The sequence below is a fragment of the Pyrus communis genome, chromosome 11, assembly GCF_963583255.1.
Source record: "Pyrus communis chromosome 11, drPyrComm1.1, whole genome shotgun sequence".
NCBI lineage: Eukaryota > Viridiplantae > Streptophyta > Magnoliopsida > Rosales > Rosaceae > Pyrus > Pyrus communis.
The window spans coordinates 11,805,579-11,877,667 of NC_084813.1; the positions used below are offsets into that span (position 1 = coordinate 11,805,579).

Below are 72,089 nucleotides of genomic sequence, written 5' to 3' on the forward strand. Positions count from 1 at the left end.
ATTAAGCGCGCATTCTTAATAAACGTACATAAATAAGTTATCAATCAAACGGTTAAACGAATTGAATCCACAACTTATGAAATTCCAACGAAAGTAATCAATTCATATTGCAAGTATAAACATAGTTTCGAATCACCCCCTAGCTAAAGGGGGGTTTAGTTCCTCATAACTTTGAAATCAAAGAAACACCTAAACATTCCAACAACTCAAACTTGAATTGTATGAACGTTTAGGCACTCTTCTCTTCCATTACAAAACAAAGAAAATTGAATTTAAACATTGAAATCAAAGAAACACCTAAACATTCCAACAACTCAAACTTGAATTGTATGAACGTTTAGGCACTCTTCTCTTCCTCGTTGTTGTAGCACAAGGTCTAAGGTGAGCTTTGGGGATTATGTGAAGTGTTTTGGAGGGATGGGAAGTGGTTGGATAGTGGCTGCAATGGAGGAGAAAAACTGCACAGAAATGGAAGGATATGCACGGCTATGGATATGTGTTTGTGTTGTGAATGGAATGAATCATTTTTGTGTATGAATGCATGGGTTTTTATAGGGGGAATGGGAGAATATGTGGATGATTGTTTAAGAGTGAATGTGGCTGTTATGATTGAGAGTGCATGTGGATGAAATAATGATGGAAAAACAGCTAGGTTGTTGGTGGAAAGGCAAGGGAATACACGGGAAGGTGTTGTTGTTGGTGTGTGAATGCATGTGTTGAATTGGTGGTGCAATGATGAAAGAGTAAGTGCATGTGTGTGTGAATGGTGGTAGCTAGGGTGAATTATGATGAATGCATGTGGAATAAAGATGGAGAAGGTGGTGTAATGATGAAGTGGAATGGCTGAAAATGCAAGGGGGAGTGCAAGTTTTGGGGTTGTGATGCATGTGAATGCATGTGGCTAAGGGTTGTTGATTGGGCTAGAGGTTTTGCATGGCTCAAAGGATTGTTTGATTGGGCTAGGGCCTTTGTTTTATGTCCAAAGTGCATACAAGGCTTTCAAATTCGTCCAACACTTTGGCTCCAAGCATATGCTATCCATTCCAAGCCCAATTTTGCTCCAAAATGCTCCAAAATGCATCTTTTTGCTTCCTTAGCCATATGAACCTAAAAACACACGAAAATGGCTTAAACTACTTAAACAACTATGAATTAACAACATAGATGCACGAAAACAAGCTAAGTAAGTCGCCTAAATATGCTCCTATCAATACTTCTTCTCCAAGAGTTTAACATTGAAATTAGAGACAAGAAAGGGAGTGAAAATGTGGTTGCTGACCATCTAAATTGTTTGGTGTGCAATGAGGACTCCTTACCCATCCAAGAGACATTCCCGGATGAGCAATTGTTGTCCATTATGGTAAGTGAACCTTGGTATGCCGATTTGGTGAACTTTTTGGTGTCAAAACGTGTTCCAAGCACCATAACCAAGCACCAACATGATAAACTTAAGAAAGAGGCACGGTTTTATGTATGGGATGACCCATATTTGTGGAAATTTTGTGCGGATCAGATTATTTGTCGTTGTGTGCATGATTGTGAATTTAATTCAATTCTAACCTTTTGTCACACTTATGCATGTGGTGGACATTTTGGCACACAACGCACTGCCCTTAAGGTTTTAGAATGTGGTTTTTATTGGCCTACAATCTTTAAAGATGCTAGAACTTTTTGTTTAACTTGTGATCGTTGTCAACGCATGGGAAATATAGGTGCAAGGGACCAAATGCCGCAAACACCCATCTTTAATGTTGAAATTTTTGATGTTTGGGGCATTGATTTCATGGATCCTTTCCCTTCTTCGTTTGGTTTCACTTATATTTTGCTTGCGGTTGATTATGTCTCAAAATGGGTGGAAGCCAAGGCCACCCCCGTACTAATGATTCTAGAGTTATTGCAGATTTTATCAAAACTAACATCTTTGCTAGATTTGGAATGCCAAGGGTGCTCATTAGTGATGGAGGCTCTCATTTTTGCAATCGTACCATCAAGGCGTTGCTCAAGAAATATCAAGTCACACATAAGGTTTCAACACCTTATCATCCTCAAACCAATGGCCAAGCCAAGGTGTCTAATAGAGAAATCAAGCAAATCTTGGAGAAGACCGTTGGGCCCACAAGAAAAGATTGGAGCTTGCGTTTGGAGGATGCATTGTGGGCTTATCGAACGGCTTACAAAACACCCATAGGGATGTCACCTTTTCGGCTAGTCTATGGCAAACCATGCCATCTTCCCGTGGAATTAGAATACAAGGCACATTGGGCGATCAAGACATTTAACATGGACATAGATGCGGCTGGAATTCATAGGAAGCTTCAATTGAATGAACTTGAGGAGATTAGGCTTGAAGCTTATGAGAATGCTTGCATTTACAAGGAGAAGACCAAGGCTTTCCATGACAAGATCATCCGAAGAAAAACATTCTCCATAGGGCAAAAAGTTTTACTTTTTAATTCTCGCCTTTGTTTATTTCCCGGTAAGTTACTTTCTAAGTGGATTAGCCCATTTGTTGTTACTTATGTTTTTCCATATGATGCAGTTCAAATCCAAAGCTTGAGGAATGGCCAAGAATTCAAGGTGAATAGGCATCGTTTGAAGCCATATTATGCAAGTGTTGAAGGGTAGATTGTGGAGGATGTCACCCTCCATGCCGTGGGTTCCAATTGAGGCTGAGAAGAACGTTCGTCCGGCTGCAAGACGTTAAAGCAAGCGCTTCTTGGGAGGCAACCCATACATTCAACTAGAGAGGACTTAGGCAATCCAACAACTTATTCCAAACAATCAGATTTGCATTCCTAACTCTCTCTTTCTTTATTGTTTTTATTTCGTCATGTTAGTTTATGTTGTTTGTTTGAATGTGAGTCTTTGTTTGAAACATTGAGGACAATGTTTGATTTAAGTGTGTGTTGGGGGGGGGGGGGGTGGGGTAAACAAGCTATTTTTGCATGATTTTCGTGGGATTTTATCACCTATCACTTCTAATGTTGTTTCTCACTGTTTTTAAGTGTTTTTAGAGTGTTTTGAAGTGTTTTTATGTGTTTGGATCAGAAAATCCGAAAATTTACAAAAAGATTGCAAAATAGTTTTGAAAAACCCAAAAAGAGTTGTTTTAAAGTTGTTTTTGTGTGTTTGTTTGTGTCTTAGGGTACCTTCCAGCACAATGATGAGGATTTGGTTTTTAATTGCATGACTATTAAAGAATGTTGTAAACATGGATGGAAGTTTGATTACGCTTTGGTTTATGCTTGGTTATAGTTATAGTTTACGAATTTAAATGTAATCACAAAGAGAATCAGTTTTTGTAACATGCTTGAAGGAAGGAACTCAAACTAACGCTACATCCTTGAGAGACTTGAGCCTATAATGTTCTTTGGAGAGTATAAATCTGTGATTTCTTGTTTTCTAAAGTCGTTGCATGATCTCATCATTCTTTGCTTGGTTGCTACTTAGAATGCATCTTATCATTATAGTTCTAAATACTAGAACTCATGCCCATTTCATTCAAAGCATGTGATTGATTGCATACATACAATAAGATGAAGTTGTTTAGTTAAACCAAAGCCAAAAAGCCTAATGATGTGGAAATTAACATAATGCACAAATTAACCCTCTTTTGACAATTGTAGTATACAAGTAGGGATCGTTCTTAAACTGGGGATTAGGAGGGATTGCTAAACACTTTAAACTGACTCAAATAGATAAAACTAACCTTTAAAACACTTAACTCAACTTAAAAGACTCAAAACAATTTCACAAGACTCACAATAAGCTAAAAACACTCAAAACTGCCTAAAAACACAAACTGGGCAGATTTGACTCTAAACACCAAATTGGACGAAAATTAGTTCTATCTTGATTCAAAACACTCAAAAACACAATCTAAAACATATTTTAACTATTTAGACACTCTAAAACAAATGGGGATTTGGTTTTGGACGAAAACAAAACAAACAAAACAAGAAATTGAACTAGGCAGATTTGGACGAAATTGATTGAATTAAGTGGATGATGGGCTAGCTAGGAGGGTTTTCTCCACACATGGCATACTTGCATACAAAACAATCTCCAGTTGCTTATTCAATGAATTATGAACCTCAACACCCCAAGTTAATTAGGTACGCTTAAATTAACTCTCAGATTTCCCTTAGGTCATTGAATTGAATGGAATTAGCGCATTGCAATCAAATTATTCCTCAAAAGTTCTCTTTATGAAAGCGCATAATAGAAAAACAATCAAAGATCATTAGGTTCTATGGAAATCATAAGTGTTGACGAGGCATTCGTAACTATGAAAGCGCATGATACTTATGCCAAGAACTTACTTAACATGATTGTGACCAACTGATAGGAGCATATTCATGCGACTTAAATGGCTTATTCTCGTGCATTTACGTTATGTTTCTCTAGTTATTTTAGTCCTTTATGCTTCTTTTGTGTGTTTTCAGGTTCTAAGGGCAAGGTATGCAAAAGGATGCCTTTTGGAGCCTTTTGGAGCAAATTAGAGATTGGAATGGATATCATATGCTTGGAGCCAAGAGGATGGACGAAATTAAAGACTTGAAGTAGGAAAGTTAAATCCTAAAAGACCTCATGTTTAAGCATCATTGAAGACTCCTACGCATTTTAGAACACAAAAACAACATTCCTTGCAACCTTAGGACATTGTCGTGTGTTTCCTTGTGTCTCCCTTCCTTGCCATGCAAGGAAGGGCTTTGTTCCCTATTTTAAACACTTAAAGCATTCATTTATCATATCATTCACTTATTATAAGCATTCACTTATCATATCATTCACTTATCAAACCATTCACTTATCACTTCCATTCACTTATCACTTATCACTTCCATTCACTTATCACTCACCACATATCATTCATTTATCACTTAACATATCATTCATTTATCACTTAACATATCATACACTTATCATAATCATTCACTTATACACTTATCATAATCATTCACTTATTCTTTCATCATTCAACCACCAATTCAACACATGCATTTCAAACCTTTCAACACCCTTTAATCATCTCCCTTTAAGTTATGATTTTATTTCCTAACCCTACATGCATTATTTATTAGCATCTTCACATGCATTCACACACACTTCACACAAACAAACAACTCAAAACCGTGAGCTCCCATTCCCTTATGCCATTTTCAGATTTCCACCCACTAACCTAGTCATCAACACATGCATTCCCTTCACATTCACCCACATGCACTCCCACTCTTTAATCATATGCACTCCCATCATAATTCCACCACCAATTCAGCCACAAAACATTATCATTGCACCACATTCAACCACTCCACATCCCTCACCAAGAAACCATTCAACACACACATGCATCCTGAAATTCTTTGCCATGCAATCACATGCATTTCCCTTGACATTTTCAGCCATCACACTTCATCATTACACCACCATTCACTCTTTAACCCACACACACTTCACACAAACAACATTCACATGCATTCACATGCATTTCCAACACAAAACATACTCAAAACCGTGGCCACCTTTGCATTTTCAGATTTCCAGCTTTCCCTTTTATTTTCCAGCTTTCATTCTTCATCATTGCAGCCATTCCACATGCAATTCTCCATCATTCCTCCACACAAACACCTTAAACAAATAGCCATATACATCTCCACTCCTCCTATAAATACCCTTGCATTCCCATCATTCAAAACATCTCATTCACAACACAACACACCACAAACACTTCCATTCCTTCTCTTTGCCGTGAGTCCCCTTAGAATCCAAAACCATCTTTCCATTTCCACCACTTCCCAACCCTCCAAACCACTCCTCTACCATTTCCATAATCCCCCAAACCTCACCTTAGACCTTGTGCTACAACAACGAGGAAGATAAGAGGGCCTAAACGTTCATACAATTCAAGTTTGAGTTGTTGGAATGTTTAGGTGTTTCTTTGATTTCAAAGTTTAAATTCAATTCTCTTTGTTTTGTACGTATGAGGAATGGAAGAGAAGAGTGCCTAAACGTTCATACAATTCAAGTTTGAGTTGTTGGAATGTTTAGGTGTTTCTTTAATTTCAAAGTTATGAGGAAATAAACCCCCCTTTAGCTAGGGGTGATTCGAAATAAATGTTTATACTTGCATTTTGATTTGATTACCTTTCGTTGGAATTTCATAAGTTTTGAATTCAATTTGTTTAACCGTTTGATTGATAACTTATTTATGAATGTTTATTAAGAATGCGCGCTTAATTTTCATGCATAAATATGACGCTAGAATATAAGTGAATTTCACCTAATCGTTATGAACTTATATTCACAAGTAGTGGAGGTTGCTTATAAACAATCGCGTTAAACGAATTCTTGGCATAAGTTTCATGCGTATTCCATAGTAACGAATGCCTCGTCAACACTTATAGTTTTCATAATGCTTAATGATCTTTGATTGTATCTTTATTGTGCTTTTCACGTAAAGGACTTTTGGAGAATGTGGTGAATTGCGTTGCGCTAACCCATCCAATTCATTAACTTAAGGAGAACTTGACGGTTAATTTAAGCGGACCTAATTAACCCGGGGCGTTGAGTTTCATAATTTATCGAAAGACCAACTGAGAATCAATCTTGTATGCAAGTGTAACATGTATGGAGATGAACCCTTTAGCTAGCATTCATCCATAAATTTCATATTTACATTCTGTCTAGTTTATTAACTTGTTTCGTTATTTCAATTTTCGTAAAAACCTCAATCCCCCTTTTGCTTTAATGTTCATTTTAGTTAGAATTCAATTTAGTTTGTGTTTTTAAAGCATTTTGAGTTTTTGGTTTGTCTTAGTGTTTTAAACTTTAATTTTGCATTCTTTGAGTCTAGTTTAGTGTTTTAAACTTTATTTTACGTTTTTGAGTCAGTTTCCAAGAGATTTGCAAGCCCTCCTAATCCCCGGTCTAGAACGATCCCTCACTTATCCATTCTACTACAATTGTCAAACGAGGGTTTAATTTGAGTGTCAAGTAAATCACGCATCAAATTTTGGCGCCGTTGCCGGGGATTAGCAACTTTGCTAATCCCTTAGTTCTTTTCTTTTTTTTTTTGGTTTAGTTGTTTTCGTTTTAGTTTCTAACTTAGTGTTGTTTTCTTTGTTTGTTGTTACTTTTGATTTTTGATTTAGTTCTCTTTCTTTTTAGGTACTAGAGAAGTAAGATATGGATTTTGCTAGCATTCAAGCTCAATTGGCAAATCTTACTTCTAAATTGTCGCCGTATGCCGAAAGGACCACAATGCAGAGTGTCCCTACATTTGGTGCTTCATATAGGCAAGGATTTCAAGCCAATCAATGTCCACAAAGAGATTGGAGGGATCATTCAAACTCTATATGGTGGGAAGATCAACAAGTTCAACGTGAAGCATATTGGCAACCATATGAGGAGTTCTATTCAAGACCTATGCAGCCACCACAACTTCATATGCAATATGCTCAATTAAATTCAAGTTCGCCAGTAGATTATATTCAAATTCTTAATGAAATAAATTCTTTGGCGCAGGGGTCACAAAATCAAGCCAAGGAGGCTCAACAAGAAGCATATTGGCAACCATATGAGGAGTTCAATACAACACCTATGCAGCCACCACAACCTCCCCCACAACAATTCCAATCAAGTTCAAGTATGTCCATGGATAATGATAAAAATTTTCAATTACTAACCTCTTTGACGCAGGACGAACAAAATCAAGACAAGAAGTTGGGTAAATTGGACGAGCAATTTGGGCAGATTATGGAGTTCATGAAACAAATTCAAGAGCAAAGTGAACTTTCCAACTCAACTATTGAAAACTCGAAGGAAGATTTTGAAATCCATAATGCTATCACTTTGGGAAGTGCTATGGAGGTTGGAGCTGACCTAAAAATGTCCAAACATAGCCTAGAAGTGGATGAAGAGCTGCTAATTGAGGAGGAGGAAGAAGACATGCACACGGCAAGGGTAGAACAACCCTTGCCGCAGCCCCCTAAGCCCTCTAAACCACCCACCACCAGTAAGGACGTCCCAATTTCATGTTATTTTGATGTTATTCCACCCAATGTCCCTTTTCCTAGCAGGTTTTTGATTCCCAACCAAGAAGAGAGTAAAAAGGACATCGTGGAAGCCTTCCCAAAGGTGCAAAATGCTATTCAAATTCTTGGTGCAACACAGCAAGTATTAGATGGTGTTGAATTCTTCAAAGGACTTTGTACACCAAGAAGAATGATTCAAGAGAAGGTAGTGGCTGGAGAAGATGTAGAAGGCATCAAAGAGGACAAATTTGAAACCACAATTCCCAAGGAAGTTGGATTTTATGACACGGGACAAGTCATAACTTTCGAAGGGGTGTTTATTCTGGAGTTCATTTTGGAGCACACAGGTAAGCCGCCTCCCCGAATTTCAATTTTCTTTTATACTAACATGTGGTTAATGATTCAGGCACCCAAAATGGAATTTAAACTATTACCGGATCATTTCAAGTATCACCGCCCATTCAAAGATAAATTCCATGCCGTTTGATTTTATTTATGTTAATAAAAAAAATAAAAATAAATAAATAAAAAAAAAAAAATTTGAAAGAAAGATACTAAACATGGAGAAAGGTGGAGCTTCACAAAGGTTGTTTACGTGAAGCCCCACTACGAGGCGCAGAAGCGGAAGGCGCAGAAGCGGGAGGCATAGAAGCGGGAGGCATCGGAGCGGAAGCCATCGGAGCGGGAGGCATCGGAGCTAGAGCATTCCAGGCCTCAATACTTGGCCAAGCGCTGGATGACCCAGGAAAAAGGTGCCTCTGGAGATAAGACGCAAGCCTTTGACGGTCACTGTGAATTCGACCCTCAGATTCTTGCAGCTCATCAAGCTTCCTCTTCATCCCCGACGAATAGTTATTTGCAAGCACATGCAAACTTCTATTCTCGTACTTAAGCTGCTGGATCTCTTGCTTAAGTCTTTCCACCTCTGCCATCAACGATTCCACCTGACGGGAGCGGGCAAGCAGGCGTAGGCCCATGTTGGACACAGAGCTCGCACACTGAACACTAAGTGCGAGGGACTCTTGAACGGCCAACTCATCGGACCGTCCTGACAGCAGCCTACTATCTTTTGGAGTGAGGAGGTTTTTAGCTACTATTGTAGCTGTTGTGGCGTCCTGCATCACAGAGTCTTCACCTGAAAGAGGACCGTTAGAAGATAAAAAAGAAGGGTGCCATACATTACCTTGACGGGGCGCAACCGGATCGCTGCTGAGACTCAAATCTAAGCTAAGGTTCGATGAGTTTGCCATTTTTTTCAAAAGTGTTCAAAGAGAAGGGGTGGATGGAGTTAAAAATTTCACAAAGGGCCGGAGTCGAGTTTCAGGAATGGGAAATCGTCAGAGTGTGTATATTGGCGGTGATCGATAGCTCTATAAAATGCCAAGGCGACGCGTCCACCGATTCAAAGAGCCGGAATTTCCGGCGTAATTTAGGCGACGCGTTCTTGGCTTTTCAGAAGACGCGTTCAACTTTGGCAAAAGATTTCTGACAAAGCTGAAAACACGTGGAGGCCATCATCGCAACTACACATCTTTAGCCGACAAGCGCAAAGTTCGGCGACGCTTTCTCTGCTTTTCAGAAAACGCGTGCAGCTTTGTCAAAAGGAGCCGCATCTGCACTACCACGTGTCGTTCAGAAAGCGAAGGGGCGTCGTTCAGAAATCGAAGGGGCGCCTGCTCAGAAATCGAAGAGGCGTATTCAAAGATCGAAGAGGCGCCACTATTTCAAAAAGCCGGAATTGCGGGATCAAAACGTTTGTCGACAAGGGTAAAAAGTACCACCACTTGATATTATCTCTATATATGTCGACCTTCGTCTTTTATGGCAGGGCAAACCTGAAGAAAATGCCCAACTCTCCCTCACCTCTGAGGGCGCACTCCCAGCAAGGCCTTTCAAAATACTCAATTCTTTCTTCTTCCCCAAAGATGATACCAGATGCCTGGAGTACATATGACCCAGGAGGAAACGGCGGATTGAAGCATGTGCTGATTCATCCACCGCTTCTTCAAAGCAAAGGTATCTCATATCATCAAGGTCAAAAGCAAAAGTATCTCATATCATGCTCTTTCCCTGTCTTTTTCTTTGTCCTTGTTCTTACTCGCATGGCAAAGTAAAAGAAGCAATCAGCCGGCACTTGGAGTCAATCTTCCGATCTGGAGCCAACTGCCTGGAATCTATTCCTGATTGCTTACCTAGCGTTGCTCTCGCGTAGTCATCTTCAACGGTTGATACACTTCCGGAGAAGGGACCACTTCTGCAAAGGGGAGCGAGTAAGGCAAGTGAAAATGATACATTGAAGCATGTGGAGACAAACATAGGCTGAGTTATCCTCCAACCCTTTTCAATACGAATTGGAAAGATTGAACAAAGAAATAGACCAAAAGGGTAAGCTCAGACCTTCGGGGGAGACCAAAAGAACCATCCTGCTGCCCAGTTCAAGAAGTAGCACAAAGGAAAATCAACAATGGGCAGAAACCAGTTCAAGAGTAAGCCTGTGGAATCATCAAGATCAAGCCTCAATGCAATCAACAAAGAGAAGAGGGAATTTACACTCCATAACCAGATTTGCGTCCCTAAACTCTTCTCTTTGTTAATTACATTCTGCCATGTTTAGTATGTTTAGTTGTTGTTTGTGTGATTACTTATGTTTTGTGTGAATCTATGCTTAAAACATTGAGGACAATGTTTGATTTAAATGTGGGGGGGTAACTAATGTTGTTAATGCAAATTCGTGGGATTTTATCACCCATAACTTCAAATGTTGTTCCTTGCTGTTTTAAGGTGTTTTTAAGTTGTTTTAGAGTGTTTTAGTATGTTTTGTTTTTATAACTCCGAAAAGCACATAAAAATTTGAAAAATTGTTTTGAAAAGCCTAAAAAGAGTGTTTTGAGTCGTTTTTGTGAGTTTGTGTCTTAGGGTACCTTCCAACACAATGATAAGGATTTGGTTTGTAATTGCATGACTGTTAAAAAGAGTTATAAACATAGAGAAAAGTTTGATTTACTCTTGGTTTATGCTTAGTTATGGTTATAATGTATGACTTCACATGCAATCATAAAAGAAAAATTCGTTTTTGTAACATGCTTGAAGGAATGAACTCAAACAAACGCTACAACCCTGTGAGACTCGAGCCATTACCTTCTTTGGAGAGTTATTTTCTGTGATTCTTTGTTTTCTAAAGTTGTTGAATGATCTCATTATTCCTTGCTTGGTTGCTACTTAGAATGCAATTGTATCATGATAGAACTAAATGCTAGAACTTATATCCGTTTCATTCAAAGCATGATATTGAGTTGCATAACATATATCAAGATGAAGTTGTGTAGTTGCCACCATAGCCAAATAGCCTTACTTCCCATATTTCGTATATATTGTAAGTCTTAACACCGTTGAGCCTCGTTTAACCTATTTTCTTTGCTAACCATATCACCCCTTACCTAGCCTAGATTAGGATCATCCGTACCCTTGTTCTTAAAAGATAGTGAGCATGACTTAAATGAATTCCTTTTGAGTACATTTTGCAAGAAAATGAGTGTGGGGGAGTAAAAGTTTGTTCTTAAGTTTGTATGTTTTGAGAGTCAAAAGAAAAGAAGAAAAAAAAAATTTGTGAAAAACATATGAAAAAGAAAAAAGAGAAAAGAAAGAAAGAAAAAAAAAAAAAAAAAAAAAAAAAAAAAAAAAAAGAGCTTGTTCCCCCTTGTTGTTCAAAAGTTGAGTTTTCATTCAAAAGTGAATTCTACGTTAATTCAAATGCTTTGCTCGCTATTTCTTTAAGAACCTTTGTTTTCCATATACCTTCTTTGTTAGCCAAACACCTTTAGCCCCGTTACACCCCTTTGACTTCTATCTTGATCGTTATGTGTTCAATAATGTGGAGTTTGAAATTGATATGAGCTTATGGAATCACTGGTTCTCATTCTAAGTAGTAGCATTCCATTCATGAGATCATATTCATGTCATTATCGTAAATCCAGAAAATGCTTTCCTTGTTATAACATATGTGAGTGTTCGTCTACATGTTTACATCAATCTTCTCACATATAACTAGTGTAGGGTGTGTAGTCAGAAAATCTGTGTGAAAAACGAGTGCATATCTTGTAAGGATTTGAGCAATTTCTCTAAGGCATGTTACTACATTCAAAACATGGTTTTAAATGCTTAATTGTGAACTAGTATATGGTGACTATGATTAAGAATGTACTTAAGTGTGAAGATGACTAAAATCTGTGGGAATGATGATTTTTAACGTGTCATGTGCATTGGAAATCCCTAAGACGGTTGTTGGAAGGTTTAGGTTGTGTTTTACTTGTTTTGTTTCGTTTGGTTTTGTTTTGTTTTTCTTTCTGTTTTGCTCGAGGACTAGCAAAAGATAAGTGTGGGGGTATTTGATAGGAGCATATTCATGCGACTTAAATGGCTTATTCTCGTGCATTTACGTTATGTTTCTCTAGTTATTTTAGTCCTTTATGCTTCTTTTGTGTGTTTTCAGGTTCTAAGGGCAAGGTATGCAAAAGGATGCCTTTTGGAGCCTTTTGGAGCAAATTAGAGATTGGAATGGATATCATATGCTTGGAGCCAAGAGGATGGACGAAATTAAAGACTTGAAGTAGGAAAGTTAAATCCTAAAAGACCTCATGTTTAAGCATCATTGAAGACTCCTACGCATTTTAGAACACAAAAACAACATTCCTTGCAACCTTAGGACATTGTCGTGTGTTTCCTTGTGTCTCCCTTCCTTGCCATGCAAGGAAGGGCTTTGTTCCCTATTTTAAACACTTAAAGCATTCATTTATCATATCATTCACTTATTATAAGCATTCACTTATCATATCATTCACTTATCAAACCATTCACTTATCACTTCCATTCACTTATCACTTATCACTTCCATTCACTTATCACTCACCACATATCATTCATTTATCACTTAACATATCATTCATTTATCACTTAACATATCATACACTTATCATAATCATTCACTTATACACTTATCATAATCATTCACTTATTCTTTCATCATTCAACCACCAATTCAACACATGCATTTCAAACCTTTCAACACCCTTTAATCATCTCCCTTTAAGTTATGATTTTATTTCCTAACCCTACATGCATTATTTATTAGCATCTTCACATGCATTCACACACACTTCACACAAACAAACAACTCAAAACCGTGAGCTCCCATTCCCTTATGCCATTTTCAGATTTCCACCCACTAACCTAGTCATCAACACATGCATTCCCTTCACATTCACCCACATGCACTCCCACTCTTTAATCATATGCACTCCCATCATAATTCCACCACCAATTCAGCCACAAAACATTATCATTGCACCACATTCAACCACTCCACATCCCTCACCAAGAAACCATTCAACACACACATGCATCCTGAAATTCTTTGCCATGCAATCACATGCATTTCCCTTGACATTTTCAGCCATCACACTTCATCATTACACCACCATTCACTCTTTAACCCACACACACTTCACACAAACAACATTCACATGCATTCACATGCATTTCCAACACAAAACATACTCAAAACCGTGGCCACCTTTGCATTTTCAGATTTCCAGCTTTCCCTTTTATTTTCCAGCTTTCATTCTTCATCATTGCAGCCATTCCACATGCAATTCTCCATCATTCCTCCACACAAACACCTTAAACAAATAGCCATATACATCTCCACTCCTCCTATAAATACCCTTGCATTCCCATCATTCAAAACATCTCATTCACAACACAACACACCACAAACACTTCCATTCCTTCTCTTTGCCGTGAGTCCCCTTAGAATCCAAAACCATCTTTCCATTTCCACCACTTCCCAACCCTCCAAACCACTCCTCTACCATTTCCATAATCCCCCAAACCTCACCTTAGACCTTGTGCTACAACAACGAGGAAGATAAGAGGGCCTAAACGTTCATACAATTCAAGTTTGAGTTGTTGGAATGTTTAGGTGTTTCTTTGATTTCAAAGTTTAAATTCAATTCTCTTTGTTTTGTACGTATGAGGAATGGAAGAGAAGAGTGCCTAAACGTTCATACAATTCAAGTTTGAGTTGTTGGAATGTTTAGGTGTTTCTTTAATTTCAAAGTTATGAGGAAATAAACCCCCCTTTAGCTAGGGGTGATTCGAAATAAATGTTTATACTTGCATTTTGATTTGATTACCTTTCGTTGGAATTTCATAAGTTTTGAATTCAATTTGTTTAACCGTTTGATTGATAACTTATTTATGAATGTTTATTAAGAATGCGCGCTTAATTTTCATGCATAAATATGACGCTAGAATATAAGTGAATTTCACCTAATCGTTATGAACTTATATTCACAAGTAGTGGAGGTTGCTTATAAACAATCGCGTTAAACGAATTCTTGGCATAAGTTTCATGCGTATTCCATAGTAACGAATGCCTCGTCAACACTTATAGTTTTCATAATGCTTAATGATCTTTGATTGTATCTTTATTGTGCTTTTCACGTAAAGGACTTTTGGAGAATGTGGTGAATTGCGTTGCGCTAACCCATCCAATTCATTAACTTAAGGAGAACTTGACGGTTAATTTAAGCGGACCTAATTAACCCGGGGCGTTGAGTTTCATAATTTATCGAAAGACCAACTGAGAATCAATCTTGTATGCAAGTGTAACATGTATGGAGATGAACCCTTTAGCTAGCATTCATCCATAAATTTCATATTTACATTCTGTCTAGTTTATTAACTTGTTTCGTTATTTCAATTTTCGTAAAAACCTCAATCCCCCTTTTGCTTTAATGTTCATTTTAGTTAGAATTCAATTTAGTTTGTGTTTTTAAAGCATTTTGAGTTTTTGGTTTGTCTTAGTGTTTTAAACTTTAATTTTGCATTCTTTGAGTCTAGTTTAGTGTTTTAAACTTTATTTTACGTTTTTGAGTCAGTTTCCAAGAGATTTGCAAGCCCTCCTAATCCCCGGTCTAGAACGATCCCTCACTTATCCATTCTACTACAATTGTCAAACGAGGGTTTAATTTGAGTGTCAAGTAAATCACGCATCACCAACAACCTTAACTACTCATGAATATAAGTTCCCAACGATTAGGTGAAGTTTCCTTATACCCTAGCATCAGATTTATGCATGCAAATTAAGCGTGCACTCTCAATTCATATACATAAACAAGTTTTAATTCAAATAGATAAGTAAATTGAATTCACCATTCATGAAATCACAACTAGAAGTAATCAAATCATAATGCAAATATAGCAATGGTTTCGAAATTCCCCCTTGCCAAAAAGGGGTTTAGTTCCTCATACTCACAAAACAAAGATCATTGAATTTAAACATTGAAAGCACAAGAAAGATTACACCTAAACGTTTCAGCAATTCCAGGTTGAATGGCATGCACAGCTAGGCTTCCCTTCCTCTTCCTTGCTGCGGCACAAGTTGTAGATGGTGGATTTGGGGGTTATGAACGATGTATTCTTGGTTAGGAGGATGAATGATGGCTGATTATGGTGGTAGGGTGTGGCAGGTTGTGTATGGAGGTGTATGGAGTGGATGGAGGATGAAGAATGGGGAATAGGGCTTGCGGCAAGGTGTTTTCTGTATAGCATAAGGGGTGGTACGAATTTGTGGCTGAAAATATGTTTATATAGTCCTGGGGTTAATTAGATTAGGGTTACACTTAGCAGATTTTATGGATTAGGGCCCTAGGGTTCGGCACAAGTAAGTTAAATCGACTTAGGAGAGGGTTTGGTCCAATTAGTTTCATAAAAGTATTTGTGTAACCCAAATCCACAAGGAATGAAGCCCTATAAATCAGAATCCATAAGGAAAAAGGCTTAGGAAATTCGTCCAAAATTGGGCCTTCTAGAAACTAGGTGTTTTGTGGTTGATTTTGGGTTTTCTAGAAGAGATAAAAGGGGGAAGGGTGCAGCACCCTTTTAGGGTTAGATAAGGCTTCTAGAAATCATGTTTTTAGGTCCACTTGCAGCTGGGATTAAGGTGGAACAAGATTAGGCTAAGATAGGATAAGATTTGGATAAGATAAGGTTGTTAGGATAAGTTTCCATATTTCTTGCTCTTTCCTTATCTTCTTTGTCTTGAACTTTCCTTTACTGATTTGTAGCATGTTCCTAGCCTCATTTGACTCCAAATTCGTCCATCCACCTTGCTCCATATACAAGCTATCCATTTAGTGCCCAAAACTGCTCCAAAATGCACTTTCTTGGTACTTTAACCCTTTGGACCTACAAACACACGAAAATGACTTGAAATACTACATTAACTAAGAAATAACAACACAAATGCGCAAGAACAAGCTAACTAAGTTGCATAAATATGCTCCTATCACCTAACCCTTTTGCATATGTATTGTAGGATTACCCCTTTTGAGCCTTTTCAAGCCGATTTTCTTTGTTAGCCACATTATCCTTACCTAGCCCAGATTAGGACTCCCCATACCCTTGTTCTTAAAGGATAGTGAAGCATGACTTAGATTGAATTCCTTTTGATTGACATATTGCAGAAAACAAGTGTGGGGGAAGATAATAGGGCACGGCAAAGAAGAAATTAAAGAAAAAAAAAGTCGTGGAAAAATAAAAAGAAAATAGAAAAGTGGTGAAAAGAAAGAAAAAGAGTTGAAAAATAAGTGAGAATGAACTCACAAGTGTTAGTTGTTGAAGAAAGGGTCCAAAAGTTTGAATTTGACCCTAAATGTTGCATGAATCTTCCCTTGTGTTTAAAAGTTAATTTCTGCCATCATGATAGGAGCATATTTATGCTACTTAGTTATGTTATTTCCTTACATTTAGTGAGCTAATTACTACTTATTATAGTGTTTTAAGCTATTTTCGTTTGTTTGTAGGTCCTAATGACAAAGTTGGCAAGAAAAGGCAATTTTGAGCCTTTTAGAGCAGTTTTGGGCTTATTATGGATAGCTTGTATATGGAGCAAGGTGGATGGACGAATTTGTAGTCAAAAGAGGTTAGAAACATACCACAAATCAGAAAAGGAAAGTTCAAGACAAAGAAGATAAGGAAAGAGCAAGAAATATGGAAACTTATCCTAACAACCTTATCTTATCCAAACCTTATCATATCTTATCCTAACCTAATCTTGTTCCACCATAATCCTAGCTGCAAGTGGACCTAAAAACCTAATTTCTAGAAGCCTTATCTAACCCTAAAAGGGTGCTGCACCTTTCCCCCTTTTATCTCTTCTAGAAAACCCAAAATCAGCCACAAAACACTTAGTTTCTAGAAGGCCCAATTTTCAACAAATTTCCTAAACCTTTTTCTGATGGGATTCTGATTTAAATTGGCCCTTTTCCTCTTGGATTGGGATTCTATAAGTCCATATCAGAAATCAATTGGGCTAGGACTTAAATTCCAAGCAATGTGCCGCACCCTAGGGGCCCTAATCACTTGTATCTGCTAGGTTTAACCCTAATTCTGATTCCTAGGGTTTTTGCCATGCTATATATATATATATATATATATATATATATAACTTAAGGTGCCACACCCCCCTACACACCCTAGGCAGCCATTCATCATTCAATTCGTTCATTCATTCACACACACACCATCCATTCAGAAAATACAACCTTGTGCCGCAAATCCTAGGGAGAAGAAGGAGTGCCGTGGCTTCCATAGGAGAAGGAGACTCTTGTGCCGCAAGGAATCTGCATCCATTGGAGACTTTGGGAGTTCTTTCTTCCCTCGTTTCGTTTCCATGTTTATTTTAATTTGCTTTTCAATTGTTATGAACACATGTAACTAAGTTTTTCTTAGTTAGAGGTGAATTCAAAGCCATGGACATATGTTTTATATGAATTGTTTTCCTCCAAATTTTGTTTCTTGAATTGTGAATGTGATTTACTTAATTGATTTATTGAGAACTTGTTCTTGTGTGTTGATTAAAGATGCATACTTAGTTTTCATACATGAATTTGATGCTAGGATATAAGGGAATTTCACCTAATCGTTATGAACTTATATTCACAAGTAGTAAAAATCACTAGTCATGATTGTATTAAGTAAATTCTAGGCAAGAGTATCATGCAATTCATAGTTACGAATGCCTAGTCAATGCTTAGGGTTTTCAAAAAGCTTAATGATCTTTGATTTTATCTCTATTATGTAGTTCGTGTAGGGAATTTGATAAGAATAATTTGATTGTCGATGCGTATTCCATCCAATTCAATGAAACTAGGAAAATCTGAAAGTTAATTTGTGTTTTTCACAATTAATTTGGGGCATTGTCATTCATGGTTTAAGGGGATAAAATCTGGAAATCAATTTGTGTTACATATGTGATAGGAGCATATTTATGCTACTTAGTTATGTTGTTCCCTTGCATTTAGTTACTTAATTACTATCTATTTTAGTCTTTTAAGCTATTTTCGCATGTTTTAAGGTCCTAATGGCAAAAGGAGCAAGAAAGTGCATTTTGAGGCTATTTGGAGCAGTTTTGGGCATGGATTGGATAGCTTAACTATGGAGCAATGTGGATGGACGAAATTGAAGTGAAGAGACGCTAGGAAAGGCTAAAAATCTGGAGAAAGAAGTCCAAATGCAAAGAAGATAAGGAAAGAGCAAGAAATAAGGAACCTTATCCAAATTTTCTTATCTTATCCAAACCTTATCCAACCTTATCTTATCTTATCCTATCCTAATCTTTTCCTACCTTAATTCCAACTTCAAAGAGGACTCCTTTTCACATTAAATCACCTAAATATCAAGTTCTAGAAGCCCTATTTTCATGCATTAAGTTTATGCCACATGTAACCCTTCTAGAAGTTCTAGAATCTGCCACAAGGACCATTCCTTGTCCTCCTTGGAATCTGATTGAAAGTATCCTTGTTCTTTGGTGATTTGGAGTCCTAATTCCTTTCCTTTTCAGCCCAAATTCGTGCCTCCCCTTCACCCTATAAATACTTGATGCCACAACATTCAAAAACCACCACCCTCTACCACAAATTCAGACCACACCATCCACCACACCTCAAGAGCCTAAATTTACACAAATCCCCATTGTTGGCAGCAAGGAAGGAAGGAGGAGCCACCTGGAGTGTTTCTAGGTGTATTCTATCTTTGTTTTTAATGTTTAAGTTTAATTATCTTTGTTTTGCGAACATGTGGAACTAACTTCTTTTTAGTTAGAGGTGAATTCGAAGCCATGATTACATGTTTTATATGAATTGATTATATCCAGTTATTGTTTCTTAAGGCATGAATGTGATTTGCTTATCTAAGTTATTAAAACTTGTTTATGTATGTGGGTTGGGGGTCGACACTTAATTCGCATGCATGAATTTGATGCTAGAGTATAAAGAGGGTTTCACGTAAGAGTTATTCACTTATATTCGCAAGTAGTGGAGGTTGCTTGTCACAATCGTGTTAAGTAAATCCTTGGTTTGAGTCTCATGCGTTTCATAGTGATGAATGCCTTGTCAATGCTTATGATTTTCACAAAACTTAATGACTTTTGATATGTATCTTTATTATGCATTTCATATAGAGAACTTGAGAAAGATAGTTTGGTTGTGATGTGTATTCCATCTAATTCAATGACATAAGGAAAATCTGATGGTTAGTTGTGCGATGCAATTAACTTGGGGCGTTGTCATTCATAGTCTAAAGGAATAATAACTGGAAATTGGTTCATATGCATATGTGTCATGTGTGGAGAAGGACCCTCTAGCTAGCTTATCACCCATAGTTTTCCCTAATTTCGTCCAAGTTGTTTAGAGTCTTTATAATCTGTTTGTTTTTACCTTAATTTCGTCCAAAATCCAATCCCCCTTTACTTTGTTGTGTCAATTTAGTTGGAATCTGTCAAACTTGTGTTTTTAAGTGTTTTGAGTCAAGTTAAAAGTAATTTTCGTCCAAATCACCTTTAGAATCTAGTTTGAGTCTTTTTTATTGTTTTATGCAGTTTTGAGTCTTTTTAGTTTATTTGGAGTCTTATAAGTCTAGTTAAGTGTTTTTAAGTTTAGTTTTGTGTTTTTAAGTCAGTTTAGAGTAGATTAGCATCCCTTCTAATCCCTGGCCTAAAACAATCCCTACTTTCATATACTACAATCATAGGGTTTTAATTTGAGTGTTAGAATATTTTACATCAATATGTGCATGTGTGGAGAAGGATCCTCTAACTAGCCTTTTTCCCATTCAATTCACCTAATGTAGTGCCTAATCTGTTTAGTTTACAATCTATCCAATTTAATTAATTTTGTCCAAATCACCCTTTAGAGTCTAATTTGAGTCTATTTGATTGTTTTATGTTGTTTTGAGTCTTTTTAATTTGTTTTGAATCATATAGGTCTAGTTAAGTGTTTTTAAGTTTAGTTTTGTGTTTTTAAGTCAGTTTATAGTAAATTAGCATCCCTAGTTAATCCCCGGTTAGAACGATCCCTACTTGCATATATACTACAATTGTCACAAATAGGGTTTAATTTGTGTGTCAAGATAATTTTCACATCAAATTTTGGCGCCATTGCCGGGGATTAGCAAACTTGCTAATCCCTTGTGTTTGTGTCGTGTCAAAGTGTGTCTTAAGGTCAAGAGTGTGGTGTGTTTATTTGTTCTTTCTTTTTGTTTTTGCCGTGACTTATTTCTTAGTGTTTGGTTGTGTGCCGTAACCTTCTAAGAGAGTTGCTGATTTGTTTTGTTTCCTTGTTCTAGGTACAAGTGTATGACTCGTAGTTCTCATCCTGTTTGTGAGAATATCTTAGAGTTTGATGACAATTTTGAACAAACTTTGAGAAGAAAGAGGAAGCAACCAGAACCTAATCCACCTAGTTCTAGTTCTGAGACCGAATCTGAAGAAGAAGAAGTGGAGGAAGAAGAACAAGCCATGGCTGCGGATAATCGAACAATCAAGGAGCTTTCTTCCTTGGGATTAGATAATGCACTGCCATTATGCATTCAATACCCTGGGGCGGCTCAAGGCAAGATCGATGAGTTCCAATTGAAGTCAAGCTTGCTGCATCATATTCCCAAGTACCATGGGCTGTCCATGGAAGATCCAAACAAGCATTTGAAGGAGTTTGAAGTTGTATGCTCAAGCATGACACCAATTAACGTCGATGGGAATATTTTGAAGATGAAAGCTTTTCCATTCTCTCTTGTGGAAAATGCCAAGGATTGGCTTTATGAATTGGCACCTGGGACCATTACTTCTTGGGAAAGCATGAAGAGAGCGTTCTTGGAGAAGTTCTTCCCTACTTCAAGAGTCATTCTCTAAATCCAACAAAGTCAAGGAGAATCTTTTCCGGCGTACTATAAGCGTTTTAAAGCCCTTGTTGCATCATGTCCTCAACATCAAATGAAGGAGGAGCTTATACTTCAATACTTCTATGAAGGCCTTCTTCCCATTGAAAGGCAAATGCTCAAAGCTTCGGCGGGAGGTGCATTGGTGGACAAAACTCCTATGGCAGCCAAGACCCTAATTGCAAACCGTGCTCTAAATGCACAACAATATGAAGGAATTGGGCAAAGGGACCCCCCACAGCCACAATTGCATGAGGTAAGTTCTCAATCCAACATTCAATCTCAATTAGCTAATCTTACTTCTATTGTGTCTCAGATGGCCGAAGGAATGAAGATACAAGGACCAATTGTATGTGGTGTATGTTCTATCCAAGGACACCATTCGGAAAGGTGCCCTCAATTGATTGAGAATGGGGGATGGGAGAGTGCAAATGCCATTGGATTTCCAAGCCAAAATCAGCCAAGGAATGATCCATATTCTAACACATACAATCCGGGTTGGAGAGACCATCCAAACTTCAACTGGAGGGAGCCTCAACAACCTCAACAACAAGGAGGCTTTAGGCAACAACCCCCGGGGTTCTACACCAAGCCATACGGCTCCAATCCAAACCAATCCCAAATTCGTCCAAAACCCTTTTAAGTGTTTTATTTACTTGTTTTTCTCTTAAATTCGTCCAAAACCCAATCCCCTTTACTTACTTGTTTCAAATCTGTCCAAAAGTGTGTTTTTGAGTCTTTTGAGTCAAAACCAATTTTATTTTTGTCCAAACTAAGTCCTAGAGTCTAAATTGAGTCTTTTGGATTGTTTTGTGTTGTTTTGAGTCTTTTAAGTTTGTTTCGAGTCATACAAGTTTAGTTAAGAGTGTTTGAGTTTGTTTAAGCGTTTTTTAGCATATTTTTGTATCTTTGAGTCAATTTTCATTAGATTAGCAATCCCTCCTAATCCGCGGCCTAGAACAATCCCTACTTATATCTATACTATAATTGTCAAAGAGAGGGTTTAATTTGAGTGCTATTATTTATCACATCAATAAAGGACTTGAGAAAGATAATTTGATTGTAGTGCGTATTCATTCAATTCAATGAAATAAGGAAAATTTGATGGTTAGTTGTGTGATGCATGATGTGAAAATTAACTTAACACACAAATTAACCCTCTTTTGACAATTGTAGCGTATAAATAAGTAGGGATCGTTCTTAAACCGGGAATTAGGAGGGATTGCTAAACGCTTTAAACTAACTCAAATAAATAAAACAAGTTCACAAGACTCAAAATAAGTTAAAAACACTCAAAACTGCCTAAAAACACAAACTGGGCAGATTTGACTCTAAACACAAACTTGGACGAAATTTGGTTCTAACTTGACTCAAAACACTCAAAAATACAATCTAAAACATATTTTAACTATTTAGACACTCTAGAATAAATGGGGATTTGATTTTGGACGAAAATAAAATAAACAAAACAAGAAATTAAACTAGGCAGATTTGGACGAATTTGATGGAATTAAGTGGATGATGGGATAGCTAGGAGGTTTTTCTCCACACATGGCATACTTGCATACAAAACAATCTCCAGTTGCTTATTCAATGAATTATGAACCTCAACACCCCAAGTTAATTAGGTACGCTTAAATTAACTCTCAGATTTCCCTTAGGTCATTGAATTGAATGGAATTAGCGCATTGCAATCAAATTATTCCTCAAAAGTTCTCTATATGAAAGCGCATAATAGAAAAACAATCAAAGATCATTAGATTCTATGGAAATCATAAGTGTTGACGAGGCATTCGTAACTATGAAAGCGCATGATCCTTATGCCAAGAATTCACTTAACATGATTGTGACCAACAATCTTAACTACTCATGAATATAAGTTCCCAACGATTAGGTGAAGTTTCCTTATACCTTAGCATCAGATTGATGCATGCAAATTAAGTGTGCACTCTCAATTCATATACATAAACAAGTTTTTAATTCAAGCGAATAAGTAAATTGAATTTACCATTCATGAAATGACAACTGAAAGTAATCAAATCATAATGCAAATATACTCATGGTTTCAAAATTCCCCCTAGCCAAAAAGGGGATTAGTTCCTCATACTTGCAACACAAAGATTATTGAATTTAAACATTGAAATCATAAGAAATATTACACCTAAACGTTTCAGCAATTCCAGGATGAATTTGATGCACGGCTAGGGCTTCTCTTCCTCCTCCTTGCTGCGGCACAAGGTGTGGGTGGTGGATTTGAGGGTTTTGAATGGTGTGTTCTTGTTTAGAGGGATGAAGGATGGCTGATTATGGTGGTAGGGTGCGGCAGGTTGTGTATAGAGGTGTAGGGAGTGGATGGAGGATGAGAATGGAGGCTAGGGTGTTGCGGCAACAAGGTTTCTGAATAGCATAAACGGTGGTACGAATTTGTGGCAGAAAATATGTATATATAGTCCTAGGGTTAATTAGATTAGGGTTACAACTTAGCAGATTTTATGGATTAGGGCCCTAGGGTTCGGCACAAGCAAGTTAAATCCACTTAGGAGAGGGTTTTGATAGGAGCATATTCATGCGACTTAATTAGGTTGTTCTCGTGCATTTATGTTGTGTTTATTTAGTTATTTTAGTGTTTAAGGCCACTTTTGTGTATTTTCAGATTATAAGGCCAAAGTGTGCAAGAAGATGCAAATTGGAGTATTTTGGAGCGGAAGAGGAATGAATGAGTTGAAGACTTGAAGAAACGACGAATTCCTACTCCAACGATGAATTCTTACCAAAACAAGGTTTCCTACTTGAAGTAGGAAAGTTAACCCTAAGTTTCCCATTTTGGTAACCTTTCCTAAACTTAAACGTCCGTATTTTCTAGCCACTTTGACGGCCTTGTAGGCACTTTAGGACACAAAACCAAGGCCCTAGCCCAATTACACAACCTTGCCATGCCTTAACCCTAATTCCCTTCCCTTGCCGTGCAAGGGGGGGGCACTTTTGTCCAATGTTGTGCAATTAAACCCTATTTCCCTCTCCTAACCTAACCCTAGCCGTACCTTGCAGCCATCCCTTTAATTTCTGATTTAAATCCCTTATTCTAGCAGCCTTTAATTTAATTTTAGTTAATAAAAATAAGCTAGGGTTTGAATTTCTTAAACCCTACACATTTTTACAATTTAGCCGCACCCTAGGGGGGGGTTTTAGTGGATTCCTTTCAGCCACAAAAACAGGCAGCCACCATCCCATTTATTTGCTTCCTTGGGCGGTGCATTCCATGATTTTTTTCACCCTAATTGACTTTGCCGCAGCCACCATATCCCAATATATTATTCAGCCATTAACCCTTTTTTAAAAAAACCTAGCCGCAAATCCCATTCACCTTTTTCTCCATTCCAGCCGCAAATCCCATTCACCTTTTTTCTCCATTCCATCCGCAAATCCCATTTCTTTGTCCTTTAGCCGCAGCCACCCTTCCATATTTCTCCAATTTCCCATTATTGCCGTGCCTTCTTCCACACCTTCCCCACCATTGCCGCACCACTAAACCTCCATAAACCCAATCCCAAAACCAGAAAAACATCCAAAACTCACCTAGACTTTCACTGCCGCAGCAAGGAGAAGAAGAAGGAGGGCTTAGACGCGCAGAAATTCAAGTGGATTCGTTGGGCGTTCTAGGTGTAATCCATCCTTTGTTCTTTATGTTTAAATTCAATTTTATTTTTCTTGTTGTGAACATGAGAGGCTAAACCCCTATTTAGCTAGGGGGTGATTCGAAACCATGTTTATGCTTGCAATATGATTTGATTACTTTTGGTTGGAATTTCATGAATGGTGAATTCAATTTGTTTATCTGTTTGATCGATAACTTATTTATGTTTGTTTATTGAGAGTGCACACTTAATTTTCATGCATGAATATGACGCTAGAATATAAGTGAATTTCACCTAATAGTTATGAACTTATATTCACAAGTAGTGGAGGTTGCTTATAAACAATCGCGTTAAATAAATTCTTGGCATAAGTTTCATGCAATCATAGTAACGAATGCCTCGTCAACACTTATAGTTTTCATGATGCTTAATGATTCTTGCTTGTATCTCTATTATGCAATTCATGTAGGGAACTTGTGGGGAATGCTTTGGGTTGTCGCATGCAATCATCCAATTCATTAACTTAAGGAAAACTTGACGGTTAATTTAAGCGGACCTAATTAACCCGGGGTGTTGAGTTTCATAATTCATCGAAAGACCAACTGAAAATCAAATTGTATGCAAGTGTGACATGTGTGGAGAAGAACCTTCTTGCTAGCATTCATCCATACTTTCATCACATTCATATTTACATTCTGCCTTTAAATTACAATTTGTGTATTTAGTTTAATTGCGTCAAAACCTCAATCCCCTTTACTTTAATGTCTAATTTAGTTAGGAAGTGTCTTAGTTTGTGTTTATAATTGTTTTGTATTCTTTGAGTCTTTTGATTTGTTTTAGTGTTTATTTGTTTAGTTTTGCATTCTTTGAGTCTAGTTTAGTGTTTTTAACGTTTGTTTTACGTTTTTGAGTCAGTTTCCAAGTGATTTAGTAATCCCTCCTAATCCCCGGTCTAGAACGATCCCTACTTGCATCTTTACTACAATTGTCAAAAGAGGGTTTTAATTTGTGTGCTTAATTAGTTTGCATCAAATTTTTGGCGCCGTTGCCGGGGATTAGCAACTTTGCTAATCCCTTGGTTCTTTTCTTTTTGGTTTAGTTGTTTTCGTTTTAGTTTCTAACTTAGTGTTGTTTTCTTTGTTTGTTGTTACTTTTGATATTTGATTTAGTTCTCTTTCTTTGATTTTAGGTACTAGAGAAGTAAGATATGGATTTTGCTAGCATTCAAGCTCAATTGGCAAATCTTACTTCTCAATTGTCGCCGTATGCCGAAAGGACCACAATGCAGAGTGTCCCTACATTTGGTGCTTCATATAGGCAAGGATTTCAAGCCAAACAATGTCCACAAAGAGATTGGAGGGATCATTCGAACTCTATGTGGTGGGAAGCTCAACAAGTTCAACGTGAAGCATATTGGCAGCCATATGAGGAGTTCTATTCAAGACCTATGCAGCCACCACAACTTCATATGCAATATGCTCAATTAAATTCAAGTTCGTCAATAGATTATAATCAAATTCTTAATGAATTAAATTCTTTGGTGCAGGGGTCACAAAATCAAGCCAAGGAGGCTCAACAAGAAGCATATTGGCAACCATATGAGGAGTTCTATACAACACCTATGCAGCCACCACAACCTCCCCCACAACAATTCCAATCAAGTTCAAGTATGTCCATGGATAATGATAAAAATTTTCAATTACTAACCTCTTTGACGCAGGACGAACAAAATCAAGACAAGAAGTTGGGTAAATTGGAGGAGCAAATTGGGCAGATTATGGAGTTCATGAAACAAATTCAAGAGCAATGTGAACTCTCCAACTCAACTATTGAAAACTCGAAGGAAGATTTTGAAATCCATAATGCTATCACTTTGGGAAGTGCTATGGAGGTTGGAGCTGACCTAAAAATGTCCAAACATAGCCTAGAAGTGGATGAGGAGCTGCTAATTGAGGAGGAGGAAGAAGACATGCACACGGCAAGGGTAGAACAACCCTTGCCGCAGCCCCCTAAGCCCTCTAAACCACCCACCACAAGTAAGGACGTCCCAATTTCGTGTTATTCTGATGTTATTCCACCCAATGTCCCTTTTCCTAGCAGGTTTTTGATTCCCAACCAAGAAGAGAGTAAAAAGGACATCGTGGAAGCCTTCCCAAAGGTGCAGAATGCTATTCCAATTCTTGGTCCAACACAGCAAGTTTTAGATGGTGTTGAATTCTTCAAAGGACTTTGTACACCAAGAAGAATGATTCAAGAGAAGGTAGTGGCTGGAGAAGATATAGAAGGCATCAAAGAGGACATATTTGAAACTACAAAACCCAAAGAAGTTGAATTTGATGACATTGGACAAGTCATAACCATTACATGCAATCTGGCCAAGTCCAATATCCCTGAAACTTTCAAAGGAGTGGTGTTTGTCATTGAGTTCTTGTCGGACAAAACAAGTAAGTCATCTTCTCCAAATTCCACTACATTTTATACTAACTGGCTGATTTTGATGAATCAGGCACCTACACTAGAATTCAAACCAATGCCGGTTCACTTCAAGTATCACCTTCCATTCAAGGATCCATTCTATGCCGTGAGCCCTAGTGGAGATTAAAAGAAGGTTTCGTCCGGCTGGAAGACGTTAAAGCAAGCGCTACTTGGGAGGCAACCCATGCAATCAACAAAGGACGAACTTGGGAATCGCTCCACACTCAGATTTGCGTCCCTAAACCCTTTCCTTTGTTGCTTACTTTATGTTATGTGTAATGTGATCAATTGTGTCTAAAACATTGAGGACAATGTTTAGTTTAAGTGTGGGGGGGTAACATTCTGTTTTGAGATATTTTTGCATGAAATTCGTAGGGTTTTACCACCTAACATGTCTAAACTTGTTTCCCACTGTTTTTAAGTGTTTTTAAGCTATTTTAGAGTGTTTTAGAGTATGTTGACTTAAAAATCCGAAAATCCCATAAAAATTTGAAAAATTGCTTTGAAAACCCCAAAAAGAGTTGTTTTTGTGTGTTTGTTTGTGTCGTAGGTTACCTTCCAACACAATGATGAGGATTTGGTTTTTAATTGCATGATGGTTAAAGAAAGTTACAAACATGGATGGACGTTTGATATACTCTTTGGTTTATGCTTGTTTGTAGTTATAGTTTACGAATTCACATGTAATCACAAATGATAAAAATCAGTTTTTGTAACATGCTTGAAGGAATGAACTCAAACTAACGCTACATCCCAGTGAGACTTGAGCCTAAACGTTATTTGGAGAGTTAAAATCTGTGCATTATTGTTTTCTAAAGTCGTTGCATGATCTCATTATTCATTGCTTGGTTACTACTTAGAAGGCGTTTTCATCACTTAGTTCCAAATGCTAGAACTCATGCCCATTTCATTCAAAGCATGTCATTGATTTGCATAACACGTATTCAAGATGAAGTTGTGTAGTGACCACCACTAAAAGCCAAATAGCCATGTGTCCTTAACTCATTTTGTGTTTAAGTTTAACCCCATTGAGCCATGTTAGCCCATGTTCTTTGTTAACCCACATTATCCTCACCTAGCCTAGATTAGGACCATCCGTACCCTTGTTCTTGAAGCATAGTAAGCATGAATGAATTCCTTTTGATTATGGTGTTGCAGAAAATAAGTGTGGGGGAAATAGTATTTATGTGAGTTGATGTGCCATAGGCACGGCTAGAAAAAGAAAAAAAAAAAAAAAAAAAAAAGAAAGAAAAAGAAGTGAAAAAGAGTTGAAAAGTATTGTTTGTTGAAGTAAGGGCCCAAAACAATGAATTAGGCCCTAAGAGTTGTTTGAATCTCCCCGATGTGTCTAAAAGTTGAATTCTGCATTCTAAGTGAATTCTAAGTCTTAATTTCATTACTTTGCTACTATTGCTTAAAGAACTTTTGTTTATCCCTACCTTTCCTTGTGAGCCAATACCTCAAGCCCCGTTACAACCCTTGACTTCTATCTTGAGTGTTGTGCATTTCAATTGTGGAGATTGAATTTGGTATGAGCATATGGTGTCACTGGTTCTCGCATCTAAGTAGTAGCATTCCATTCATGAGATCATATCTAAACACGTTTAATTACTCCAGAAGTTGCTTTCTTTGTTATAACGTATGTGAGTACTAGTCTTTCATGTTTACATCAATCTTCTCACATATAACTAGTGTAGGGTGTGTAGTTAGACAATCTGAGTGAAAATTGAGTGCATAACTAGTGAGGAATTGAGGGAATTCTCTAAGGCATGTTACTACATTCAAAATGTGTTTTATTTGATTAAATGCGAATTAGTGAATGGTGACTATGATTAAGTATGTGCTCGAGGGGAAGGAAGACTAAAGGCTATGTGAGTAATGATCTTTGACATGTCATGTTTCATTGGAAATCCTTGAGGCAAACGTTGGAAGGTTTAGGTTATGTTTTCTTTGTTTTGTTTCGTCTTGTTTACTTTAGTTGTTTTGTTTTGCTCGAGGACTAGCAAAAGTTAAGTGTGGGGGAATTTGATAGGAGCATATTCATGCGACTTAATTAGGTTGTTCTCGTGCATTTATGTTGTGTTTATTTAGTTATTTTAGTGTTTAAGGCCACTTTTGTGTATTTTCAGATTATAAGGCCAAAGTGTGCAAGAAGATGCAAATTGGAGTATTTTGGAGCGGAAGAGGAATGAATGAGTTGAAGACTTGAAGAAACGACGAATTCCTACTCCAACGATGAATTCTTACCAAAACAAGGTTTCCTACTTGAAGTAGGAAAGTTAACCCTAAGTTTCCCGTTTTGGTAACCTTTCCTAAACTTAAACGTCCGTATTTTCTAGCCACTTTGACGGCCTTGTAGGCACTTTAGGACACAAAACCAAGGCCCTAGCCCAATTACACAACCTTGCCGTGCCTTAACCATAATTCCCTTCCCTTGCCGTGCAAGGGGGGGGGGCACTTTTGTCCAATATTGTGCAATTAAACCCTATTTCCCTCTCCTAACCTAACCCTAGCCGTACCTTGCAGCCATCCCTTTAATTTCTGATTTAAATCCCTTATTCTAGCAGCCTTTAATTTAATTTTAGTTAATAAAAATAAGCTAGGGTTTGAATTTCTTAAACCCTACACATTTTTACAATTTAGCCGCACCCTAGGGGGGGTTTTAGTGGATTCCTTTCAGCCACAAAAACAGGCAGCCACCATCCCATTTATTTGCTTCCTTGGGCGGTGCATTCCATGATTTTTTTCACCCTAATTGACTTTGCCGCAGCCACCATATCCCAATATATTATTCAGCCATTAACCCTTTTTTAAAAAAACCTAGCCGCAAATCCCATTCACCTTTTTCTCCATTCCAACCGCAAATCCCATTCACCTTTTTTCTCCATTCCATCCGCAAATCCCATTTCTTTGTCCTTTAGCCGCAGCCACCCTTCCATATTTCTCCAATTTCCCATTATTGCCGTGCCTTCTTCCACACCTTCCCCACCATTGCCGCACCACTAAACCTCCATAAACCCAATCCCAAAACCAGAAAAACATCCAAAACTCACCTAGACTTTCACTGCCGCAGCAAGGAGAAGAAGAAAGAGGGCTTAGACGCGCATAAATTCAAGTGGATTCGTTGGGCGTTCTAGGTGTAATCCATCCTTTGTTCTTTATGTTTAAATTCAATTTTCTTTTTCTTGTTGTGAACATGAGAGGCTAAACCCCTATTTAGCTAGGGGGTGATTCGAAACCATGTTTATGCTTGCAATATGATTTGATTACTTTTGGTTGGAATTTCATGAATGGTGAATTCAATTTGTTTATCTGTTTGATCGATAACTTATTTATGTTTGTTTATTGAGAGTGCACACTTAATTTTCATGCATGAATATGACGCTAGAATATAAGTGAATTTCACCTAATAATTATGAACTTATATTCACAAGTAGTGGAGGTTGCTTATAAACAATCGCGTTAAATAAATTCTTGGCATAAGTTTCATGCAATCATAGTAACGAATGCCTCGTCAACACTTATAGTTTTCATGATGCTTAATGATTCTTGCTTGTATCTCTATTATGCAATTCATGTAGGGAACTTGTGGGGAATGCTTTGAGTTTCATAATTCATCGAAAGACCAGCTGAAAATCAAATTGTATGCAAGTGTGACATGTGTGGAGAAGAACCTTCTTGCTAGCATTCATCCATACTTTCATCACATTCATATTTACATTCTGCCTTTAAATTACAATTTGTGTATTTAGTTTAATTGCGTCAAAACCTCAATCCCCTTTACTTTAATGTCTAATTTAGTTAGGAAGTGTCTTAGTTTGTGTTTATAATTGTTTTGTATTCTTTGAGTCTTTTGATTTGTTTTAGTGTTTATTTGTTTAGTTTTGCATTCTTTGAGTCTAGTTTAGTGTTTTTAACGTTTGTTTTACGTTTTTTAGTCAGTTTCCAAGTGATTTAGTAATCCCTCCTAATCCCCGGTCTAGAACGATCCCTACTTGCATCTTTACTACAATTGTCAAAAGAGGGTTTTAATTTGTGTGCTTAATTAGTTTGCATCAGGTTTGGCCCAATTAGTTTCATAAAAGGATTTGTATACCCAAATCCACAAGGATTAAGGCCTAACAAATCAAAATCCAAAAGGAAAAAGGTTTAGGAAATTCGTCCAAAATTGGGCCTTCTAGAAACTAAGTGTTTTGCGGCTGATTTTGGGTTTTCTAGAAGAAATAAAAAGGGGAAAGGGTGTGGCACCCTTTTAGGGTTAGATAAGGCTTCTAGAAATTAGGTTTTTAGGTCCACTTGCAGCTAGGATTAAGGTGGAACAAGATTAGGTTAGGATAAGATAGGATAAGTTTGGATAAGGTTAGATAAGGTTTTGGATAATGTTTCCTCTTTTGAGCTGATTCCTTATCCTCTTTGTCTTGGCTTTACTTTCTTCCTCTTCTTATTAGATTCCTAGCCTTTTAAACTCCAAATTCGTCCATCCATCTTGGCCCATACATGTGTTATCCATTTAGTGCCCAAAACTGCTCCAAAATGCACCAAAATGCACTTTCTTGGTACCTTAACCCTTTGGACCTACAAACACACGAAAATGTGTTGAAATACTACATTAACTAAGAAATAATAACACAAATGCACAACAATAAGCTAGCTAAGTCGCCTAAATATGCTTCTATCAAATTCCCCCACACTTAGCTTTTGCTAGTCCTCGAGCAAAACAAACAAACAAAAGAAACAAAACATATAATCTAAACCTTCCAACGTTTGCCTCAGGGATTTCCAATGAACCATAACATGTCAAAGATCACCACTCACATAGATTTAAGCAATCCTTACCCTCGAGCGTACTTAATCATAGTCACCATTCACTAGCTCACATTTAATCAATTAACACAACATTTTGAATGTAGTAACATGCCTTAAAGAATTCCCTCAATTCCTTACTAGATGTACGCTCAATTTTCACTCAGATTTTCTGACTACACTCCCTACACTAGATATATGTGAGAAGATTGATGTAAACATGTAGACGAGCCACTCACATATGTATAATGAAAGAAAGCACTTTCAGGAATTATTAATGCATGTATATATATGATCTCATGAATGGAACGCCACTACTTAAACGCGAGAACCAGGGACACCATATGCTCAAACCAATTCTAAACTCCACATATTGAAACACATAACAATCAAGATAGAAGTCTAAGGGTTGTAATGGGACTAAGGTATATGCTAACAAGGAAAGGTAGAGGAAACAAACGTTCTTAAAGCAATAGTGAGCAAAGTAATGAATTAGGCACTTAGAATTCCCTTTAGAATGTAGAAAACTACCTTTGAAACACAAGGGGAGATTCATGCAATATTTAGGGTCAAATTCAACTTTTTGGACCCTTTCTTCAACAATCAATACACGTGAGTTCATTCTCACTTATTTTCAATTCCTTTTTTTTTCCTTTTCGTCTTCTTTCTCTTTTTTTTCACATTTTTTTTTTCATTTTTTTTTCTTTTTTTTTTTTCCCGTGCCTCCTTTAAGACTTAGGCACACACATACACACAAAAATCCCTTCCCCCACACTTGTTTTCTGCAATAATGTCACTCAAAAAGAATTCCTTCTAAATCATGCTCCACTATACTTCAAGAACAAGGGTATGGAAAGTCCTATTCTAGGCTAGGTAAGGGGGATGTGGTTAACAAAGAAAATAGGTAAATAAGGCTCAACGGGCTAATCCTACAATACAAATGACAAGGGTGGATTCGGCTATTTGGCTATGGTGGTGACTACTAAACAACTTCATCTTGTTATTTGTTAGGCTAATCAATTTCCTGCTTTGAATAAAACGGGTATGAGTTCTAGTATTTGGAACTATAATGATGAAACGCATTCTAAGTAGCAACCAAGCAAAGAATAATGAGATCATGCAACGACTTTAGAAAACAAGAATGCACAGATTAATAACTCTCCAAATAAACGTTTAGGCTCAAGTCTCTCAGGGATGTAGCGTTTGTTTGAGTTCCTTCCTTCAAGCATGTTACAAAAACTGATTTTATCCTTTGTGATTGCATGTGAATTTGTAAACTATAACTACAACCAAGAATAAACCAAAGAGCAAATCAAACTTCCATCCATGTTTGTAACTCTCTTTAACAGTCATGCATTAAAAACCAAATCCTCATCATTGTGTTGGAAGGTATCCTAAGACGCAAACAAACACACTAAAACAACTCTTTTTGGCTTTTTCAAAACACTTTTTTCAATTTTTTTTTTCAAATTTTCGGATTTTTACTTCAAAACACACCAAAACAGCTCAAAATGCATTAAAACACTTAAAAACAGTGAGAAACAACATTAGAAGTGATAGGTGATAGAATCCCACGAATTTTGCATAAAAACACTTGTTTACCCCCCCACACTTAAATCAAACATTGTCCTCAATGTTTCACACAACGACTCACACAAAAGCAAACAAATAACAAACAACTAAGCATGATAAAATAAAGCAGCAAAGAGAAGGGTTTAGAAACGCAAATTTGGGTTTGGAGTGGAAGTTCCATCTTCTCATTGTCGAATGCATGGGTTGCCTCCCAAGAAGCGCTTGCTTTAACGTCTTCCAGCCGGACGAATATGCCATGCTAAGCTTCACTAGTACCCATGGCATGGAGGGGTACATCATCCACAACATGCTCCTCAAAATTCTCATCGTATGGCTCTATGAATGGAAGGGGATAGTGATCCTCCTTGATTGTGGTGTTTTGGTTCCTAAAGTCCATGTAAATGCTCCCACCACCTTGAAATCGACTGGGTACCTGCACCAAAGAAGGTAACAACCTATCAGTTGAAATGGGAATTGGAATTGGGATTTGAGACTTACTACGATGTTGTGGCAATGCCCCTAGGGCAGCCACCATCTCGCCAATTTTATCACTAGGCATGACCAAATTGGGTGTTTTTAGGGTAGTGGCGTGCTCCTTGTGCTCCCTTCCAATTCCTTCCTCGATGGTGGTTCTAGATACATCCTGCCTTATATTTTTAATTATACCAATGGCAAAACAAGAACGAACATCATTAGGATTCTCAATGGATTCAGAAACTTTAAAGTTAATCATATCACCACCAAATTCCATAGTTAAGGCTCCCTTGGCCATGTCAATCTTGGTGTGGGCTGTTTTCATGAAAGGTCTTCCAAGTAAGAGTGGTGATGGTGGGGAGTGGGTTGAATCCTCCATGTCAAGCACATAGAAATCTGCAGGAAAAATCAAGTGGTCTACCTGCACCAAAACATCTTCCAAAACTCCCCTTGGGTATGCATTAGATCGATCGGCTAATTAAATAATAACACCATCATTTTTAAGCTCTCCTAGATTCATAGATGCATAAACAGAATATGGCATGACATTAATTGATGCACCTAAATCTAGCATAGCATGTTCAAACCTTGTATTACCAATTACACAAAGGATCGTGAAACTACCTGGATCTTTGCATTTAGGTGGCAGCTTACTTTGCAACATTGCAGAGACATTCTCACTTACATGTACCACCTCTTTCTCCCGAATCCGCTTCCTTGTTGTACAAATCTTCTTCAAAAACTTAGCATACTTTGGAATTTGCTTTATTGCATCAAGGAGCGGGACATTGACATGCACCATCCTAAACATCTCTAGGATGTCTTTTTCATCATCGTCTGTCTTAGATTGCATAAACCTGCTAGGAAAAGGCACATTTAGTGGAATAGAACTAGACAAATTCGAATTTGGACTTACCTTGGTGGTTTGGGATGGTTTTGGTGCACTAGGGGCCTGCGGCAAGGTTTGTTCCACCCTTACCGTGGCTTTGTCCAATTTCTCCTCTTCGAGCAGCAACTTTTTGTCCTCTTTTTGACTTGATTTGGTTGGTTTGGGGATAGTTTCAACTTCCTTGCCACTTCTCAAGGTGATAGCCTTAACGGTTTCAAAACCTCCTTTTGGATTGACGATGGTCAAGCTAGGCAACTTGCCTTGCTCTCTGAATTGGCCCATGAACTCCGCAATCTGCCCTACTTGCTTTTCTAATTCGTCAACCTTTTTGTCCCTATTTTGCATTCTCTGCGCCATAGAAATTAGTAATTGAAAATTTTGATCATTATCTATGGACGAACCTGATTTGGGTTGTGTAGGTTGTGCTTGGGGTGGTGTGGGTGCATACGGCCTTTGGTAGAATCCCGGAGGTTGCTGCCTAAATGCGCTTTGTTGTTGGGGTTGTTGGGGCTCCCTCCATTTGAAATTTGGATGATCTCGCCAACCGGGATTGTAGGTATTAGAGAATGGATCATCCTTGGTTGATTTGGACTTTGGTACCCCACAGCATGGGCACTCTCCCATCCTCCATTCTCTATCAATTGAGGACATTGATCATTGAGAAGTCCTTGCATAGAGCACACTCCACATATGGCCGTACCTTGCATTTTGGATCCTTCAACAACCTGAGACACAAGCATAGTGAGATTAGCTAGTTCAGATTGAATTTCAGAAATTGCACTTGCCTCATTCACTTGTTGTCGTGGGGTATCTCTTTGTCCAACGCCTTCATATTGTTGTGCATTCAATGCTCGGTTTGCAATTAAGACCTTGGCAGCCACCGGTGTTTTGTCAACCAAAGCACCTCCCGTTGAAGCATCTAGCATCTGTCTCTCAATTGGAAAGAGTCCCTCGTAGAAATATTGAATTAAGAGCTCTTCCTTCATTTGATGTTGAGGACATGATGCAACTAGAGTCTTGAAACGCTTATAATACGCTAGAAAAGACTTCCCTTGATTTTGTTGAATTCCGCTAATCTTCTTCCTCAAAAGAATCACTCTTGAAGTTGGGAAGAATTTCTCCAAGAATGCTCTCTTCATGCTTTCCCAAGACGTAACGGTCCTGGGTGCCAATTCATAGAGCCAATCCTTAGCCTTTTCCAAAAAAGAGAATGGAAAGGCTTTCATCTTCAATATACTCCCATCGACAGTGATGGGTGCCATGCTCGAACATACCACTTCAAACTCCTTAAGGTGCTTGTTTAGATCTTCCATGGACAACCCATGGTATTTGGGAATGTGATGCAACAAGCTTGACTTCAAGTGAAACTCATTGGTCTTGCCTTGAGCCGCCCTAGGATATTGAATGCATAATGGCACGGCATTGTCCAATCCCGAGGCAGAAAGCTCCTTGATTGTTCGATTATCTGCAGCCATGGCTTGTTCTTCTTCTTCCACTTCTTCTTCCTCAGATTCGACCTCTGAACTTGAACTAGGTGGGTTAGGTTCTGGTTGCTTCCTCTTTCTTCTTAAAGTTTGCTCAAAATTGTCGTCAAACTGTAATATATTCACACGAACTGGATGAGAACTACGAGTCATACACTTGTACCTAGAATAAGGAAACAAAACAAATCAGCAACCCCCTTAGAGGGCACGGCAAACACACAAAAACTATGAAATAAGGCACGGTAAACACTAAAATAAAGAACAAATAAACACACGACACTCTTGACCTTAAGACACACTTTGACACGACACAAACACAAGGGATTAGCAAGTTTGCTAATCCTTGGCAACGGCGCCAAAATTTGATGTGAAAATTAACTTAACACACAAATTAACCCTCTTTTGACAATTGTAGCATATAAATAAGTAGGGATCGTTCTTAAACCGGGGATTAAGAGGGATTGCTAAACACTTTAAACTGACTCAAATAAATAAAACTAACCTTTAAAACACTTAACTTAACTTAAAAGACTCAAAACAAGTTCACAAGACTCAAAATATGCTAAAAACACTCAAAACTACCTAAAAACACAAACTGGGCAGATTTGACTCTAAACACAAACTTGGACGAAATTTGGTTCTAACTTGACTCAAAACACTCAAAAACACAATCTAAAACATATTTTAACTATTTAGACACTCTAGAATAAATGGGGATTTGATTTTGGACGAAAATAAAATAAACAAAACAAGAAATTAAACTAGGCAGATTTGGACGAATTTGATGGAATTAAGTGGATGATGGGATAGCTAGGAGGTTTTTCTCCACACATGGCATACTTGCATAAAAACCAATCTCCAGTTGCTTATTCAATGAATTATGAACCTCAACACCCCAAGTTAATTAGGTACGCTTTAAATTAACTCTCAGATTTCCCTTAGGTCATTGAATTGAATGGAATTAGCGCATTGCAATCAAATTATTCCTCAAAAGTTCTCTATATGAAAGCGCATAATAGAAAAACAATCAAAGATCATTAGATTCTATGGAAATCATAAGTGTTGACGAGGCATTCGTAACTATGAAAGCGCATGATACTTATGCCAAGAATTCACTTAACATGATTGTGACCAACAATCTTAACTACTCATGAATATAAGTTCCCAACGATTAGGTGAAGTTTCCTTATACCCTAGCATCAGATTTATGCATTCAAATTAAGTCTGTACTCTCAATTCATATACATAAACAAGTTTTAATTGAAATAGATAAGTAAATTGAATTCACCATTCATGAAATCACAACTGAAAGTAATCAAATCATAATGCAAATATAGCCATGGTTTCGAAATTCCCCCTAGCCAAAAAGGGGATTACTTCCTCATACTCGCAACACAAAGATTATTGAATTTAAAGATTGAAATCATAAGAAAGATTACACCTAAACGTTTCAGCAATTCCAGGATGAATTTGATGCACGGCTAGGGCTTCTCTTCCTCCTCCTTTCTGAGGCACAAGGTGTGGGTGGTGGATTTGAGGGTTTTGAATGGTGTGTTCTTGTTTAGAGGGATGAAGGATGGCTGAATATGGTGGTAGGGTGCGGCAGGTTGTGTATGGAGGTGTAGGGAGTGGATGGAGGATGAGAATGGAGGCTAGGGTGTTGCGGCAACAAGGTTTCTGAATAGCATAAAGGGTGGTACGAATTTGTGGCTGAAAATATGTATATATAGTCCTAGGGTTAATTAGATTAGGGTTACAACTTAGCAGATTTTATGGATTAGGGCCCTAGGGTTCATCACAAGCAAGTTAAATCCACTTAGGAGAGGGTTTGGCCCAATTAGTTTTAGAAATGGATTTGTATACCCAAATCCACAAGGATTAAGGCCTAACAAATCAGAATCCAAAAGGAAAAAGGTTTAGGAAATTCGTCCAAATTGGGCCTTCTAGAAACTAAGTGTTTTGTGGCTGATTTTGGGTTTTCTAGAAGAAATAAAAGGGGGAAGGGTGTGGCACTCTTTTAGGGTCAGATAAGGCTTCTAGAAATTAGGTTTTTAGGTCCACTTGCAGCTAGGATTAAGGTGGAACAAGATTAGGTTAGGATAAGATAGGATAAGGTTAGATAAGGTTAGATAAGGTTTTGGATAATGTTTCCTCTTTTGAGCTGATTCCTTATCCTCTTTGTCTTGACTTTAATTTCTTCCTCTTCTTATCAGATTCCTAGCCTTTTAAACTCCAAATTCGTCCATCCATCTTGGCCCATACATGTGCTATCCATTTAGTGCCCAAAACTGCTCCAAAATGCACTTTCTTGGTACCTTAACCCTTTGGACCTACAAACACACGAAAATGAGTTGAAATACTACATTAACTAAGAAATAATAACAAAATGCACAAGAATAAGCTTGCTAAGTCACCTCAATATGCTCCTATCAATGCAACTAACTTGGGGCATTGTCATTCATAGTCTAAAGGAATAATAACTGGAAATTGGTTCATATGCATATATCATGTGTGGAGAAGGACCCTCTAACTAGCCTTTCACCCATTTAATTCACTTAAATTCGCTTTCCAAAGTGTTTTCTACAAAGTTTTTGTTTTAAGTTTTAAATTCGTCAAAAACAATCAATTTAGTCTTATTAATTGAGTCAAAATCTGTTTTCCTTGAGTCTTTTGAGTCAAGTTAAGTCCTATTTTCGTCCAAATCACTTGTTAGGTCTAGAATTGAGTCTTTTTGATTGTTGGTTGTTGTTTTAAGTGTCTTAAATTAGTTTTGAATCTATAGAGTCTAGTTTAGTGTTTTTGAGTCTTATTTGTATTGATTAGCATTCCTAGTTAATCCCCGGTCTAGAACAATCCCTACTTACATATCTACTACAATTGTCACAAATAGGGTTTAATTTTGTGTGTCAAGTTAATTTTCACATCAAATTTTGGTGTCGTTGCCGGGGATTAGCAAACTTGCTAATCCCTTTTGTTTGTGTAGTGTCTTTTTAGTGTCTTTGTGTCTTTGAGTCTTAATAGTCTAAAATTCGTCCAAATAACTTCTTAGAGTCTGTTTCGAGTCAATTTAGCTCAGTTTGTGTGTTTTGAGTCTTTTTAGTTTGTTTTGAGTCATATAAGTCTTGTGAAGTGTTTTTAAGTTTTGTTTTGTGTTTTTAAGTCAGTTTAGAGTAGATTAGCATTCCTTCTAATCCCCGGCCTAAAACGATTCCTACTTTCATATACTACGATCATAGGGTTTTAATTTGAGTGTCAGAATATTTCACATCAGAATTTGATGCTAGAATATAAGGGAGTGTCACATAATCGTTGTAAACTTATATTCACAAGTAAAGGTTGCTTGTCACAATCATGTTAAGTTAAATTCCTGGCTTGAGTGTCATGATGTCATAGTTACAAATGCCTTATCAATGCTTATGATTTTCACAAAACTCAATGATCTTTCCTTGTATCTCTATTATGCAGTTCATGTAGGGAACTTGGGAAGAATAATTTGGTTGTCGATGCATTGTCCATCCAATTTAATGATTTAAGGAAAATCTGAGGGTTAATTAGTGATGTCACGGTTAATCTGGGGTGTGTAGGTTCGTGGTTTATCAAAAAAGCAATTGGAAATCAATTTGTATTCAAGTGTGTCATGTGTGGAAAAGGACCCTCTAGCTAGCTAATCATCCATCCATTTATCCAATTTCGTATCAAACTTTGTTTAAGTCTTTAAGTTACTTGTTTTTACTTTAAATTCGTAAAAAAACCCAATCCCCTTTACTTTGTTGTGTCAAATTAGTTAGAATCTGTCTTATTGTGTGTTTTTAAGTGTTTTGAGTCAAAACCAATTCAATTTTCGTCCAAAGTAAGTCCTAGAGTGTAGTTTGAGACTATTTGATTGTTTTGTGCTGTTTTGAGTCTTTTTAGTTGTTTTGAGTCATATAAGTTTAGTTAAGAGTCTTTGAGTTTACTTAAGTATTTTTAAGCCTAGTTTTGTATCTTTGAGTCAGTTCTTATTAGATTAGCAATCCCTCCTAATCCCCGGCTTAGAACGATCCCTACTTACATCTTTACTACAATTGTCAATAATAGGGTTTAATTTGAGTGCTATTATTTATCATATCATACAACCAGATTTGCTCTCTTTTACCCTTCTCTTTATTGTTTTTACTTTGCCATGATTGTCTTGTTTGCTAGTTATCTTTTATTGCTTTCTCGTTTAAGTTTATTTTTGAAACATTGAGGACAATATTTGGTTTAAGTGTTGGGGGGGGGGGGGTGTAAACAGATTGCTTTTCATGACTTATTTTCAAATTTCATCACCTATCACCTATCACTACTAATGTTGTTATTCACTGTTTTAAAGTGTTTTATCGTGTGTCGTATAATAAAATTCTGGAAAAAAAAAATCGAAAAAGTTTGAGAAATACCACAAAAAAGAGTTGTTTTTGTTGCTTGTTTGTGTCATAGGGTACCTTCCAACACAATGATGAGGATTTGGTTTTTAATTGCATGACTATTAAAGAAAGTTACAAACATGGGTGGAAGTTTGATATGCTCTTTGGTTAGTACTTAGTTGTAGTTCTCATTTACGATTTCACATGTAATCACAAAGGAAAAAAAATCAGTTTTTGTAACATGCTTGAAGGAAGAAACTCAAACTAATGCTACAACCCTGTGAGACTTGAGCCTATTCTTTGTTTGGAGAGTTATTAATCTGTGATATTCTTGCTTTCTAAAGTTGTTGCATGATCTCATTATTTCTTTGCTTGGTTGCTACTTAGAATGCTTTTTCATCATTTTAGTTCCAAATACTAGAACTCATGCATGTTTCATTCAAAGCATAAAATTGATTGCATAACAAATAACAAGGTGAAGTTGTTTAGTTACCAGCAGAGCCAAAAAGCCTTATCCCTTGCATATGTATTGTAGGTTTAACCCCTTTGAGGCTTATTTGGCCTATTTTCTTTGTTAGCCTGCATTATCCCTACCTAGCCTAGTATAGGAATATCCATACCCTTGTTCTTAAAGAATAGTGATGCATGACTTATTGGGAATTTGATAGGAGCATATTTAGGCGACTTACTTAGCTTGTTTTCGTGCATTTATGTTGTTAGTTCATAGTTGTTTTAGTAGTTTAAGCCATTTTCGTGTGTTTTTAGGTTCCCATGGCTAGGGAAGCAAAAAGGTGCATTTTGGAGCATTTTGGAGCAAAATTGGACTTGGAATGGATAGCCTATGCTTGGAGCAAAAGGAATTGACGAAATTGAAGACCTAAAGGTGTTAGGATTCCTAATCAAAGAAGGATTCCTAATCTAAGAAGGATTCCTAGTCAAAGAAGGTTTCCTACTTGAAGTAGGAAAGTTAAGCCAAGGTTTCCTATTTTTGTTTGACCTTTCCTAATCCTAAATATCCCTAAGTTCTAGCAACTTTGAAGGTATCTTATGCATTTTAGGACACAAACCAAAGATTCCTTGCACTATCCTAGTCTATGCCGCACCTTTCTTACCCTTTTCTTCCAAAATCTGCCATATATCTTCTTTCCCCTTTTATTCTAGTCAATGCCGCAACTTTCCTTCCCTTTTCCATTGGGATTCTGATTTGTTACCCTTTTTCCTTGAGGATTTGGAGCTAAAAACCTTCCCAAATTAATTACTTATTGCCTTAACCTTTCTTCCTCTATATATACATAATCTGCTGCACTTATGGGGGATTCTAGACAGCCATACACATCCATACGAATTATTCCTCATTCTCTCCATTCATTCAGCCATCATCCACCCCCTACCACCATCCAACCTATCCATCCATCACCATAATTGATGCGTTACGAATGTGACACACAAATTAAACCCTATTTGTGACAATTGTAGTAATGATGTAAGTAGGGATCGTTCTAACCGGGGATTAACTAGGGGTGCTAAACACTTTAAACTGACTCAATAAATAAAACTAACCTTCAAAACACTTAACTCACTTAAAAAAAAACTCAAAACAAGTTCACAAGACTCAAAATAAGCTAAAAACACTCAAAATTGCCTAAAAACACAAACTGGGCAGTTTTGAGCCTAAACACAAACTTGGACGAAAATTGGTTCTAACTTGACTCAAAACTCTTAAAAACACAATCTAAAACATAATTGAACCAATTAGACACTCTAAGACAATTGGGGATTTGGTTTTGGACGAAAGTCAAACAGACAAAACAATAATGTAAACTAGGCAGATTTGGACGAATTTGAAGGTGTTTGTGACTCCAAATACTTAAAAACACAAAATAAGACAGATTATAATGACTAAGACTTAACAAAATATGGGGGGATTGTGTTTGGACGAAATTAAATTAAATGGACAGATTGTAAAACAAATTGTGATGAATCAATGGATGATGGAATAGCTAAGGGGTTCTTCTCCACACATGAAATATATGCAATGTAAATCAATTTCCAGTTATCAATTCAATAAGTTATGAACCTCGACACTCCAAGTTAATTAGGTCCGCTTAAATTAACCTTCAGATTTCCCTAGAATCATTGAATTGGATGAATATGCATCGCAAACAAATTATTCCTAACAAGTTCTCTATATGAACAGCATGATAAAGACACAAGTTAGAATCATTACGTTCTTTGGAAATCATAAGCATCGACAAGGCATTTGTAACTATGAAAAGCATGATACTCTTGCCAGGAATCTACTTAACATGATCGTGACTAGCGACCTTCACTACTTGTGAATATAAATTCATAACGATTAGGTGAAACAAACTTATATCCTAGCACCAAATTCAAGCATGCAAATTAAGCATGCACTCTCAATCAACATACAAGAATAAGTTCTAAATTCAACGGTTAAGCAAATTGTATTCACGACTTATGCAATGATAACTGGAAGTAATCAACTTATTTCACATATATAATCATGGTTTCAAATACACCCTTAGCCAAAACGAATTTAGCCAATCATACTCAAAGAAAAACAAAGATTACATGAATTAGACATTGAAATATAAGATAGAATACACCTAAAATTGTTCAACAACTCAGAATGAAGAGCCAAACAATTGCGTGAAACTATCTCCTTTCTCTTGCTTGCGGCAGATTGGATGAAATGATTTCTGGGCTGTTTTGATGATGTAGAATGGATTATGGGGGGTGTAGAGGCACGGCAAGGGGTGTAGGTTGGGTGTGGATGAGTGTTTGATGGTTGGAAGGTGGTGGAGAACTCAACAAAGAGGGTGGAAGAAGGTGGAGCGGCTGGTTGTATTTCTGGGCAGCAGAATGGTGTTTCAGGATGAATGGATGTGTGTGGGACTGAATGGACGAATTTCTGTGGTCAATGATACTCTAGGGTTCGGCCAAGGGCTGATTATATGTATTTTGGGAAGTTAAAAACATACCTAATTAAGTTATGATTCAGATTTCCTAGTCTAAATAGAAAAGGTAAGTGAATAAAGTCCAAATAAAATCAGAAAAAGGGGATGCACGAATTTGAACAAATAAGGAATGTCCTTGCCTTGCAAGGAATCAGAAATTAAACCCCTTGCACAGCAAGGAAAGGGAATTTAAGGTAAGAAACGAAATTGGTGCAAAAGAAGGAAGGAAAAGTCAATTCCTTGCAAGAAATCAGAAATTAGGACTTTAGGGAAAGTTTTAGAACTAGGAAAGTGAATTAAACTAGGAAATAAGAAATTGAAATCAGGAAACACAAGGGAAGGTGCGGCACAAAGCTTAGGGAAAGGTAAGGCACAAAGCAAGAGGTATTAGAATAAGGGAAAGGTCCTAACACATATGAAAAATAGGGAAGTTTGCACAAAGAAAAGGAAACAACCTTCCTTGCACAGCAAGGAAGGGAAAGTTGCAAAGAACCTTTGTTTGTTGTCCAAGGGTGCTCGGGAGCCATCTTAAGTGCTAAAACTTAGAGCGTTCTTGATTTAGGAAAGGTCAACCAAAATAGGAAACTTTGGCCTAACTTTCCTACTTCAAGTAGGAATCCTTGTGTGAGTAGGAATCCTCGTCCAACTAGGAATCCTCATGTGAGTGGGAAACCTCCTTCAATTTGGAAACCTTCTCGTAATTGGAATCCTCGTCGTAGTAGGAATCCTTTCGACATCAACTCTTAAATTTCGTCCATTCCTTTTGCTCCAAGCATAAGCTATTCAATTTGTGCCCAAAAGTGCTCCAAAAGGCTCCAAAATGCATCCTTTCGCCAAATACGTCTCATGAACCTGAAAACACACAAAAGAAGCTTAAAGAACTAAAATAACTAAGAACTAATAACATAAATGTACGAAAACAAGCAAACTAAGTCGCATAAATATGCTCCTATCAATAATTCATACCCAAACACCCTTGTGCCGCAACAAAGAAGGAGAAAGAAGAGAGGAGAAGCCTCGGACGTTTTGGCCATTCAAGCTTGGATTGTTGGAGCGTTTCTAGGTGTATTCAATCATTGTTTTCAATGTTTAATTTATATTCTCTTTGTTTTGTTGTAAACATGAGGAGCTAAACTTGTTTTAGCTAGGGGAGACTTTGAAACCATGATTATATTTGCAATATGAATTGATTAATTCCAGTTGTGATTTCATAAATTGTGAATGCAATTTACTTAACCGTTTGATGGATAACTTATTCTTGTTTGTTGATTAAGGGTGCGCACTTAGTTTGCATGCATGAATTTGGGGCTAGAATATAAGGGAGTTTCACATAATCGTTACAAACTTATATTCACAAGTAGTTAAGGTTGTTTTCACAATCATGTTAAGTAAATTCCTAGCATGAGTATCATGATGTCATAGTTACAAGTGCTTTGTCAATACTTATGATTTTCATAGAACGTAATGATCTTTGATTGTATCTCTATTATGATGTCATGTAGGGGACTTTTGAAGAATGCTTTGGGTTGTCGTATGATGTCATCCAATCCAATAACTTAAGGAAAATCTGAGGGTTAATTAGTGATGTCACGGTTAATCTGGGGTGTTGAGGTTCATGGTTTATCGAAAAGCAATTGGAAATCAATTTGTATGCAAGTGTGTCATGTGTGGAGAAGGACCTTCTAGCTAGCTAATCACCCATCCATATCCCCAAATTCGTCCAAACCTTGTTTAAGTCTTTTAGTTACTTGTTTTTATCTTCAATTCGTCAAAAACCCAATCCCCTTTATTTAGTTGTGTCAAATATGTCCTAAAATGTGTAGTCTTTTGAGTAAAACCAATTCTATTTTCGTCCAAATTGAGTCCTAGAGTCTAGTTTGAGTCTTTTTTATTGTTTTGTGTTGTTTTGAGTCTTTTAAGTTTGTTTTGAGTCATATAAGTTTAGTTAAGAGTCTTTTGAGTTTGTTTAAGTGTTTTGAAGCATATTTTTGTATCTTTGAGTCAGTTTTCATTAGATTAGCAATCCCTCCTAATCTCCGGCCTAGAACGATCCCTACTTATGTCTATACTACAATTGTCAAAAAGAGGGTTTAATTTGAGTGGTATTATATATCACATCAAATTTTTGGCGTCGTTGCCGGGGACTAGCAACTTTGCTAATCCCCCGTTGTTTCCCTTTGTTTCAGTTATGTATTTTAGTTTTAGTTTCCGATTTGTGTTTTGTTTTTTTTTTTTTTTTTGTTGATTTTAGGTACTAGAGAAGCATGACATGGCTCTTGATAATGCCTCTCTTTTGTCACAGCTCATGGAAAGGTCCCAAAGAATTGGTACATTTTATCATAATCAATCAAGGAATGACGTGTTTTCCAATACTTACAATTCAGATTGGAGTGATCATTCAAACTCTATATGGTGGGAACCTCAACATGTTCAACAAGAAGGATATTGGCAGCCATATGAGGAGTTATATTCAAGACCTATGCACCCACCACAACCTCATATTCAATATGCCCAACCAAACTCAGGTTTGTCAATAGATTATAATCAAATTCTTAATGAATTAATTTTTTTGGTGCAGGGCTCACAAAATCAAGTCAATGAGGCTCAACAAGGAGAATATTGGCAACCATATGAGGAGTTCTATACAACACCTATGCAGCCACCACAATCTGCCCAAAACCATCAAGGTACGTCTTTAGATAATGCTGATAGGAGCATATTCATGCGACTTAAATGGCTTGTTCTCGTGCATTTACGTTATGTTTCTCTAGTTATTTTAGTCCTTTATGCTTCTTTTGTGTGTTTTCAGGTTCTAAGGGCAAGGTATGCAAAAGGATGCCTTTTGGAGCCTTTTGGAGCAAATTAGAGATTGGAATGGATATCATATGCTTGGAGCCAAGAGGATGGACGAAATTAAAGACTTGAAGTAGGAAAGTTAAATCCTAAAAGACCTCATGTTTAAGCATCATTGAAGACTCCTACGCATTTTAGAACACAAAAACAACATTCCTTGCAACCTTAGGACATTGTCGTGTGTTTCCTTGTGTCTCCCTTCCTTGCCATGCAAGGAAGGGCTTTGTTCCCTATTTTAAACACTTAAAGCATTCACTTATCATATCATTCACTTATCATATCATTCACTTATTATAAGCATTCACTTATCACTTCCATTCACTTATCACTTATCACTTCCATTCACTTATCACTCACCACATATCATTCATTTATCACTTAACATATCATTCATTTATCACTTAATACATCATTCACTTATCACTTATCATACTCATAATCATCTACACATTTCAACCATTTAAACATATGCATTTCAACTCACATGCATCATCATCATGCAACCAACCTTGCCACATGCTTTCCAAGCTTTCCCCCTTCATCATTAAGCCACATTCACTCCCATTTCTCTCCCCTTAACAGCCCTAAACCGTGCATAATTAAAGGACACCATTCAACAAACACATGCACCAAAAGACAACATTGGCATGCATCACATGCATTTCCAACACTTCCCCCTTTGTGCCGTGCCTTCCCTTCCACTTTCCAACCACATTCTTTCAATTCCCACTTCATCATTACACCACCTAAGCCACATGCACTCCCATTCTTTAATTCAGCCACTTAATCATTCAACCACAAAACAATCACACAACACACCAACACACATGCATCCTGAAATTCTTTGTCGTGCAATCACATGCATTTCCCTTGACATTTTCAGCCATCACACTTCATCATTACACCACCATTCACTCTTTAACCCACACACACTTCACACAAACAACATTCACATGCATTCACATGCATTTCCAACACAAAACACACTCAAAACCGTGGCCACCTTTGCATTTCAGCATTCCCATTTGCATTTTCAGATTTCCAGCTTTCCAACCTAGCCACATTCACATGCATTCACTCATAATCATTCACCAAACTTGCAGCCACATTTCCACCCACCTCCTAGCTGTCATGTTCCCTCCATTACTCCTATAAATACCCTTGCATTCATTCATTCAATATCATCTCATTTCATACACAACACATTACAAACACATTCTCCCTTCCCTAGCCGTGAGCTTCCCATCTCTCCCCTTATAATCCAAACACCATCTTTCCATTTCCATCACTCCTCACTCCATTCCACACTTCCATCCCCCAAACCAATTATCCCTAGACCTTATGCTACAATAAAGAGGAAGAGAAGAGGACCTAAACGTTCATACAATTCAAGTTTGAGTTGTTGGAATGTTTAGGTGTTTCTTTGATTTCAATGTTTAATTTTAATTCTCTTTGTTTTGTATGAGGAACTAAACCCCCCCCCCTGGCTAGGGGGGGATTCGAAATATATATTTATGCTTGCATTTTGATTTGATTACTTCTAATTGCGTTTCATAAGTTGTGGATTCAATTTGTTTAACCGTTTGATTGATAACTTATTTATGAATGTTTATTAAGAATGCGCGCTTAATTTTCATGCATAAATATGACGCTAGAATATAAGTGAATTTCACCTAATCGTTATGAACTTATATTCACAAGTAGTGGAGGTTGCTTATAAACAATCGCGTTAAACGAATTCTTGGCATAAGTTTCATGCAATCATAGTAACGAATGCCTCGTCAAAACTTATAATTTTCATAGAGCGTAATGATTCTTGCTTGTTTCTCTATTATGCAATCATGTAGGGGACTTGTGAGGAATGTTTTGGGTTGTCGTATGCAATCATCCAATTCAATAACGTTAGGAAGATTTGAAGGTTAATTAGTGCATCACGGTTAACTTGGAGTGTTGAGAATTAATGATTTATTGAAATGCAATTGGAAATTGTTTTATTATGCAAGTATAATATATGTGGAGATGAACCCCGTAGCTAACTTTCCATCCATTTGTTCTTTCTTTTCTTGTTTCTGTTCTCATGTTTAATTTAACTTGTTAATCAATTATGTTAAACATGTGGAACTAATTTCTTTTTAGTTAGAGGCGAATTTGAAACCATGGACATATGTTGGTTATGATTTGATTTACTCCAGTTATGAACTCATGAACTTTAGATGTGGGTTACTTTTCTGTTTTGATTAAGAACTTGTTTATGTATATGGGTTGAGGGTCGACACTTAATTTGCATGCCTAAACTTGATGCTAGGATATAAGGGAATTTCACCTAATCGTTATGAACTTATATTCATGAGTAGTAAAGATCGCTAGTCACGATTGTGTTTAGTAAACCCTAGGCTGGATTAACATGCGTATTCCATAGTTATGAATGCCTAGTCAATGTTTATGATTTCCGTTGAACTTAATGATCTTTGTTGAATGTCTCTATCATGCGTATTCCATGGTTAGGGACTTTGATTAGGAATGCTTTGGATTGTCGTATGCAATCATCCAATCCAATGAATCTAGGGAAATCTGAAAGTTAATTTAAGCGGACCTAATTAACTTGGAGCATTGTCATTCATCGTTTGTTGAAGTCATAACTGGGAGTCAATTTATATGCTTATGTACATGTGTGGATAAGGAACCCTCTAACTAGTTTCTCATCATTTTATTTCATCCATTTCGTTTTTAGAATCTGTTTTAATTCCAAGTTTCTGTTTTAGTTTAAATTCATCCAAAACCAATCCCCCATTTATTTTAAAGTGTTAGATTAGTTAGAAATACATTTAGTTTGTGTTTATAAGTGCTTTGGGTACTGTTTGAGTCTTTTGGTTTGTTTGAGTGTTTTAAAGTTTAGTTTTGCAATTCTTTGAGTCTAGTATAGTGTTTCATATTGTTATTTTACGTTTTTGAGTCAAATCCAAGTGATTAACAATCCCTCCTAATCCCCGGTCCAGAACGATCCCTACTTATACATATACTACAATTTGACGAAAAGAGGGTTTAGTTTGTGTGCGTATAATTATCGCATCAAATGCTACAATTCTTAAGTTACTTACCAATTTGTCTCAGGGGCAAGAAAATCAAAACAAAAGGTTGGACCACTTGGAAAAGAAAATTGGGCAGATAGCGGAATTCGTAGGGCAATTCCGAGAACAAGGCAAGCTCCCTAGTTCAACCATTATCAATCCAAAGGGAGGGTTCGAATCTGCCAAAGCAATCACCTTGAGGAGTGGAAAAGAAGTTGGCATTAGTCCAAAACCATCCAAAACAAGTCCAAATGAAGATGAGAGGTTGTAATTGGAAGAGGAGGAGTCAAGCAAGGCCACAGCAAGGGTAGAAACACCCTTGCCGCAACCACCTAGGGACCCTAATGCATCCAATTCATCCAATTCGGCCACTAGAGGTAAGTTGGGTTCAAATTCGATTAATTCTAACCCTATTCCACCCAATGTCCCTATTTCTTGCAGATTCATGATTTCCAAGGAAGAAGAAAGTGAAAAAGACATCTTGGAAGCCCTTCCAAAGGTGAAAAGTAGGGGATATCAAGAATTCATCAAAGAGGATGTTCTTGAGACAAACAACCCCAAAGAAGTTGAATTTTATGACACAGGACAAGGAACAATCCTCACACCAAATCTGGCCAAGTGCAAAGTTCTTGAAACGTTCAAAGAAGATGTGTTTATCCTTGAGTTCTTGTTGGAGGACATAGGTAAGCCACCTCCACCAATTTCAATTTCGTTTTATACTAACAGGTTGTTGATGATTCAGGCACCCAATCTTGAATTTAAACCATTACCGGATCATTTCAAGTATCACCTTCCATTCAAAGATATATTCCATGCCGTGGGTTCCAATTGAGCCTAAGAAGAGAGTTCGTCCGGCTACAAGACGTTAAAGCAAGCGCTTCTTGGGAGGGAACCCATGCGTTCAACTAGAGAGGACTTAGGCAATCCAACAATTCATTCCAAACAATCAGATTTGCGTTCCTAACTCTCTCTCTTTATATTGCTTTTATTTTGTCATGTTAGTTAGTTTTTATATTGTTCGTTTGAATGTGAATCTTTGTTTGAAACATTGAGGACAATGTTTGATTTAAGTGTGTTGGGGGGGGGGGGGGGGGCAAACAAGTTGTTCTTGCATGTTTTTACATGATTTTCGTGGGATTTTATCACCTATCACTTATAATGTTGTTTCTCACTGTTTTTAAGTGTTTTTAGAGTGTTTTGAAGTGTTTTCATGTCTTTTGTTCAGAAAATCCGAAAATTTACAAAAAATTACAAAACAGTTTTGAAAAACCCAAAAAAGAGTTGTTTTGAAGTTGTTTTTGTGTGTTTGTTTGTCTTAGGGTACCTTCCAACACAATGATGAGGATTTGGTTTTTAATTGCATGATTATTAAAGAATGTTGTAAATATGGATGGAAGTTTGATTTACGCTTTGGTTTATGCTTGGTTATAGTTATAGTTTACAAATTCACATGTAATCACAAAGAGAAAATCAGTTTTTGTAACATGCTTGAAGGAAGGAACTCAAACTAATGTTACATCCTTGAGAGACTTGAGCCTATAACGTTCTTTGGAGTGTATAAATCTGTGATTTCTTGTTTTCTAAAGTCGTTGCATGATCTCATCATTCTTTGCTTGGTTGCTACTTGGAATGTATATCATTATAGTTCCAAACACTAGAACTCATGCCCATTTCATTCAAAGCATGATATTGATTGCATAACATACAATAAGATGAAGTTGTTAGTCAAGCCAAAGCCAAAAAGCCTATCCCTTTTGATATGTATTGTAGGATTAACCCTTCTGAGCCTTTTCAAGCCTATTTTCTTTGTCAGCCCCATTATCCTTACCTAGCCTAGATTAGGACTTCCAATACCTTTGTTCTTAAAGGATAGTGAAGCATGACTTAGAATGAACTCATTTTGATCAATATATTGCAGAAAATGAGTGTGGGGGAAGATGATAGGGCACGGCAAAAGAAGGAAATAAAGAAAAAAAAATAAAAGAAGAAAAAATTCGTGGAAAAAATAAAAAGAAAATAGAAAAGTGGTGAAAAGAAAGAAAAAGAGTTGAAAAATAAGTGAGAATGATCTCACAAGTATTGGTTGTTGAAGAAAGGGTCCAAAAGTTTGAATTTGACCCTAAATGTTGCATGAATCTTCCCTTGTGTTTAAAAGTTGATTTCTGCCATTAGAAGTGAGTTTAAGTGTCAATTTCATTACTTTGCTTCTTATTGCTTTAAGAACCTTTGTTATCCTTTGCCTTTCCTTGGTAGCCATTACCCTTAGCCCCGTTACAACCCTCAACTTCTATCTTGATGTTATGTGTTCAATATGTGGAGTTTGAAAGTGGTATGAGCATATGGAGTCACTGGTTCTCATTCTAAGTAGTAGCATTCCATTCATGAGATCATATACATGTCATTGTCATAAATCCAGAAAATGCTTTCTTTGATATAACATATGTGAGTGTTAGTCTTCATATTTAAATCAATCTTCTCACATATACCTAGTGTAGGGTGTGTACTTAGAAATTCTGTGTGAAAATAGAGTGCATTCTAGTGAGGAATTGAGGGAATTCTCTAAGGCATGTTACTACATTCAAAACATTGTTTTAATTGATTAAATGTGAACTAATAAGTGGTAACTATGATTAAGTGTTTGTTGAAGTGTAAAGAAAGCTAAAAACCGTGGGAATGACGTTCTTTAATGTGTCATGTTCGTTGGAAATCCCTGAGGTACATGTTGGTGATGCGAAAATTACTTAACACACAAATTAAACCCTCTTGTTGACAATTGTAGTAGATATGTAAGTAGGGATCGTTCTTAAACCGGGGATTAGGAGGGATTGCTAAACACTCTAAACTGACTCAAAATCGTAAAAACAAAGTTTAAACACTAAACTAGACTCAAAGAATGCAAAACTAAACTATAAAACACCAAAACAAACCAAAAGACTCAAAACAGCAAACAAACACTCAAAACTGCCTTAAAAACACTTTCTGGGCAGTTTTGAACACTATACTCAAATCTGGACGAAATTAAGTTATCACTTGACTCAAAACACTTTAAAACATCAACTAAATTGATTTCTAACTAATCTAACACTTTAAATTAATGGGGGAATTGGTTTTGACGAAAATTAAGTAAATTAAGACAAGGACAAAGAAAACAAATTCTTTAGACTAAATTAGGTGAATTGATGAATGATGGGCTAACTAGAGGGTTCTTCTCCACACATGACACACTTGCATTCAAATTGATTTCCAATTGCTTCTTTCAATAAATCATGAAACTCAATACCCTAAGTTAACCGTGAACAACACTTTTTTTAACTTTCAAGTTTTCCTTAAGTTATTGAATTGGATGGGAATGCGCATACAACAACTCAAAACATTCTCTAAAAGTCCCTTACGTGAAAAGAACAATAAAGGTACAATCAAAGATCATTAAGTTTCATGAAAACTATAAGTATTGACGAGGTAATTGTTACTATGAAAAACATGAAACTTTTGCCAAGAATTCACTTAACGCGATCGTCGATAAACGACCTCCACTACTAGTAAATATAAGGTTATAACTATTAGGTGAAATTCCCTTATATTTTAGCTTCAAATCCCTGCATGAAGAACTAAGTGGCCACCTTAATCCACACACAAGAATGAGTTATCAATCAAACAGTTAAGCAAATTGAATTCACAACTTATGAAATAATAATTGGATGTAATCAATTCATCTTGCAAGCATAATCATGGTATTGAATAGCCCCCTAGCCAAAAGGCTTAGTTCCTCATGTTCACAAAACAAAGGAAAACAGATTTATACATTGTAAATATAAGAAAGAGAACACCTAAATACTCCAACGATCCAATGTTGAATAGCTAGACTCTTCAAGCAATCTTCTTCCCCTCCTTTGCTACGGCACAAGAGGTTCTGGTGAGTTTAGGGGGTTATGGATGATGTAGAATGATGGATTTAGGTTTGGGATGGATGTAGGGGACGGCAAGGGTTGGTTTTGGGCAGAAAATATGGAGAATGGTGAAGTATGGATGTGTTAGAGGGATGGGATGATTTTCTGGCGCGAATGGTGAATGAATCAATCTTTGTGGCTGCTACAAGGAAGTTTCTTTATTGGATTTCAGGAATTAAAACCCTAGGTTATTTAGGTAAACAGAAATTAAGTCAAAAGCTTCTAGAAATAGGAAATCAAATCAGAAATTTAAAGGAAAGTAATTAAAAGTTGCAACAATTGCATAAAACACAAAAGGAATGTGTTTTAATGCAAGGAAATAGGAAAGAACCATCTCCCTTGCACGGCAAGGGAGAGGAAAGGTCAAGGGAGGTGCAGATGTGATATAGGAAAGGTTTAAATGTCCTAAAACTAAAGGAAACAAGGTTCCCTCGCACGGCAAGGGTTTGTAAGAAAAGGAATGCTTTTTATTTCTGAAATTAGGCAAGAATTTTGGAATAGAAAAGGGTATGTGAGTTATGGCTGAGCTTGGTATGAAAAAGGAATGTGTTTAAATGGTTTAAAACAGGAAACAAGGCCCTTCCTTGCACGGCAAGGAAGGGAAACACAAAGGGGACACACGGCAATGACTTTAGGTTTGCAAGGGACATTGTTTTATGACCTAGAATAGGTAGGAGCCTTTGATATTGCTGAAATATGGAGTCCTTAAAGATTAGGAAAGATTAAACCAAAATAGGAAACCTTGGCTTAACTTTCCTACTTCAAGTAGGAAACCTTCTTTGATTAGGAATCCTCTTGTGATTAGGAATGCTCTTGTGATTATGAATCCTAACTCAATTTGGTCTTCAATTTCGTCCATTTCTTTTGCTTCAAACATAAGCTATCCATTCCAAGTCCAATTTTGCTCCAAAATGCTCCATTTTGCTTCCTTAGCCATATGAACCTAAAAACACACAAAAGAAGCATAAAGGACTAAAATAACTAAGGAAACACAACGTAAATGCATGAGAACAAGCCAATTAAGTCGCATAAATATGCTCCTATCAAATTCCCCCACACTTAGCTTTTGCTAGTCCTCGACAAAACAAACAAACTAAACAAAACGAAACGAAACAAAACAAACAAAAGACACTCTAAACCTTCCAACGTTGCCTCAGGGATTTCCAATGCACATGACATGTTAAAATTCATTATCTCCACAGATTTTAGTCATCTTCACACTTAAGTACATTCTTAATCATAGTCACCACATACTAGTTCACAATTAAGCAATTAAAACCATGTTTTGAATGTAGTAACATGCCTTAGAGAATTTGCTCAATTCCTTACAAGATGTGCACTCAATTTTCACTCAGATTTTCTAACTACACACCCTAATCTAGTTATATGTGAGAAGATTGATGTAAACATGAAAACGAACACTCACGTATATGTATCACAAAGAAAGCAATTTCTGGAGTTAATAAGCATGTTTAGATATGATCTCATGAATGGAATGCTACTACTTAGACGCGAGAACCAGTGACACCATATGCTCATACCAAATTCAAACTCCACAAATTGAAACACATAACACTCAAGATTGAAGTCAAGGGTTGTAATGGGGCTTGGGGTATTGGTTAACAATGGAAGGATAGGGATAACAAACATTCTTGAAGCAATAGCAGGCAAAGTAATGAATTTGAGACTTAGAATTCACTTTAAAACACAGAAATCAACTTTTAACACAAAGGGAAGATCTAAGCAACACTCAGGGCCATATTCAACATTTTGGACCCTTTCTTCAACTACCATAAACATGTGAACTTATTTTCATTTATTTCATACTCTTTTTTCTTTCTTTTCACAACTTTTTCTTTTCTTTTTCTTTTCCATGAATTTTTTCTTTTTTTTTCTTTTCCACCCGTGCCTATGGCACACTAACTCACATGAGAAATACTTCCCCCACACTTGTTTTCTGCCATACATTAATCAAAAGGAGTTCAATTCAAATCATGCTTTGCTATGCTTCAAGAATAAGGGTTTGGATGGTCCTAATCTAGGCTAGGTGAGGATAATGTGGGTTAATAAAGAATGTAAGCTTAACAAGGCTCATGGGGTTAACTTAAACATATAATGAAGTAGGATACACGGCAATTTGGCTTTGGTGGTGGTCACTACACAACTTCTTCTTGAATACGTGTTATGCAAATCAATAACATGCTTCGAATGAAATGGGCATGAGTTCTAGCATTTGGAACTATATGATGAAACGCCTTCTAAGTAGTAACCAAGCAAAGAATAATGAGATCATGCAACGACTTTAGAAAACAATAATGCACAGATTTTAACTCTCCAAATAACATTTAGGCTCAAGTCTCACAAGGTTGTAGCGTTTGTTTGAGTTCCTTCCTTCAAGCATGCTACAAAAACTAATTTTTCTTTTATGATTGCATGTGAAGTCATACATTATAACCATAACCAAGCATATACCAAGAGTAAATCAAACTTTTCTCCATGTTTATAACTCTTTTTAACAGTCATGCAATTAAAAACCAAATCCTCATCATTGTGTTGGAAGGTACCCTAAGACACAAACACACAAAAACGACTCAAAACACTCTTTTTAGGCTTTTCAAAACATGTTTTTCAAATTTTTATGTGATTTTCGGAGTTATAAAACAAAACACACTAAAACACTCCAAAACAACTTAAAAACACTTTAAAACAGCAAGGAACAACACTTGAAGTTATGGGTGATAAAATCCCACGAATTTGCATCAAATATACTTAGTTACCCCCCCCCCCCCCCCCCCCCCCCCACACTTAAATCAAACATTGTCCTCAATGTTTTAAACATAAATTCACACAAAACACAAGATACAAATCTGGAATTTGGGGGATTCCTAGGGCTTCCTTTGTTGAATGGATGGGTTGCCTCCCACATAACGCTTGCTTTAACGTCGTACAACCGGACGAAGAACACCTTCACTCCACTTTGGAACCCACGGCATGCAATGGGATCTCCTCCACAACATGCTCCACAAAGTTCTCATAGTATGGTTTCAATCTATGTCCGTTCACCTTGAATTCTTGCCCTGTTCGCAAACTCTTAATTTGGACTGCACCATGCACAAAAAGATTAGTAATAACAAAAGGACCAACCCACTTGGAACGTAACTTACCAGGGAAGAAACGAAGACGGGAGTTGAACAACAACACTTTCTGCCCTATTGTAAAAGTCTTGCCTCTAATCATCTTATCATGGAATGCCTTGGTCTTCTCTTTGTAAATTCTAGCATTCTCATAAGCTTCATGCCGTATTTCATCAAGTTCACATAATTAAAGCTTCCTATGAATTCCAGCTTAGACCACATTCAAATTGAATGTTTTGATAGCCCAATGAGTTCTATGTTCTAATTCCACAGGGAGATGACATGGTTTACCATAAACAAGACGAAAAGGAGACATACCAAGGGGAGTTTTGTACGCTGTTCTATATGCCCAAAGAGCATCATCCAAACGCAAGCTCCAATCTTTTCTATTTGGCCCAACGGTCTTCTCCAAAATCTGTTTGATCTCTCTATTGGACACCTCGGCTTGGCCATTGGTTTGGGGATGGTAGAGTGTTGAAACCTTATGCGTCACATGGTACTTCTTGAGTAAGGCTTCAATGGTACGATTGCAAAAGTGAGACCCCATCACTGATTAGCACCCTAGGCATCCCAAATCTTGAAAAGATATTAGTTTTCACAAAATCTGCCACAACTTTAGAATCATTAGTTCGAGTGGCTTTCGCTTCCACCCACTTTGAAACATAATCAACTGCAAGTAATATGTAATTGAAACCAAAAGATGAAGGAAACGGACCCATAAAATCAATTCCCCACACATCAAAAATTTCAACAACAACAATGGGTACCTGCGGCAATTGATCTCTTTGGCCTATATTACCTGTCCTTTGGCATCGATCACAAGCTAAACAAAAGGTTCTTGCATCTTTAAACAAAGTAGGCCAATAAAAACGACATTCAAGAACTTTTAAAGCTGTCCTTTGGGTGCCAAAATGACCCCCACTAGCATATGTGTGACAAAAACTTAAAATTGAATGAAAATCTGATTCATGCACACATCTCCTTATAATCTGATCTGGGCAATGTTTCCACAAGTATGGGTCATCCCAAACATAAAATCTAGCATCCTTTCTAAGTTTATCACGTTGGAATTTGTTTAGGGTGCTAGGAACTTGCCTATATACCAAATAATTGACCAAATCGGCATACCAAGGGGTACTTACCTGAATGGACAGAAGTTGCTCATCTGGAAAGGTTTCTAAAATGGGGATGGGTCCTTCCTCACGCACCATTCTACTTAGGTGGTCAGCCACCACGTTTTCACACCCTTTCTTGTCCCTAATTTCAATATCGAACTCTTAAAGTAGGAGCATCCAACGAATGAGTCTTGGTTTGGCCTCCTTTTTGGTGAGAAGATACTTCAAGGCTGCATGGTCAGTGAAAACAATTACTTTAGTGCCAAGTAGATATGATCTAAACTTATCTAAGGCAAATACAACCGCCAAAAGTTCTTTTTCAGTTGTAGAATAATTCAATTGAGCATCATTTAAAGTGCGTGAAGCATAATAAATAACATGTGGCTGCTTGTTTTTTCTTTGGCCCAAAACAGCTCCAAGTGCATAATCCGATGCATCACACATTAATTCAAAGGGAATGGACCAATCTGGTGGAGTTATAATTGGTGCCGTGGTGAGGAGTTCTTTGAGATGGTTGAATGCTTTCTCACACGCCTCGTTGAACTCGAAAGGCACTTCCTTTTGGAGGAGACGGCATAGGGGTTGTGCAATCTTGGAAAAGTCCTTGATAAATCATCGATAGAATCCTGCATGACCAAGAAAAGAACGAACCTCTCTCACCGAAGTAGGAGAGGGTAAGTAGCGTACAAGATCTATTTTAGACTTATCAACTTCAATTCCTTTTTCAGAGATTATATGACCCAAGACAATACCTTGTTTAACCATAAAATGACATTTCTCCCAATTTAACACAAGGTTTGTTTCAACGCATCGTTTCAAGATTAAAGTGAGATTATCCAAGCAATTATCAAATGAACTACCAAATACACTAAAGTCATCCATGAATATTTCAATAATCCTTTCAACATAATCAGAAAAGATGCTAACCATACACCTTTGAAACGTGGCTGGAGCATTGCACAAACCGAATGGCATGCGTCGATATGCAAACGTTCCAAAGGGACAAGTAAAAGTGGTCTTTTCTTGATCATCCGGGGCAATAACAATTTGATTATAACCAGAGTATCCATCAAGAAAACAATAAAAGGAATAACCAGCTAACCTTTCAAGCATTTGATCCAAGAACGGCAAGGGGAAGTGATCCTTCCTTGTGGTGGCATTTATCTTCCTATAATCAATGCATACTCTCCAACCGGTTTGAATGCGAGTAGGTACAAGCTCATTCTCGGCATTTTCCACAACCGTCACACCGGATTTCTTAGGCACACATTGGATAGGTGAAACCCACTTACTATCCGAGATTGGATAGATGACTCCACAATCTAGAAGTTTGATTATCTCCTTTTTCACAACTTCCATCATCGAAGGGTTAAGACGGCGTTGAGCCTCTCTAGTTGGTTTGGCCCCCTCCTCAAGAAATATGTGATGCATGCATGTTGTAGGGCTTATACCTTTGATATCGGCCAATGTCCATCCTAGGGCAGATTTGAACTCTTTCAAAACTTGAACTAGTTTCTCCTCTTCTTGGGTCGTGAGGGATGAGGAGATGATGGCAGGGAGGGTCTCATTTTCTCCCAAGAAAATGTACTTCAAATGGCTTGGTAATGGTTTTAGTTCAAGGACGGGTGCCTGAATTATGGACGGAAGCAACTTGTTAGTCAAAATAGGAATTGACTCACAATTAGGAAACTTACCATCATGCATAGGCAACAACTCAAGGGAAGCAACCATCTCCCTAACTTCCTCACTAGGAGACACGGCATGAAGTGCTTTAAGTGTGCCGTGGGTTAACCTAGGTGCTACCTCTTCGTTGTTGCGTTCCATGCCTCGTGTAATGACTTTTTCTAGCGCATCATCATTCAAATCGTCAAGATATCCCTGCACCAAGGAGTCAATTATATCAATAGAGAAACATGAATGGTCCTCACTAGGGTACTTAATAGAATCAGAAAGATTGAATTTAACAACTTCCCCATCAAATTCCATGGACAAAGTTCCATTAAACACGTCAATCTTGGTCCGGGCCGTTTTCATGAATGGCCTTCCAAGGAGGATGGGTAATGAAGTGGCATGATCCGATTCATCCATGTCGAGAACATAGAAATCCGCAGGGAAGATTAAATGATTAACCTGCACTAAACACCTAAGTCTAGCATGGCAGATTCAAAGCGAATATTACCAATGACACAAGGAATTGTAAAACTACCTGGATCTTTGCATTTTGAGGGTAGTTTTCGTTGCAAGATGGCGGAGACATTTTCACCTACCTTGACAACCTCCTTGGTCGAAATCCTCTTCCTAGAGGTACACAACTGCTTTAAAAACTTGGCATAGCGTGGAACTTGCTTGATTGCATCCAAAAGAGGTATGTTAACTTGAACTTTCCTAAATGTCTCAAGAATGTCTTTTTCAGCTTCCTCCTTTGTTTGCATGAACCTACTAGGAAAAGGAACATTCGAAGGAAAAACATTAGTAGGAATTGAATTTGACACATTCTTACCTTTATTGGACAGATTGGATGGTTTAGGGTCACTAGAAACTTGCGGCAAAGAGAGTTCCACCCTTGCCGTGGGTTTGGTTGTTTCCCCCTCTTCAAAGTGCAGTTTGTCATCCTCTTTGTGACCTGTTTTTGATGAAGAACCTGCCCCGACTTCTTTTCCACTTCTCAACAATATGGCTTTTGCACTTTCGAACCCTCCTTTTGGATTTGGAATGGTAGAACTAGGGAGTTGGCCTTGGTCTCGAAATTTCCCTACAAAATCTGCAATCTGCCCAATTTGTTTCTCCAAATGATCCACCCTTTTGTCATTGTTTTGCATTGCCTTGGCTTGATTTTCTTGCCCCTGAGACAAGTTAGTTAGTAATTTAAGAAGGGTATCATTGTCCAAAGTGTTACCTGAACTTGTTTGGGCAGATTGTGGAGGTGCTTGTGTGGGTGCGTATGGCTTGTTGTAGAAGCCCGGGGGTTGTTGCCTAAAGCCTCCTTGTGATTGGGGTTGTTGTGGCTCCCTCCACTTGAAGTTTGGGTGATCTCTCCAACCGGGATTGTAGGTGTTGGAATATGGATCATTCTTTGGTTGATTTTGGCTTTGAAATCCAATTGCATTCGCGGTCTCCCATCCACCATTCTCAATAAGTTGAGGACACTTGTCAGAAACATGTCCTTGGATAGAACATACTCCACACACCATTGGTCCTTGGATCTTCATACCTTCAGCCATCTGAGACACAATAGAAGTAAGATTAGCTAATTGAGATTGAATATCGAATGAAGAGCTTACCTCATTAACTTGTGGCCGTGGGATATCCATTTGTCCCATGCCTTCGTATTGTTGTGCATTCAATGCACGGGTTGCAATGAGTGTCTTGGCTGCCATGGGTGTTTTATCTACCAAAGCTCCTCCCGCCGAGGCATCTAGCATTTGACGTTCGATTGGTAAAAGGCCTTCATAGAAATATTGAAGGAGCAACTCTTCCTTCATTTGATGTTGTGGACAAGAAGCAACAAGTGATTTAAAACGTTCATAATAAGTAGGAAAAGATTCACCTTGCTTTTGTTGTATGCCACTTATTTGTTTCCTCAGGAGAATGATTCTTGAAGTGGGGAAAAATTTCTCCAAGAACGCTCGTTTCATACTTTCCCAAGATGTCACTGTCCCTGGTGCTAGCTCATATAACCAATCTTTAGCTTTGTCCATTAGAGAGAATGGAAAAGCCTTCATCTTTAAGATGCTACCATCGACATTGACAGGGGTCATGCTTGAACAAACCACTTCAAATTCCTTCAAGTGCTTGTTAGGGTCTTCCATGGACAGCCCATGGAACTTTGGGATGTGGTGCAACAAGCTAGACTTCAATTCAAACTCCTCGGTCTTGCCTTGAGCTGCCACGGGATATTGAATACATAAAGGTGCGGCATTGTCCACTCCCGAGGCCGAAAGCTCCTTGAATGTTCGATTGTCGGTTGCCATGATGGGTACTTCCTCAAAAGTCTCTGCCGTGCCCCTTTCTTCCTCTTCTAAAACTTGTTCTTCAAGGTCAGGTTCAGGGCTAGGTGGGTTAGACTCTTGCTGGTTCTTTTGTCTTCTCAAAGTCCTCTCAAAATCGTCGTCAAAGTCCAAAATATTCTTATGAATAAGTTGGGAACTTCGAGTCATAAACTAGTACCTAAAAACAATGAAACAAACAAATCAGTAACTAAGATAGAAAACAAACGAAAATTAAATAAAAAGAAATAACGAGGGATTAGCAAAGTTGCTAATCCCCGGCAACGGCGCCAAAATTTGATGCGAAAATTACTTAACACACAAATTAAACCCTCTTGTTGACAATTGTAGTAGATATGTAAGTAGGGATCGTTCTTAAGCCGGGGATTAGGAGGGATTGCTAAACACTCTAAACTGACTCAAAATCGTAAAAACAAAGTTTAAACACTAAACTAGACTCAAAGAATGCAAAACTAAACTATAAAACACCAAAACAAACCAAAAGACTAAAAACAGCAAACAAACACTCAAAACTGCCTTAAAAACACTTTCTGGGCAGTTTTGAACACTAGACTCAAATCTGGACGAAATTAAGTTATCACTTGACTCAAAACACTTTAAAACATCAACTAAATTGATTTCTAACTAATCTAACACTTTAAATTAATGGGGGAATTGGTTTTGACGAAAATTAAGTAAATTAAGACAAGGACAAAGAAAACAAATTCTTTAGACTAAATTAGGTGAATTGATGAATGATGGGCTAACTAGAGGGTTCTTCTCCACACATGATACACTTGCATTCAAATTGATTTCCAATTGCTTCTTTCAATAAATCATGAAACTCGATACCCCAAGTTAACCGTGAACAGCACTTTTTTTAACTTTCAAGTTTTCCTTAAGTTATTGAATTGGATGGGAATGCGCATACAACAACTCAAAACATTCTCTAAAAGTCCCTTACGTGAAAAGCACAATAAAGGTACAATCAAAGATCATTAAGTTTCATGAAAACTATAAGTATTGACGAGGCAATTGTTACTATGAAAAGCATGAAACTTTTGCCAAGAATTCATTTAACGCGATCGTCGATAAATGACCTCCACTACTAGCAAATATAAGGTTATAACTATTAGGTGAAATTCCCTTATATTTTAGCTTCAAATCCCTGCATGAAGAACTAAGTGGCCACCTTAATCCACACACAAGAATGAGTTATCAATCAAACAGTTAAGCAAATTGAATTCACAACTTATGAAATAACAATTGGATGTAATCAATTCATCTTGCAAGCATAATCATGGTATTGAATAGCCCCCTAGCCAAAAGGCTTAGTTCCTCATGTTCACAAAACAAAGGAAAACAGGTTTATACATTGTAAATATAAGAAAGAGAACACCTAAATACTCCAACGATCCAATGTTGAATAGCTGGACTCTTCAAGCAATCTTCTTCCCCTCCTTTGCTACGGCACAAGAGGTTCTGGTGAGTTTAGGGGGTTATGGATGATGTAGAATGATGGATTTAGGTTTGGGATGGATGTAGGGGACGGCAAGGGTTGGTTTTGGGCAGAAAATATGGAGAATGGTGAAGTATGGATGTGTTAGAGGGATGGGATGATTTTCTGGCGCGAATGGTGAATGAATCAATCTTTGTGGCTGCTACAAGGAAGTTTCTTTATAGGATTTCAGGAATTAAAACCCTAGGTTATTTAGGTAAACAGAAATTAAGTCAAAAGCTTCTAGAAATAGGAAATCAAATCAGAAATTTAAAGGAAAGTAATTAAAAGTTGCAGCAATTGCATAAAACACAAAAGGAATGTGTTTTAATGCAAGGAAATAGGAAAGAACCATCTCCCTTGCACGGCAAGGGAGAGGAAAGGTCAAGGGAGGTGCAGATGTGATATAGGAAAGGTTTAAATGTCCTAAAACTAAAGGAAACAAGGTTCCCTTGCACGGCAAGGGTTTGTAAGAAAATGAATGCTTTTTATTTCTGAAATTAGGCAAGAATTTTGGAATAGAAAAGGGTATGTGAGTTATGGCTGAGCTTGGTATGAAAAAGGAATGTGTTTAAATGGTTTAAAACAGGAAACAAGGCCCTTCCTTGCACGACAAGGAAGGGAAACACAAAGGGGACACACGACAATGACTTTAGGTTTGCAAGGGACATTGTTTTATGACCTAGAATAGGTAGGAGCCTTTGATATTGCTGAAATATGGAGTCCTTAAAGATTAGGAAAGATTAAACCAAAATAGGAAACCTTGGCTTAACTTTCCTACTTCAAGTAGGAAACCTTCTTTGACTAGGATTCCTCATTTGATTAGGAATCCTCTTGTGATTAGGAATCCTAACTCAATTTGGTCTTCAATTTCGTCCATTTCTTTTGCTTCAAACATAAGCTATCCATTCCAAGTCCAATTTTGCTCCAAAATGCTCCATTTTGCACCATTTTGCTTCCTTAGCCATATGACCCTAAAAACACACAAAAGAAGCATAAAGGACTAAAATAACTAAGGAAATACAACGTAAATGCACGAGAACAAGCCAATTAAGTCGCATAAATATGCTCCTATCAGTTGGAAGGTTTAGAATGTGTTGTGTTTTGTTTAGTTTTTTTAGTTTTGTTTGTTTTGTTTTGCTCGAGGACTAGCAAAAGCTAAGTGCGGGGGAATTCCTTGATTTACGATTTGCAGAAAAACAAGTGTGGGGGAAGAATTTGTTCTTTTGAATCCAGAAAAAGAATAAAAAAAAAAGAGGTTGAAAAGAAGTGAGAATGAGGTCATAAGTGTTGGTTGCTGAAGAAGGGTCCAAAAATGTGAAGTTGACCCTAAAGTTGTACGAATCTCCCCTTTGTGTTTATAGTTGGGCGCTGGAATGAAAAGTTGAATTCTAAGTGTTGATTTCACTACTTTGCTTACTATCATTTTAAGAACCTTTGTTTATCCTTAACATTTCTTTGCTAGCCAATACCTTAGCCCATTACAACCCATAGACTCTTATCTTGATTGTTATGTGATTCAGTATGTGGAGTTTGAAATCGGTACAAGCATATGGAATCCTTGGTTCTCGCTTTTAAGTAGTGGCATTCCGTTCATAAGATCATACACATGTTTGTATTAATAATTCCATAAAGTGCCTTCTTTGTTATAACATATGTGAGTGCTAGTCTACATGTTTACATCAATCATCTCACATATACTTAGTTTAGGGAATGTAGTCAGAAAATCTGTGTGAAAATAGAGAGTATATCTAGTGAGGAATTGAGTGAATTCTCTAAGGCATGTTACTACTTTCAAATGTTGTTTTAATTGATTAAATGTGAACTAGTGAGTGGTTACTGCAGTTAAGTATAAGCTCAAGAGTAAGGATGGCTAAAATCTATGTAAGTAGTGATTTTTAACATGTCATGTTTCATTGGAAATCCCTGAGGCAATTGTTGGGAGGTTTAGGTTTTGTTTTGTTTTCTTTGTTTTGCTTGGGGACTCGCAAAAGCTAAGTGTGGGAGAATTTGATAGGAGCATATTTATGTGACTTTGTTACCTTATTTCTTTACATTTGCTTAGTTAATTTCCATTTATTTTAGTAATTTAAGTTATTTTTGTATTATTGAAGGTCCAGTTGGTAAAAATGACAATACATAGTCAAATGGAGCAATTTGGAGCAGTTTTGGACTTGGATTGGATAGCAGGTGTGGATAGCATATAGGCTGGACGTTTTTGGTGTTTAAATAGTGCTAGATATGTGCTAAAATCTGGAGGAATTTGGGCCAACATGATTGGACAAATTTGGGGTTCAAGAGGCTAGAAATATGATGAGAAGAGGAAGGAACTAAGCTCAAGACAATGTGGATAAGGAAGTAGCTCAAAAGAGGAAACCCTATCCAAAACCTTATCTAAAACGTTATCCAACATTATCCAAAACATTATCCAAACCTTATCTCATCTTATCCTATCCTAACCTTATCATGTCTTAATCCTAGTTGCAAGGGGACCTAAATAGATATTTCTAGAACCTATTTCTAGAAGCATCCTCTTCTAAAAGGCCCAAATCAGCCACAAAGCTCATTCTTTCTAGAAACCCTACAAAGGTGGCGCCTAATCCCTTCTAGAAGGCTTTTCCTTGCCCTGCAAGCCATTCCACCCTTTCCTCCATGTGTGTCGCACCTTCCTAGGCCCTATCCCTTTTGGATTCTGATTTCTAGGGCCTCATTCCTTCTTTTTTTGGGTTACACAAGCCTTGTATGAAACTAAGTGGGCCAAACCCCCTCCTAGGTGGATTTGATCACCTATTGCCGAACCCTAGGGCCCTAATCCACTAAATCTGTTAAGTGTAACCCTAATCTAGTTAACCCTAGGACTATATAAACACAAAATCAGCCACAAATTCGCACCACCCTTTATGCTATTCAGAAACCTTGTTGCCGCAACACCCTAGCCTCCATTCTCATCCTCCATCCACTCCCTACACCTCTATACACCACCTGCCGCACCCTACCACTATAATCAGCCATCCTTCATCCCTCTAAACAAGAACACACCATTCAAAATCCCCAAATCCACCACCCACACCTTGTGCCGCAGCAAGGAGGAGGAATAGGAGCCCTAGCCGTGCATCAAATTCATCCTGGAATTGTTGAAACGTTTAGGTGTAATCTTTCTTATGATTTCAATGTTTAAATTCAATAATCTTTGTTTTGCGAGTATGAGGAACTAATCCCTTTTTTGGCTAGGGGGAATTTCGAAACCATGGCTATATTTGCATGATGATTTGAATATTTTCAGTTGTGATTTCATGAATGGTGAATTCAATTTACTTATCTGTTTTAATTAAAACTTGTTTATGTATATGAATTAAGAGTGCAAACTTAATTTGCATGCATAAATCTGATGCTAGGGTATAAGGAAACTTCACTTAATCGTCGGGAACTTATATTCATGAGTAGTTAAGATTGTTGGTCACAATCATGTTAAGTAAATTCTTGGCATAAGTATCATGCGCTTTCATAGTTACGAATGCCTCATCACAACCTATGATTTCCATAGAACCTAATGAACTTTGATTGTTTTTCTATTATGCACTTTCATATAGAGAACTTTTGAGGAATAATTTGATTGCAATGCGCTAATTCCATTCAATTCAATGACCTAAGGGAAATCTGAGAGTTAATTTAAGCGTACTTAATTAACTTGGGGTGTTGAGGTTCATAATTCATTGAACAAGCAACTGGAGATTGTTTTGTATGCAAGTATGCCATGTGTGGAGAAAAACCTCCTAGCTATCTCATCATCCACTTAATTCCATCAAATTCGTCCAAATCTGCCTAGTGAATTTATTGTTTTGTTTGTTTGATTTTCGTCCAAAACCAAATCCCCATTTGTCTTAGAGTGTCTAATTGGTTCAAATATGTTTTAGATTGTGTTTTTAAGAGTTTTAAGTCAAGTTAGAACCAATTTTCGTCCAATTTGGTGTTTAGAGTCAAATCTGCCCAGTTTGCGTTTTTTAGGCAGTTTTGAGTGTTTTTAGCTTATTTTGAGTCTTGTGAACGTGTTTTGAGTCTTTTAAGTTTAGTTAAGTGTTTTAATGTGACATCCCACATCGCCCAGGGGAGTGATCCTTAAATGTATATTCCCATCCCTACCTAGCACGAGGCATTTCGGGAACTCACGAGCAACTTCCCAGTGTGACATCCCACCCCCCTTAGGGGCCCGACGTCCTCGTCGGCACACCACGACCAGGTTTAGGCTCTGATACCAAATTGTCACATCCCGGCCCGGGGCGGATCACTTCCCGGGCCCGCTCCACCACCGTAGCACGATATTGTCCGCTTTGGGCTTACCATTCCCTCACGGTTTTGTTTCTGGGAACTCACGAGCAACTTCCCAGTGGGTCACCCATCATGGGATTGCTCTAGCCCCCTTCTCGCTTAACTTCGAAGTTCCTACGGAACCCGAAGCCAGTGAGCTCCCAAAAGGCCTCGTGCTTGGTAGGGATGGGAATATACATTTAAGGATCACTCCCCTGGGCGATGTGGGATATGACAATTTGGCATCAAAGCCTAACCCTGGTCGTGGTGTGCCGACGAGGACGTCGGGCCCCTAAGGGGGGTGGATTGTGACATCCCACATCGCCTAGGGGAGTGATCCTTAAATGTATATTCCCATCCCTACCTAGCACGAGGCCTTTTGGGAGCTCACTGGCTTCGGGTTCCGTAGGAACTCCGAAGTTAAGCGAGAAGGGGGCTAGAGCAATCCCATGATGGGTGACGCACTGGGAAAGTTGCTCGTGAGTTCCCAAAAACAAAACCGTGAGGGAATGGTAAGCCCAAAGCGGACAATATCGTGCTACGGTGGTGGAGCAGGCCCGGGAAGTGATCCGCCCCAGGCTGGGATGTGACATTTAAAGCTTAGTTTTATCTATTTAAGTCAGTTTAAAGTGTTTAGCAATCCCTCCTAGTCCCCGGTTTAAGAACGATCCCTACTTACTTATATACTACAATTGTCAAAAGAGGGTTAATTTGTGTGTTAAGCTAATTTTCGCATCAAGAGGGCACGGCAAACACACAAAAACTAAGAAATAAGACACGACACAAACACAAGGGATTAACAAGTTTGCTAATCCCCGGCAACGGCGCCAAAATTTGATGTGAAAATTAACTTGACACACAAATTAAACCCTATTTGTGACAATTGTAGTATATATGCTAGTAGGGATCGTTCTAACCAGGGATTAACTAGGGATGCTAATCTACTCAAATAAGACTCTAAAACACTAAACTAAACTTAAAAACACTTAACTAGACCTATATGACTCAAAACAAATTAAAAAGACTAAAAACATCACAAAACAATCAAATAGACTCAAACTAGACTCTAAAGGGTGATTTGGACGAAATTTAACTAACTTAGACTCAACACACTAATTTGGACAAATTCAAACACTTTTCAAACTAATCTAAGACACTTAATAAAAGGGGGAATTGATTTGGACGAAATTAATTAAATTGGACAGATTGTAAACTGTACATATTAGGAGCTAAATTAGGTGAATTGAATGGGAAAAAGGCTAGTTAGAGGGTCCTTCTCCACACATGCACATATGTAACACAAATTGATTTCCAGATTTTATCCCTTTAAACCATGAATGACAATGCCCCAAATTAATTGTGAAAAGCACAAATTAACTTTTAGATTTTCCTAGTTTCATTGAATTGGATGGAAAACGCATCGACAATCAAATTATTCTTATCAAATTCCCTACATGAACTGCATAATAGAGATAAAATCAAAGATCATTAAGCTTTTTGAAAACCCTAAGCATTGACTAGGCATTCGTAACTATGAATTGCATGATACTCTTGCCTAGAATTTACTTAATACAATCATGACTAGTGATTTTCACTACTTGTGAATATAAGTTCATAACGATTAGGTGAAATTCCCTCATGTCCTAGCATCAAATTCATGTATGAAATTGGCTTGTGTTGTTTTGAGTCTTTTGAGTTTATTTTGAGTTACATAAGTTTGGTTAAGAGTCTTTGAGTTTGTTTAAGTGTTTTTAAGCATAGTTTTTGTATCTTTGAGTCAGTTTTCATTAGATTAGCAATCCCTCCTAATCCCCGGCCTAGAATGATCCCTACTTATATCTTTACTACAATTGTCAAAAAGAGGGTTTAATTTGAGTGCTATTATCTATCACATGAGGTAGTTTCACTATCCCTTGTGTAATTGGTAATACAAGGTTTGAACATGCTATGCTAGATTTAGGTGCATCAATTAATGTCATGCCATACTCTGTTTATGCATCTATAAAGTGGTAGGTAAGGAGGTTGGAACCACCCCAAAACCGTCCAAAACAAGCCAAGAGGAGGAAAAGTTGCTGCAAGAAGAGGATGAACGAGGAGCAAAGGCCACGGCAAGGGTGGAACAAACCTTGCCGCAGCCCATGGTGCCCCAAAACCGCCCCAAACCACCAAGGTAAGTTCAAATTCGAATTTTTCTAGTTCTATTCCACTAAATGTGCCCTTTCCTAGCAGGTTTAGGCAATCAAAGAAAGAAGAGAATGAGAAGGACATTCTGGAAACCTTTAGGAAAGTTCAAGTCAATATCCCGCTCCTTGATGCAATCAAGCAAGTTCCTAAGTATGCTAAATTCTTGAAAGAGCTTTGCATAACAAGAAAGAGATTTTCGAACAAGGAGGTGGTCCAGGTAAGTGAGAATGTTTCTGCAGTGTTACAAAGAAAACTACCACCTAAATGCAAAAGATCCGGGTAGTTTTACAATTCCTTGTGTAATTGGCAATACTAAATTGCAATACTAAGTTTGAACATGCTATGCTAGACTTAGGAGCTTCAATTAATGTCATGCCTTACTCAATTTATGCATCTATGAACTTAGGAGAGCTTAAAAACGATGGTGTGATTATCTAATTGGCCGATCGTTCTAATGCCTATCCAAATGGAGTTTTGGAAGATGTTTTGGTGCAGGTTAACAATTTGATCTTTCCAGCAGACTTTTATGTGCTTGACATGGAAGATTCAACCCATTCTACACCATTGCCGATCCTACTTGGGAGACCTTTCATGAAAACAGCCCGCACCAAGATCGATGTGTTCAAAGGGACTGTAACGATGGAATTTGATGGGGAAGTTATTGATTTCAATCTTTCTAAAACTATTAAATATCCTAAAGATGATCATTCTTTTTTTTTTTCTATTGATATATTTGATTCATTGGCGCATGACTTTCTTGATTCATTGGACAAAGATCCCCTTGAACTAACAATTGCTGAGGGATTGGGCTTAAAACCCAATCTGGTCGTGAATGATGATGAAGTTGGCGAGATGGTGGCTGCACTTGAGTCATCACCACAATATCAAGGTAAGCGCCCAATCCCAATTTCAATTCCCATTTCTACTAACAAGTTGTTACCTTCAGTGATTCAAGCACCCGTTCTTCAACTTAAACCATTGCCAAGTCACTTGAAGTATGTCTATTTGGGATACAAAGAAACGTTGCCTGTCATTGTTTCTTCATCACTCACGGCAATGGAGGAGGGGAAATTGGTTCGAGTTTTGAAAGAGCACAAAACAACCATAGAATAGACCTTGGCCGACATTAAGGGAATTAGCCCTACAACATGCATGCATTGCAGACTTCTAGAGGAGGGGGCTAAACCAACTCGAGAGGCTGAACGTTGACTCAACCCTCCAATGATAGAAGTTGTGAAGAAAGAAATTATCAAATTACTTGATTGTGGAGTGATTTATCCTATCTCGAATAGCTATTGGGTTTCACCAGTTCAAGTTGTGCCAAAGAAATCCGGAGTAACGGTGGTGAAGAATGTCGAGAATGAGCTTGTGCCAACATGTATCCAAACAGGTTGGAGAGTTTGCATTGATTATAGGAAGCTCAACGCCACCACAAGGAAGGATCACTTCCCTTTGCCGTTCATTGATCAAATGCTTGAAAGGTTAGCCGGTCATTCTTTTTATTGTTTTCTTGACGGTTATTCGGGATATAATCAAATTGTCATATCTTCGGATAACCAAGAAAATACCACTTTCACGTGTCCCTTTGGTACTTTTGCTTTTCGTCGCATGCCATTTGGTTTATGCAATGCACCTGCCACCTTTCAAAGATGCATGGTAAGTATATTTTCAAATTTTGTGGAGAAGATTATTGAAGTTTTCATGGATGATTTTAGTGTATTTGGTGATTCGTTTGATGATTGTTTATAATCTCACTTTAATCTTGGAACGATGTATTGAAACTAACCTTGTTCTACATTGGGAAAAATGTCATTTCATGGTCAAACAAGGCATAGTTCTAGGGCATATAATTTCAGCCAAGGGTATTGAGGTTGATAAATCAAAAATAGATCTTGTACGTTACTTACCCTCTCCTACTTCGGTTAGAGAGGTTCGTTCTTTTCTTGGACATGCAGGATTCTATAGGCGATTCATCAAGGACTTTTCCAAGATTTCCAAC

General features: G+C 37.5%; 1 protein-coding gene across 1 annotated transcript; it reads right to left on the reverse strand.

Moving 5' to 3' along the window:
* Window positions 1–34,588: 34,588 nt before the first annotated feature.
* On the reverse strand, window positions 34,589–36,418 carry LOC137709014 (uncharacterized). Its single transcript, XM_068448159.1, has 3 exons — window positions 35,558–36,418; window positions 35,184–35,504; window positions 34,589–34,663 (listed from the first exon to the last, which is right to left on the reverse strand). Exons 1-3 carry the CDS (start codon window positions 36,416–36,418, stop codon window positions 34,589–34,591), a joined length of 1,257 nt encoding a protein of 418 aa, XP_068304260.1.
* Between the last annotated feature and the right edge of the window lie 35,671 nt (window positions 36,419–72,089).

Excerpts from the sequence above, each read along its gene's own strand:
- LOC137709014 (XM_068448159.1), bottom strand. The coding sequence starts at position 36,418 with ATGGCACCCATCACTGTCGATGGGAGTATATTGAAGATGAAAGCCTTT. Across the intron at positions 35,505-35,557 it reads ACCTACACAACCCAAATCAG|AGAATGCAAAATAGGGACAA; the intron begins GTTCGTCCATAG and ends TCTATGGCGCAG. Across the intron at positions 34,664-35,183 it reads AACCATCCCAAACCACCAAG|ATTTCTATGTGCTTGACATG; the intron begins GTAAGTCCAAAT and ends TTTTTCCTGCAG.